The 72,089-nt window shown below is 37.3% G+C and overlaps 2 protein-coding genes across 2 annotated transcripts; both read left to right on the top strand.

Annotated features, from left to right (window-relative positions):
* Positions 1-14,563: 14,563 nt before the first annotated feature.
* LOC144440297 (uncharacterized) lies at positions 14,564-21,736 on the top strand. The gene is made up of 8 exons (XM_078129657.1): positions 14,564-14,648; positions 17,625-17,739; positions 18,425-18,517; positions 18,791-19,171; positions 19,420-19,568; positions 20,130-20,277; positions 20,654-20,908; positions 21,333-21,736. Exons 3-8 carry the CDS (start codon positions 18,466-18,468, stop codon positions 21,734-21,736), a joined length of 1,389 nt encoding a protein of 462 aa, XP_077985783.1. The 5' UTR covers positions 14,564-14,648; positions 17,625-17,739; positions 18,425-18,465.
* Positions 21,737-23,511, top strand: LOC144440298 (uncharacterized). The gene is made up of 2 exons (XM_078129658.1): positions 21,737-21,866; positions 22,384-23,511. The coding sequence occupies exons 1-2, from the start codon at positions 21,791-21,793 to the stop codon at positions 23,286-23,288; spliced, it is 981 nt and encodes a 326-aa protein (XP_077985784.1). The 5' UTR covers positions 21,737-21,790; the 3' UTR covers positions 23,289-23,511.
* The last annotated feature ends 48,578 nt before the right edge of the window (positions 23,512-72,089 follow it).

Genomic DNA, 72,089 nt, shown 5'->3' with positions numbered 1-72,089 from the left:
GTCTGTCTGTCTGTCTGTATGTATGTATGTATGTATGTATGTATGTATGTATGTATGCATGCATGCATGCATGCATGTATGTATGCATGCTTGCATGCATACGTGCATGCATGTATGTATGTATGTATGTATGTATGTATGTATGTATGTATGTATGTATGTATGTATGTGTGTATATATGTATGTATGTATGTATGTATGTATGTATGTATGTATGTATGTATGTATGCATGCATGCATGCATGCATGCATGCATGCATGTATGTATGTATGTATGTATGTATGTATGTATGTGTGTATGTATGTATGCCTGCCTGCCTGCCTTTCTGTCTGTCTGTCTGTCTGTCTGTCTGTCTGTCTGTCTGTCTGTCTGTCTGTCTGTCTGTCTGTCTGTCTGTCTGTATGTATGTATGTATGTATGTATGTATGTATGTATGTATGTCTGTCTGTCTGTCTATCTGTCTGTCTATGTCTGTCTGTTGACAAGATATCTAAAAAAACTATGGCATCAATTGTAATGAAATTTGCTATACGTCTTCCATGTGCTAATGAAAGAACTGATTAGATTTTTACCTTCATTAAGGAAGGTTTTGTATTAGGGATGGAAAAGTATTTAAGTGATGCACGCTGACCAGAAGCAATTATTTTGGCCTTTAAAACTCTTTCTACGGTGAGTGCTATGTTACAACGTTCTATAAAGTTTCACATTACATGTTGTGATTGTCAAGGAGCTTGTTAAAGCAAGGGGCAAACAGTATACAATGAGATAAAAATAACTTATTGCATATGTTCTGTTGTATTCCAACAATTGTCTGTAGGAATGAGAATTTCAAAACTTTGGCCTTAAGGAAGGCATTTAGTTTAAATCTAGTGGTAAACATGTAATGAATAGTAATTGGTCATTTGCTTAATTAATGGGTTTTAATGTATATTTCAAATTCAGAATAGTTTATATACTTTAAACATAACTCGCATATGTCCTATAAAATGTGTTGATGTAGCTGACAGTTGGATTGAATAATTTGTATAATTAATGATTTTCGGTAATTAGGAATATATGTTAATTTGATATACTCTTCATATTCCATCTAATTTGGCACATACATTAACTATGTTGCTAAAATCTCATACTAAATATGGACATTACTGTTGTCATTAAAATACAGAAAACCTTATCTAAATATCCTATCTGTATTATTCCTTATATTGCAATGCAACCATACATACATTCCATACCATGCTAATATAAGCTATGTATAGTTGTTCAATGTCAACTTATCAAAATGTTCAGCACTAGCTACCGCATATGTTAGTAATTTCAGACTCATAGCTTACACCCTTCCCCTTATGTATTTACAAAACATAAGTTTTATCAGCATACACATAACTCTCTCCCTCCTTTTATTTACGCAACATGACATTGTGAATTTCTGGGGACTTATCAGAATGAATAATTCCTGTAAACAAATACCAGTGAGAGCAAAAATAGCAATAGTTTGCAACAATCATGGTTACCGACATTGAAATACACATAAATCTTAAACTAGATTATTGCTAGGACATACGTCATTTGCAATGATATCAATGCATCTCTGTCCTTGAAATCATACGAAAAACAGTTACACACAGCTTAAGTCTGTGTTTGATAGGTCATTTGAAACATACTATCTGATTGGCTCATAGCCACCATGTTCCAGACACATTAATAGTACACAGAATATACATACGGAAGTGAAGCATTGCCTCTTAACGGTATGAATTATCATTGCCATAAAACAGCTACTGAATACGACGACGGCATAGTCATGATGAAGGTATTTAAAACACATGCGACTATGGAACTGTAATAATATCCTTCACCTCAGTTTTCGCCCTCAACGAACAGTTATAAATTAACTTACATAAAAACATCTCAACCAATCAGGCATCATGATATACCTACCCATGGTTATCTGATATGCTACATTAAAATGTTGGTAAAATACACAACAAATGCTTACCAGGTCATTCTGAATTGAGTTGTCGTTGGTATGGTCCAGCTGTAAATGGATTTATTCCACCATGACTCTGGGAAATGAGTATGTAAGTATTCCAGTTCACTAAGCAGTAATTTAGTAGTTATGTGCTAAGTCACTTGTGAGCTAAAATGCTATTCGAAGATGACGGGAAGGACGGGTATAAACCATATTTCCAACCAATTTTCTAGCGATAATATGATATAGTCGACATGGTTTGTTATTATTCAAGGTGATTAATGTAATTATGTAGTAAATGCTCCTACCATTAACTCTTTCAAGTCAAGATTGGACAGACAGTGGAATGCAAAACCCTTTCTCTACGATTATTCTGTTGACCCTTACTTCTAATACCGTCTCACAGAAAAATATGCACTGGACTGATTCCACTGTGTAACATTTATCGGAACTATATATGAAAAGGTCACTGTCTACAATATATTGTTATGATGATGCAATTTTCTCTGAGACCCCACTGCGACCGGTCAATGTCTTAAGAATCATGGAATTTTCCATTCAGGTTGCCTAATTACTTATTGCTTTGAAATTGTAATTATTTTAATTTGCATGTCAATAGACACACTTACAGGGACATAAATATTTTTTGTATTGGGTTGGCATGGCCTGGTCAGTAATAGCCTGGCAGTCGCATAGAACACATTGACTTTTCTGTTGCAGCACAGCTAGTGAGTTTTGAGAAACCTGTACTTGGCTAAGGAAGTGACTGTTTTACTCAATACAGTTAGACTTTGGAACTATCTTTGATATTGCCGATGTTATGGAGACTGGACTTAGTACCTTCTTTGTTTGGAAACTACATGTCGATCTTTCTGTGCGGACTTGAAATACAGGTGTTATTCTGTGAACTTTGTGAATTATAAATCCGTTTGCTGTTCTACAAACTCGGCAGCCATTGTTAACCTGAAATAACATGTGACGACCAGTACACCTGAAGGTTTCTGGGTGTGTGCAAATTGGAGTAAGTTGTAAGACCTGTGCTGCATTAAGCTTTCTTTACTTCAAGTAAGAGCTTGTGTACTAGGATTTATTTTCTTGTACCATCTTTAAACAGTATTAATTTCAAAAAGCTGGTTAATTGTGTAGGAATTTCCTTATATGCTGTTTATATTATTACGTTAATCTCAAGTAAACGGTGTCTGTATTAGGTTCGCCTGTACGGTCATAACACTCAACATTGTAAACTTTAGTTATAATTTAGATTTGGAATAAACCCGTTCTAAGTTTAAATTGCCGATTGTATCGTCTTTTCTGTACGTAACAGAAATTGGGGGCCTGTCCGTGAATATTTGAACAAATTGTGTGGAATTTCGGCAACGTTTTGTCAGTTTATTGGTCTATATTGTCTCTGTGCTTAGACTGAATTCGTGTTTTTTTTCATCATGTCAGGGTTTAAACCGGAGGAGTTTGTGGAAGGTCCTACTCAGGAGACATTAGATGATCTAAATAAACCTGATTTGTTAGCATTAGCCCAACATCTAGGACTTCAAGTTAGACAATCTATGAGAAAGGCAGAAATTCTATACAAGGTAGTAAAATGTTTAGTGGAGTCAGGTGAATTTGAACAGTCTGTTCTAGAGAGTTATCTATCTGAGTCGGCTGAGATAGAAATTAAGAAAATGGAAATCTAAGCAAACTTGGAATTGAGAAAATTGGAAATAGAAATGGAGAGGGAGGAAAAAATGGAAAAGATGAGAATAGAGGAGAAAGAGAGAGAAATGGAGAGGATGGAAAAGATGAGGATAGAGGTTAAAGAGAAAGATTCTGAAGTGGAGAAGGAGGAAAAAATGGAAAAGATGAGAATAGAGGAGAAAGAGAGAGAAAGGGAGAGAGATTGATTTCGAAATGAGAAAGTTGCAATTGCAATTGGAGTTAACTGGCAAACTGGGTCAGCCTGAGACGAATTCAAATTCGGATAGATTTGATGTCACTAAACATATTAAACTAGTTCCACCTTTTTCGAGAGGGATATTGACAAATATTTTCTACATATTGAGAAAGTTGCGGAGAGTCTTCATTGGCATAGGCAATATTGGTGTATGCTTTTGTAAAGCGTTCTGATTGGCAAAGCTAGGGAAATCTATGTACAATTGTCAGTAGCACAAGCCTCAGATTATGATTATGTAAAAGGATTAATTCTCAAAGGGTACGAGTTGGTTCCGGAAGCTTACCGCCAGAAGTTTATAGAGTGTGAGAAAGAAAAAGACCAAACTTATGTTGAGTTTGCTAGAACAAAAGAGCAGTTGTTTGATCGTTGGTGTTCGTCTGAGAAAGTTGAGAATTATGATAAGTTATGATAAGCTTAGACAACTAGTTTTGATTGAGGAATTTAAACGGTGTATACATGGTGACATTAGAACATTTCTTGGTGAACAGAAAGCAGACACGTTGGAAATTGCTTCTCGTTTGGCTGATGATTATTCATTGACTCATACGAGTTCATTTACTCACAAACCATCCCAGTCCTTTTCCTACAGAAATAATACAGGAAAATGTAACTCCTCATTTCCATCATGAAATTTTCCAAGAAATAATCAAGCTACGTATAAACCTAGTAGTAGTTCAAAAAATTCTACTCCTAAACCAGCTTCCACTGATTCTAAGCCTCGGTCGTATACTGGTAAACGATTTGGTCCTGTTTGCAATTATTGTAAGAGAGAGGGTCATATAATTGCTGATTGTTATAAACTTAAGAGATTGCGTGAAAATCAGAGTAGTCAAAGTGTGTCTAAGCCCATTGGCTTTGTTACATCATCTAAACTTAAGTCTAATAGTAGTAAGGATGTGTTTAACACAGTTTCTGAGGTTAAATCCCCAGTTGAGGTCAAGGTCAAATCTCAAGATAGCATTATGGGGATTTTTGAACCGTTCATTTATGATGGTTTGGTATCATTGTCAGGTGATTTGTCTTGTGCTATTTCAGTGAAGATTTTGAGAGATACTGGGGCATCCCAGTCACTCATTTTAGCAGATACTCTGCCGTTTTGCGGAAAGTCATTTTCAGGTTCCAGAGTTCTTATTAAAGGAGTAAATTCAGTTGGTTATAGTCCAGTTGAAATCCATAATGTGTATTTGTCTTCGGACTTAGTTTCTGGACCTGTGACCTTAGGTATTCAGCCTTGTCTGCCTTTTCAGGGAATCCATGTTATTCTTGGCAATGACCTTGCAGGTGACAAAGTCATTGTAAATCCAAGTGTTTGGTACAGACAATTCTGTTATTCCTTTTGGGTCTGAACCCTCAAGTAAAACTCAATCTGACTCAAGTCAGATATATTCTAAGTCAAATCTTTTTAAGGAACAACGCAAAGATCCTGAAATTTTGCGCTTGTTTGATGAAGTTGCTGAAGAATCTGAAATTTCGGAGGATCCGATTTGTTTCTATACCAAATTTGGGATTATTATGCGTAAGTGGAGACCGCCAGATGTTTCAGTAGATGATGAATGGGCAGTAAAGCTTCAAATTGTAGTTCCAAAACACTATCATGCTGAAATACTTCGTTTAGCTCATGAAACTCCACTTGCTGGTTACTTGGGCATTACAAAGACTTGTGGCAAAATTCTTAGTCATTTCTATTGGCCAAAACTCAGGAAAGACGTAGTACAATTTTGTAGGTCTTGTCACACATGTCAAATGGTAGGCAAACCTAATCTGACAATTCCGAAAGCACCTTTATATCCCATTCCCGCTTTTCAAGAGCCATTTAGTGAGCTACTTATTGACTGTGTTGGCCCACTACCCAAAACTATGTCAGGAAATCAATACTTGTTGACTATGATGTGTAAATCTACACGATTTCCAGAAGCCATACCATTGAGAAATATAAAGTCTAAGACTATAGTTAATGCTTTAACCAAAGTCTTCACTTTGTTTGGTCTTCCTAAGGGTGTTCAGTCAGATCAGGGTTCAAACTTTACGTCTGGACTTTTCCAACAAGTCATGGATCAGTTAGGCATTAAACAGTATACTTTTTCTGCTTATCATCCAGAGAGTCAGGGTGCTCTTGAACGTTTCCATCAAACTTTGAAGAATATGATTAGGACGTATTGTTTTGACACTGAGAAGGATTGGGATGAAGGAATTCATTTTCTTCTGTTTGCTGCTAGGGAGTCAATCCAAGAGTCTTTGGGTTTCAGTCCATTTGAACTTGTGTTTGGACATACTGTTCGCGGACCACTTAAACTTCTAAAAGAGAAATTCTTGTCCGAGGATAAGGAATGTTTGAATCTCTTAGATTATGTGTCAGAGTTCCGTACTAAACTCTCTACAGCATGTGAGCTAGCCAGACAAAATCTTGTGTCATCTCAGAAATCTATGAAAAGTAGATATGATAAACATGCCACTAAACGCACATTTGTGCCTGGTCAAAAGGTACTTGTATTTCTCCCCGTTCCAGGTAAACCACTCCATGCGCGTTTCTTTGGTCCTTATCTCATTGACAAGAAATTAAATGATCTGGATTACATCCTGGTAACGCCTGACAGACGTAAACAAAAGCAGTTATGTCATGTCAACATGCTTAAAGTTGCCGATTGTATCATCTTTTCTGTACGTAACAATATGTATAATGTAAAGATGATATGGAGATGAATAACATAATTGATATTCAAGTTAAACTGTACTACAAATGTATTTCTGAATGGGCAAGACACTGCGACCGGAATGAAAATTAAATTAAACAAAATGATGACCTATCGTTTCTATCGATGTGAATTTCGAAAATGGTCAAAACAGGGAAGCTAAACATACAATACCCAAGGTATATCATGTCCATTTATAAAACTATTTCCATTTATACATTTGTAAAATATCTGTACTCGGAATGGGGTATGTACAACCGACATTTGTAATAATTGTCGAAATTTGTAATAAACCGAAATTTGTAATAAAATTGCCGATATTTGTAATAAATTGCCGATATTTGTAATAAACTGACGACATTTGTAATAAATTATGTGAACGACAATTGTAATAAAAATTGCCGATATTTGTAATAAATTTCAGGAAAAAAATGTGTAATAAACCTGCCGAAATTTGTAATAAAAAAAGGTTAAGGGGGTTCCTCTCTGACTTTCAAAGAAATGGAGTTAGTCATTCTAAACTTAGAAAGGATTTAAAATATCGTCATTACAGGCTTCCTAGAATTAATTTACAACAATTATGTCAGCCACTTGGATCTTTGAGTCTTTGTCAATCAATCAATCAATCAATCAATCAATCAATCAATCAATCAATCAATCAATCAATCAATCAATCAATCAATCAATCAGTCAATAATAAGTCTACTTATCTACCTAGCTACTTACTTACCTACTAGTACCTACATAATATACCCAGCAGTACTCATGTACCAACCCATCAGTTCAAATCATAATTCACTTGATGAACACGTCGTGCTTTATTGAACGAATGTAAATTTTGTGGACGTGTTGTTAAATTGACTTTGTCAAAAGATAACTTGTCGGTTGGTTGGTTGGTTGGCTGGTTGGTTGGCTGGTCGGTTGGTTGACTGACTGACTGACTGACTGACTGGCTGGCTGACTGACTGACGGAGTGATGGAAAGACGGGCGTATGGAGGGTAGCTAAAAAGTAATTTCAATCTGTTTTCTAACCTGATTTTATCTAGTTCTTAAATCTTACTTCCTCTAGTGTACAAGCGGCGAATGTATGAGTTGTTTGTGATTGTGAAGGCTTCTGAGTGATGAGTAAATATACGAACTAGCATCATCAATCCATCACTTGATCAACACTTCGTGGTTGTATGATCGAATGTATATATTTTAATCATTGCGGACAAAGTGTTGGTTGGTTGGTTGGTTAGCTGGTCGGTTGACTACCAACAAACTGATTTCTCTAGAAATCTTAGAAACGGCGATTTCACAACCAATTTTAGAGTGCATTTGGGGGCAAAAATTGAAAGCTTCATAATGGCTTGAGAAGTAATTGGTATGAGTATTTTTTTTAAAACAAATTAGTTAGTATATCAATAAGTCTACAGGGACATATTCTTGTCCGTGAGTGTGAAGAGATTAATATGCATAAAGGCGAATATTTCAGACATCATACATTACGGACACTTGGTGTTATGGATACCCTATATCACTATGTCTCACCAAAGTCTAGCGACACACATACCAGTTTCCAGGTTCGATTATTGTTGGTCTGTGAACTAATTGTACTTATGTATAAAAAGAAACATAATCGCTTGCCAATATTTGCCTGATGGTTTTATTAACACAAACCTATGACAGGCCAACCAACGATAAACTCTGATATATAAAGGAAGAATTTTGGATTTGAATCATAGAAGTAAATACATAACAATATAGTTCTGTATCAATTTTTGGTGCTAAATACCGGCGCAAAACTTCCCTGGCTTAACTTGTAGAATAAGTTCTTACACAGGGAATTTTGATAAAGTTTCTTAGATCCAGGTGTTTAATTTGTTGAAATCTAGGATTGGTGAAGATGAGGCACTTATTTTGTAAATTTTTACTGTCAGTTTTACTTCAAATGTCGTTACAAATGTCGGCAATTGTGTTACAAATGTCGGCAATGTTATTACAAATGTCGTTAGTTTATTAAAAAATGTTGTCAATTTTATTACAAATGTCGTTAGTTTATTACAAATGTCGGCAATTTTATTACAAATGTCGTTAGTTTATTACAAATGTCGGCAATGTTATATTACAAATGTTGGCAATTTTATTACAATTGTCGTTAGTTTATTACAAATGTCGTCAATTGTATTACAAATGTCGTCAATTTTATTACAAATGTTGTTAGTTTATTACAAATGTCGTCAATTTTATTACAAATGTCAAAGTTTATTACAAATGTCGGCAATTTTATTACAAATGTCGTCAGTTTATTACAAATGTCGGCAATTTTATTACAAATGTCAAAGTTTATTACAAATGTCGGCAATTTTATTACAATTATCGTTAGTTTATTACAAAGGTCGGCAATTTTGTTACAAGTTTTCAACAACTTTATTACAAGTATATTCGTAATTGGTACAAGTCTCTGTAAATATACAAAACAAGTTGTAATGTTATATATAGTGGCCACAACAACATTTGGTTGTGCTATTATAAAATATTCTACAAATTCAAAATTGAAATACACAAAATAATGATTTAATTGAAATGGAGATAAGATTTCATTATTTTAGAGAAAGGGATTGGGGAGACGTTATTCTCCCCTTTTTTCTGTCCTTCATCTAAATAAATCAGAACTCATGAACTCATTCCCGGCTCTACTGGTCAACTATCCCTGAAATCCCTTCCCTATCATATTTAAAATGATGAACTACTACCCATAGTACACAGCTCACTAAACCATGCACATCCTGGAAAACGTCACTAAAATTGAATAGATTAATGAAGAATAGAAAATCACTGTAATGATATGGAAGGGGGCTGCTGTACTCAAACATCGATACACATCAGTGGCGACAAATCTCACAAATTTCATGTAAATGTCATGCGAACACATATTTTCTAATATATTCTGTCGAATTGCTCAGTATCCACGGCAGCTTGCAAAATATAACAAAACTCCGCTAAGATTTACACAGTGTACATTCATTCATTCATTCATTCATTCATTCATCATCCATCCATCCAACCATCCATTAATTGATTTGTTCGTTCGTTCATTCATTCATTCATTCATTCATCCATCCATCAATTAATTAATTAGTTCCTTCAAATGAATGACATCCACCCATCAATTAACTAATTAATTAATTTGTTCGAGCATTCATTCATTCATTCATTCATTCATTCATTCATTCATTCATTCATTCATTCATTCATTCATTCCTTTGTTCGTTAATTCATTCGTTTGTTTGTTCAATCATTCTTAAACTTCATCATCACATACCATACATACATGCATACATGCATACATGAATACATGCATACATGCATACATACATACATACATACATACATACATACACACATACATACATACATACATACATACATACACACATACACACATACACACATACACACATACATACATACATACATACATACATACACACATACACACATACACACATACATACATACATACATACATACATACATACATACATACATACATACATACATACATACATACATACATACATACATACATATATGTGGATTGATTGAAATAATAATAACTTGTTTAATTGTTCAATTAATTATTATATTAACCAATTCAATTAATGCTTGTTAAATCCACTTTCGTTTGACGTGATGTTTTTGCGATCTTGTATTTCTTTATTTAGATAACCCATGTTTTAGTGGGAAAGGAAGGACCCTCCTTAATGTAATTTTTTATTACAAATTTCGGCAATTTTATTACATTTTTTTCTGAAATTTATTACAAATATCGGCAATTTTTATTACATTTGTCGTTCATAGAAATTATTACAATTTTCGGCAATTATTACAAATGTCGGTTTTACAGGGGTATACAATATCATTCGACCCCACCATACCAGACATTACGTTACTGAACAAAGATGTGCTTTTGATATTAAATATGTGACAGTCGTAAAAATCTTCCAAACTGCGTTCGTGAGAATCGTCTTTTGACTTGTGTTACAGTTATACGAACGTTCGAAATCGAGTACGGATGAGAATTTGTGGTATTTCAGTCATTTTTACCTCCCGTAAGAGTACGGGAGGTATTAAAAGGGGAATGTCTGTCTGTGTGTCTGTCTGTCTGCCTGTCTGTCTGTCTGTGTGTCTGTGTCATCATTTTCTAAAAATCGGCTGGCCCAATTGTAATGAAATTTGGGATATATAATCTTTAGGATAATAGCTAAACCTGATTAGGTTTTGAGCCAGATCTGTTAACGTTTAATTAGAGAAATTTGCATATTAATGAAATCAACTAATTACGCAATATCTTAAGATTGCATACTTCAATTTCAATATAATTTAGTATATTCGTTAAACATAACAACATACATTTGTCCTGTAAAATTCGTTGATGTATCTTAGAGCGTTAATGAACAATTTGCATAATTAATTATTTTTGGTAATTAGGCTATATCTTAAGAATACATACTTAAAATTCAACATAATTTAGTACATACATTAACCATAAGAAAACATATATGTCCTATCAAGTTTGTTGATGCACCATAAAGTGTTAATGAATAATTTGCATAATTAATGGTTTTCGGTAATTAGGCTATATCTTAAGAATACATACTTCAATTCCAATATAATTCAGTACACACGTTAACCATAACAATCGCATATGTCCTGTAAAGTTTGTTGGTGTACCTTGCAGTGTTAATGAATAATTTGCATAATTAATGATTCTTGGTAATTAGGCTATATCTTATGACTGCATGCTTCAATTTCAATACAATTCAGTACATACATTAACCATAACAAATTGTGTATGTCCTATAAAGTTGGTTGATGTACCTTACAGTGTTAATGAATAATTTGCATAATTAATGATTTGCGGTAATTAGGCTATACCTCAAGACTGCATTAAGTAGTATCATACACTCTTACATACATTAACCTAAGAAAGCACGCTTGTCCAAAAAACAAAGCCTGTTACCATAGTTTTTTTCAGTTTAATGAGTTATTTGCATAATTAGTGATTCCCTTATGGGAGGCATTCAGTTTAAATCTGGTATCATTTAGCTGTAGTTTGTTAGCTGTCTTCCATATTTGATGTGCACCAGATAATCGTCAATATCGAATACTGCGTTGAACGTGTTAGGTTTGACTCGGACCACTATAGTACATTTTGTAAATGTTTGATAGATGTCGTCTGTCGTCTGTTGGCTAGTCACGATTCAATATTTCTCGAGTTATTGTACAGCATTACTTAGAATGACGTAAACTAACCAAACGTTTGCCGAAATGTTGTTTCACCATAGTCATGACATATTTAACAAAAGTCACAATTGTTATGTCAATGACGCATATTAAAGTAACCTTACAGACTCATTTGCAGAGTCATCGTGATTTCGTCAACAAAGTACCTCACCCACAATGATGATGTCATAAATTAAAGGAACTCATTTATCTACGTCAATGAAACATGATAAAATATATAAAGTATACTTCACATGTTGCAAGTCATGAATAAAGTAAATGATCTCCAGCACTACAGATTGTTCACCTTTGCTGTGTGGATAAATACAAGCATTTGCCGACAGGACACATTGAATAGTCGGTCAGTATATATTACTTAGTTTTCAATATCCTTACAGAAATGAAAATATAAATATCATGATTTTTACCTCCCGTAAGGGTACGGGAGGTATTAAAAGGGGAAGGTGTGTCTGTGTGTCTGTCTGTCCGTCTGTCTGTCTGTCTGTGTGTCTGTGTCATCATTTTCTAAAATTCAGCTGGCTCAATTGTAATGAAATTTGGAATATATAATCTTTAGGGTAATAGCTAGACCTGATTAGGTTTTGAGCAAGATCGGTTACTGTTTAATTAGAGAAATTTGCATATTAATGAAATCAAATAATTAAGCAATATCTTAAGACTCCATACTTCGATTTCAATAAAAATTTGTATATTCATCAAACATAACAAAATACATTTGTTCATGTACTTTAAACTGTTAAGACAATATGAATTAATATAATATAATTACGCTATATTAATTTGAGTAAACTCGGAAGGCTGCCCTCAGCGGCCGGTCACTGTCAATGGTTTTATGATGTTGCGTCCAGTCTGACGAGTATAAAGTTGGCTTCATATTCAGATTCAACTAGCGTCATATTCAGCGCCATATCCAGCATCAGGTGCTTAATAAGACGCTCAATATGACGCTATCTGAATCTGAATCTGAATCTGACGCCAACTTTATACTCGCCGTTCTAGTCTGCCCAAATTAGCGGATCGAGCAGACCAAATCCGAAACGTTTGGGGAGTATACAAATACTACATATTTTTTAGATCTTCCCTTTGGCTCTAGTGTCTACATTTCAATTGAGTTATACCTTTACGAAGTTCAATTCCGTGAGAGAATGCAATGAAGACTCGGCTGAACGTAGCAAACCATGAGTGTAATATGGCAAGATGGCGTCCATGACACGATCATGTTGACAGTATATACACGTATTGTAATTTGTAGTAGTTTGCTGTGATTTTGGGGCTGCTTCTTCTATTTTTTTGACATTGAATTCGGCGTGAACCAAATCCTACAATGTAAACGCAAATAGAAGCGATTCACATCTAAATTGCAAAGTTGAGTGGGTTTACAGCTAAATTACGCCTCGCTTGGCATAAAATCGAACATACTCACTCTAAGTCTAACCCTAGTCCTGCTTGCATACGAAGTGAGTCGTATTTCGCCATCAGCATGTCTTTTAAGTGTATAGGGCTAGCATACATATGGACCAATACAATCACCATGGCACTGGTGACTTTTTAATCATGATGAATAGATCCGAAAGCGTATAATCATACAGCTATGATATAATTCATGATGACCCACAGACAAACACATGTACAGTTCATGAGCGACATTAAAGTTTAATACATGGAAGAATGGAAAACTTCACCCAATGCGAATGCTTGTTGTAGCACCGCTATCGTTTGTATTAAACTTTAATACTAGATGGTGTTCATCAACGAAGTCGGAATATAGGCTGTAAATAATTTAAATTAAGCCTGATAAAGTATTAAATGGGGTCAATTTGAGATTGATGAAATGGAGGACAAAATAATATTAAAATATTTTACTGCTAGAATTGTTAAAGTGACAGAATTCAAAGAATGAAAGTGTTGATGATCTGAGTTGGGATAGTCAATATTAATTTACCACTTATTCTTCAGGTGGGCAAGATTTCAGGCACTGCTTGGATTATGTTACAGTGGATAAAATGGTGTGTAATCAAATTACATTTGCCATACGTATTGTAATCCAAAGAAAGAAGTAAAAAGGCAGGGTCTTTTAAACGATACACCGGTATTGAAATCAGTACTAGAAAGTATTGTAATATAAATTACGAGTAACGTAACGTACGTGATATTTCAGAATATGAGTAGATCATGTAAATTCCTTGAAAAAAAGAGAGACCAATAGACATATGGTATGTTACGAGTTACTCGTTCGGGAAATATGACTCGGCACATTTAGAATGCTCTCGACCCACCATAATTCTCTACAGCTATGTGATGTCAATTAATCATTTAGTGACAGGAAAGGGGCTGTTACGTATATGCTGTTACTGATAATGTTCGCCATAGATTTGTATAAATTGAAGGACGCCTGTATCACAATGATTTGAATCGTCCAATCAGCTCTCGACCCACCATAATTCTCTACAGCTATGTGATGTCAATTAATCATTTAGTGACAGGAAAGGGGCTGTTACGTATATGCTGTTACTGATAATGTTCGCCATAGATTTGTATAATTGAAGGACGCCTGTATCACAATGATTTGAATCGTCCAATCAGCATCAACCACGATTCATATGATTGACACGTCATTGGTTCACTGTGTACTATTGTCGCTGCTAAAGGTTTTTTTAAAATACAATATGGCCGTTGTTACCAGACACAAGTTAGATTGAAATTTGACGTTATGAATTGATTCATAGACCAAGGAATTAGAGTTTGTGAGTATTATATCATTTTCATTCATTACCTACAGTTGATTAAGGGTTCAGTTTGATATTCAATCTACTCCACATATATATTGGTTATAAATTGCGTTTGTCGATCAGGCTTATTTCGAACTCTTATTAAACTCAAGGTGATAAACAAGTTACTCGTCATGCTTTAGAAAACTCAGCGACCAAGTCACCTTATTTAGAATAATTATCATATACAAGAGAATACTGTGGTATGACACTTGGACAATCATAGACTAAACCCATTTGTTGAATTCTTCATCACAGGACTTCTCCACAGTTGTTGAAGTTAGGAGAATTGAAAAGAAATATCGCTCAGGGAAATTAAATGAAGGCGTTAACACTACCTTCTCAATGATATTGAAACTACCAATGTTACTGAATATATTCCATTGCTACGAGTTAACGATTTACTAGTACATAAAACATATGAATATTGAGATGGATAGTATTGTGGATAGACGAGAATATGTTATCGGTTTGGCGAAGAAAATATGTCATTTAATATATGAAAAGTAAATCTGGGCAGAGCTCATGAAGTAATTGAAACTGTAAGACAACAACAACAACAACAACAACAACAGCAACGACGACGACGACGACGACGACGACGACGACGACGACGACAATATTAAATTGAAGATGTAACTGTAGGTGATTAATTTGAATTGTAGTAAAGAAACTTTGCAATTTCTTGTGTGGTATAAAGCTAATTAGAAATGTTACAAGTTGACTACTGCATTCGTTTTTCATGGACACAGTAAATGTCACTAACGATTGAGCTAACGTTTAGTAATTTGTGTTATTTTTAATACATCATTTAAGTCAGAAAATAATAGTTACAATCAAAATCAATCAATTTCCTTATCTGCAATTTATTTTCCTTGACTCAACTACACAAAATAAGTGATTGAGATATAGTTCCTTGTATACTATTAGAATATTTAATTACTTAATTTAACTAGCCATTTGAATTCAAGATTTCTAATGTCATATGTTACGGAGAAATACCAATCAATCAGTGATATTCATATTTTGACAACTGGTATAAATTTTAACAGTTTGTAATATTTTCACCTTACCAGTGTTAGGGGAACGGGTAACATCAACACACAATTTATAATCCATACTTTGATATCGTCGCCAAATAAATAATACAAATAGCTGCTTAGTTTGACCAGTGGAACATTTATATATTGAAGCCAATTGTCAGTTTCTAAATTTGGACGATCACGTGATTTAAAAGCATCCCACTAAAACTATGTCAGTTGAGAATGAATACAAGAATACACGTACGAATATTAATCAAACAATGATGTCGACAATATGGATGTTTGTTTTATTTCTGAGAATTTATAGCCAATTGCTCAACTTCACGGAATTTCTAAAATATGTCAAGCCTTGATTACAAACGAAAACCTGGGTGTACATCAGAAATTTTTATTCCTGAACATCGACGACCATTACATGTGTACCGAAGAATACCTTGGACAACAATTTGGTTTTATTTAGTCATAACTCATTAAATTATTGTTTACGTAATTGATTGATTCTCATAAACTTAATTTTTCGTGTGACATAATTGTGTATTGCTTAGCTATATGGAACTACCAACGCCCCTATATGGAACTATCAACGCCCCTATACGGAACTACCAACGCCCCTATACGGAACTATCAATGCCATAAATTGTACACCATTTACAGTTGAAAAAACCAGGTCCCACCCCGGACTATAGGCTGTCAAATCTAACAACTTTGGGTGTAAGACAGGCTAACTCGGTATAAAAAGAACATCCATTCCCATGACCAATGCTGACATTATTTGAGACAGGTTTTCTCCGTATGTCGTATGTCATTGAGTTTATGCCATGTATTAAGACACTTAACATAACCAATAATATATTTTACAATTGAACACCAACATAGGAATAACAAGTCCAAGTTAAATTATACACATCCACCCATCCATCCAGGTAGGCAGCCGTACATACTAGATAGATAAATGGATGGATGGATGGACGGATGGATAGATATATAGATATATATGTCGGGAGGGAGGTAGGTAGGTAGGTAGATAGGTAGGTAGGTAGGTAGGTAGGTAGGTAGGTAGGTAGGTAGGTAGGTAGGTAGATAGATAGATAGATAGATAGATAGATAGATAGATAGATAGATAGATAGATAGATAGATAGATAGATAGATAGATAGATGGATGGATGGATGGATGGATGGATGGATGGATGGATGGATGGATGGATGGATGGATGGATGGATGGATGGATGGATGGATGGGGGGGGGGTGGGTGGATGGATGGATGGATGGATGGATGGGTAGATAGATAGATAGATAGATAGATAGATGGATAGATAGTCCTTCAAATTAGTCGCACAGACATTTACAGGCCATGTAGGGTCTATGTACAGGCCATGTAGGGTCTATGTACAGGCCATGTAGGGTCTATGTACAGGCCATGTAGGGTCTATGTACAGACCATGTAGGGTCTATGTACAGGCCATGTAGGGTCTATGTACAGGCCATGTAGGGTCTATGTACAGGCCATGTAGGGTCTATGTACAGGCCATGTAGGGTCTATGTACAGGCCATGTAGGGTCTATGTACAGGCCATGTAGGGTCTATGTACAGGCCATGTAGGCTCTATGTACAGGCCATGTAGGCTCTATGTACAGGCCATGTAGGGTCTATGTACAGGCCATGTAGGGTCTATGTACAGTCCATGTAGGGTCTATGTACAGGCCATGTAGGGTCTATGTACAGGCCATGTAGGGTCTATATACAGGCCATGTAGGGTCTATGTACAGGCCATGTACATGTAGGGTCTATGTACAGGCCATGTAGGGTCTATGTACAGGCCATGTAGGGTATATGTACAGGCCATGTAGGGTCTAGGGTTCCACATTACAAGGATACTAATCGTAAACGTTGTGTTTCTAAAATTCAAGGTGTGGTAGTCGAGTACCGGATATCCATTGTTAGAGTCTTTGCATGGCATTGGGTGTAGCCATCGTGAGTCTTGTCACAATAGGAGTTCACCCACTCAGAGATTGGAATAATGCGGTAAGTTCTCAGTTTATCACATCCGGGTCCGCCTACACATGTATCTGGTAATGTGTCCGCTACGTACACCATCAAATGTAGTTTGTTCATGGGCCAAAGTTCAGATTTCAGTAATCTTTCAAAAACGATACCTGTGAGGGCGTATTTTCGAAGTGGTCATAGAGCCCTTTATGTTTCCAAGGCAACTAGTGTGGTTGTCCAGTATGCATAGATTAGGTGTCGATAAAAATTTAATTAACAGTGTTCAGTTAAAGATACCAGTTGGTATAAAATATCTCTTAAATTGTTTTTTTCGAGAAAAGTGCAATCACTGTGACAAAAAAAGTCAAGAGTATTGTTTTTCTTTTGAATACTCCTCTAAGAAATCAAACTTATTTCATGTTGATTTATCAAGATTCTCCTTCACCTCTCAGGTTGATAATCTAAATACAACGATAACACCATTGCAGTTATTAGTGTGTGTCAATGTTAACTATACTATTCATAGCAAAATGATAGATTTTAAAATATTTTCCTTCTTTTTGTTCTTGATGTATGACATCCGTTGATATGTGCCGACATAATCTGTACATCCCAATGTCATCAACATACTTCAGTCTTGTTTTCATAGCTAGTTGTAGTCATCAAAACTGTGTAGTCCTTCAAGTTGTAAAATTTAAACACGACTTTCTTTCATTCACTTTAGAGCTTCTTCAACGACTTTGGTAAGTTTTGTGACGATAGAAGATGTCGTATGCAGCCAGAGCTAAGACAACCATACAACGACATCGAAACGAAGGTATATAGACTTTGATCTTTGAACTCATTTGAGATGAAAATATTCCAGAAAAATGAAAAAAAAATCGTAATAGTGACTTGATAAATAATAAAGTAAATATGTAAATAATATTCATGACACTTCTAAAAATTGTACGCTGGATTGATGAATTATATCTTGGCAGTGCTAACGAATCTACTGAAATTGTGAAATTCCTATATACTTAAACTAGTAAATGTATAACCACATATATTTTGACACTTTCAAGCAAAAGTATTCTTATTGTTGTTTCAGGTGAGGTGTCAATACGTATCAAACCAAGTCTTCGTCGCGCTGTCGTTGAGGGCGATATACTAAAAAATCTTTCAAAAGATACTCTGCAAAATATGGTAGGCCAAATTGAACAATCCAAAACTATTAGTATATCTGAGGTTATGCCTAGTAGTAATGAAAGTGTACTAGTTGCCAAGTGTACAGACGAACACGACTTAGATGGTCTCTGGAATGATATGACCAATGGAACATTAACACAACGACTTGAAGATGATCTCTATACTATCTCTGGTACTAGTAAGGATTCACATGATATCAAAGGAAAATACAAAGCATCCATTCAACGATGGGAATACAGAAAATGTCGGAAAGAATTGGAAGTTAAAAAGTTTCCAGTAAAAGGTGAGTTACCTTAACTAATTGACAGTGTTATTTGATGTATCGATGTTTAGCTATTACTTTGTTGGTTCGAACGGTTTTTTTTTGTTGTGTTTTTTTGCATACTTTCAAATTGTTGTAGCAAAAACTCAGGCAACGCCTATGTTTACTAATCAAAAGTATATATCAAAATATACTGACCTTTACTTGACGTAATGCGCGCCATATTGTAGATAATGTAAATAGCCTGTAATTCTATCATTATATTTCAGATGTAGTCCGCGACGTTACTGCTGATGACAAACAAAGACCACTATGTCACCCTTTCATTGATGATGATGACGTCATCGATGACACTGGTTCTATATGTGACTTCATGAAGAAAGACCAAGAAATGGTTGGCCTAAATGAGAGGAAAGAGGTACAGCATACGTTTTAGGTGTTTATATATAAGGGGCATTGATTGCACATGTATTATTGATAACGGTGGCTAAATTTTATATCACTTGGGAATGATCTTATGCTATCCCATTTATTAAATATTACCAGGACACATTGTGCTTACGAGATTTATTTTTAAAAAAGGGGCCTCGGTTGATACAGACTGTGACCTGTTCATCCATATGTCACACACACACACACACACACACACACACACACACACACACACACACACATTAGATCTCAAACGTCACATGTATGTATGCATGTGTACGTACGTGCGCACGCGCATACATACATACATACATACATACATACATACATACATACATAGTATACATACATACATACATACATACATACATACATACATACATACATACAAACATACATACATACACACACATACATACATACATACATGCATGCATGCATGCATGCATGCATGCATGCATACATACATACATACATACATACATACATACATACATACATACATACATTCATTGTTTTTCACTTCCGTGTCTCTTCGTAATTACAGACCATTGGTTCAGAGACGTTACCATGTCATGGAGATGATAAAACCAGGATAGCAGGTTTAGAAGTTGCATCTGAGATCATGCGTCCTATGCAAGCAAGTCAGATGGTTGCAGTCCCTCCAAAAGAAGAATGGGAAACCAAAACTAAAGGTAAGCCTCTGATAACCATACAGTACAATTGTACTGACTTAATGACGTCATGTCATTCTGGGATATTAATGGTAATGGTAATGTTTCGTTTCAAATCGTGTACGAGGAATTTGTTGAACTTTACAACCTTTTCTCAGAGTATATTATTCTAAGCTTAACCCCATTGTTGCTTCTTAAATATTTTTTTCTGTAATCCCAGCACTTCATTTCATGTCAGTGACTGATAATCGAAGGTGCTTCTCTGCGAAGTTTTTTCCTTATCACACTATCAAATATGCTGATTTACTCGTCCCATTGAAGTTGATTTAATTCTGTCTGTTAAATTCGGTATATAACATTGCTAACATCGCGTTTGTCATTGTTCTAACATATATAGAATTCCAGCCACGAGAGAAGCTGCGATATGTTTTATTCAAGGCTAGAACAACATTTCATCGTTCACAAACTCATGCCTTAGGAAGGATGATTGGAGAATCGGACCTGACAGTTCTAAATAAGAATGAAATTCACATTCGCACCGAGTCATTAGAAATAATACTACAGATTCTTCTCGAAAATCCAACGAAGTTTTCGACATGTGGTGTACATGAAGTGAGAATTAAATGTCCTGACGTCGTTGGCGGACAATTTGGTAAGAATACTAAGTTGTCTACTTACATGTACTTGTTTTTATGATGGTTCAATAGAACATGTGTGCCTGGTATGAAATGAACCACACAAAGGCACGCAGACCTAGAGGCAAATAATGTATGTATGTATGTATGTATGTATGTATGTATGTATGTATGTATGTATGTATGTATGTATGTATGTCTGTCTGTCTGTCTGTCTGCCTGCGTGTTTGTTTGTGTTTGTTTGTGTGTGTGTGTGTGTGTGTGTGTGTGTGTGTGTGTGTATGTATGTATGTATGTATGTATGTATGTATGTATGTATGTATGTGTGTATGTACGTGAAAAATTGCAGAGATCGAATAAATGTTCTATTATATACACGGGACTCATTTTCCATAGTTTGACACAAGCATAATACGAGCATGTTTGTTTCTCCTATTTCAGAGGAAAGCAGACAGAAGGAAATGGTTTATAGCATACCAGCTGTCACCGAAGTAAGAACTCCTGTCGCCAAAGAGATTCTTGGTGCTGATGTTGCAGAATTCCACGATTTGACTCGAAGTAGTGATGACGATGAACGAAAATTAAAAATGACACTATCCACACCACGTATTTCTGCCACGGTACCAATGCCCCTGCCTCGCCAAGAGAAAGCGAAAAAGACGCTTATAATTATACCGGACATTGATCAAATAGAGTCTGAAGGGACTCTGGTTGGAACAGCCGAAGCTGGTCGTCAAAAGGAAACTAGATCGTCCATTACTGCCATCAAAGAGGATAAAGACGAACCGCACCTAGGGGGTGAAACGTCCCAAGGTACAACCAAAGTTTCTACAAAAGTTGTTTAAAAAAGTGATGAAGAGAAGGGAGAAGACAACGATGGTCAGGAAGGAGAGTCTGGTATGACAGAAGGTGCTGCAGCGCCCCCTCCAGGAATTTCATCAGAGCAAAGAGCCGCATTGGAAGCCACTGTTTCAGGTGCGTTAATGCCTACACTTTGTAGATTGAGTTCTGAGCTTTGATATAAAGTATCTCGATTTACGACTAAGGATGGACTTCAAGGGATTAATAGAAAAAAAATTAGAAAATATACCAAGCGTAAGAAGATGAATGACAGTGAATACAGGAATGTAAGAAAGTTACACACGAACATGTAAACATAAACAATAAACCGGAAATTATATTTTTATGCTGAGTAATTGATATCACAGTGTTGTTAATAACTCGTCGTTGTGGGCGCTCTTTTTACCTGCCAAACACGGGTCCAGTTTATGAGCACTTAACAACAAAGCCCTTTGTCTATAATTTCTACTTCAATTTAGTCAAAAGTTACTTCTATTAAAACCTTCTTTTTTTAAATTGATCAACTGAACGTTTTTATTCATATTGCTATTAACTCAAGTATAGTTCATCAAAAACGACAGTTTAATAATCAAGTAGAGAGAGTTATGGACAATTTGTTCATTAATTCATCTTTTCTTCCTTTTCCTTTTAGACATTTTCTTGCCGAGCCAAAGAAGATTCATGACGTTGTTTGACTTAAGGAGACGATCTTGGATTTATCCACCAGGAATATTGCACACTAGAAATGGTAATATGGTTGTAATTGATAGGGATGAAAATGAAGTCCAAGTAACAGACGAAAACAATGAAGGATATGCAAGAATAATATCATTTCATGACGAATTCACCGAACAATTCCAACCTTGGGACGTGGCCACGTCATCTGATGATACGATATTCTTTATGACAGATCGGGGTAACAGACAGATTGTTGTCTGCGATGACAACGGTGAAATTCTCACAACATTCGGCGAACAAGTGGATATGGATCCCAGGGGAATAGCTCTGATGGGGGATGACCGTGTCGTCGTCACTGATGTCAGAAACAACTGTGTACGAATGTTTACTTGTGATGGACGACTCGTAGCGACATCTCGTGCAGTACGTGGAGATGAGGGACAATTCAGCCGCCCTCACTCAGTGGTTATAAATAGCCGAAATCAGGTAATCGTCACCGATAATGGTAACCATCGCGTCCAAGTCTTAGACTCTGAATTGAGGCCTGTCTTTTCATTTGGGTCAGAAGGCTCAGAAGACGGGGAACTGTCATTTCCTCAAGGCGTGGGCGTTGACAGGTTTGATAACATATACGTGTGCGATTTCGGCAACTTTAGGATCGTTCAATACGATTCCGATGGTGATTTCGTGGAGAACAGGTATCTGCCAGTTCAACCAAATGATATCGCGATAGAAAATGACGAAAATATGCCTGTAGTTAGAATCTACGTAACGGACTTATTGAACTACTGTATCAAGGTATTTTTACACTTCTTGTCCCAGATAGACGACGCATTAGGTCTCCTTCTCTTGGCAGCACTCTTCGAACAAGAGGATTGACACTGAAAGATCTAACTATATACTTTAATCAATGTCAAAGTCACGTGGTGTTATGCAGTACTCAAAGAGACAAAGGGATGAACAACTTTCAATGTCCGTTTGGATATTTATCAAATAAAAGAGTTAAGACCAGCATTTACAGAGAACATAGGGTACCCCCCCCCACACACACACACACACACACACATACATGACAAATACTGTTGACAAGAAGTATAATAATTAAACGGGGACATTTCAGAGCGAAAAAATAAAGTTTAAATTCAAAACATCTTTGTTGTCTTTATTATTGTGTTGCATGATAGTTATTCATCATAGCTGTTCTATTAGTCAGGTGTGTTATGATATATGAATCACCTAGGTGTTGGCTTATATTGACATGCAGACAGTTATGCATGACTTTTTATCAGGAAATTATTAGTTCAAAAGGCCGACTGATAATAAAGTAAACGATGGAGCTTACAGTTATTGCAACTAGGCATGTATTGGCAAGAACAGGGAGAAATACAAACGTATTTGCCTAAAGTAGAATGAAATGAATGAATGAATGAATGAATGAATGAATGAGGGGGTAGATGGGAATTTGTATGGGTGAACAGGTTGGTATAGGCTGAATGGAGGGTGAGTGGGTGGATGGCAGGACGGATGGATGGATGGATAGAAAGACCGACTGATCATGATGGGTGGATAGATTGATGAAAGGTTACATCACTGGATCAATGTTTTGGGTGGATTGATGGATGAATGGATGAAAGGTTGGATCATTGGATGGATATATTGATGTTGGATGGTTGGATGGATGGATGGATGAAGGTTGGAACATTGATGAAGGTTGGAACATTGGATTAGAGGATGAATAGATAAATAGATAGATTAGTGAGTCGATGGACGGCTGAACGGCAAAGAATATAATAATTGATTGGGTATTTGTGTTGAATTATGTGCCTTGTGCTTCGTTGTGTATAGCCGTTGTATTCCAGACGAACAACAGGCGCTCAATTGTTGCATTGTTATAGCGCCCTCTGGAGACACTTAATGTTCCAATTATATGTGGTACACATTACATACATTCTTTTCGCAGCCTGACGCATTTTTAATTGCAATGAGTTATTAGACCAATAGACAACATCCAATAATGTAATTCAATAATTAAAGTAACACAACATGATAAACACTAAAAATCCTTTTCGATGATATATGCAGAACATTTTTAAAAATTCAAAGAAGTACAACAACCACACAATGTATTACATATTTAGTTAATCAAATGTGCTTTAGGAAAGGTGTTGATGTAATGAAATTAAAACATATATAATTTTTTTGTATGAAACGTTTTCTATTGTCTTTAGTTGGTTATTCGTCTTGTTTCGCCGTTACAATGTCGCGTGACACTCCAAATGACGTCAGATGGTTACATAGACACAAAGTGTAGTTTGGAGTAGATTCTGGAGACACCTTTGATAGAAAATAAACACAAAATAGTAATTAGGTATTATACAGTTGTTATTTATCAGTTGATTAGTTTATTAAGAACGGAAACACAACTTAGTAGTACCTGAGACGATAGTCACTTTTAAGTCTGAGATACACGTCATTTTCATTTGGAAAGCGCGAAATTACATTTCATTAATCATATCTTACCCGGCAACCATCACTTTTCCACCCACCTCCACTCTCACTTAAGTAGATACAGTTACGTTGTATCATCTGGACTGTATAGTTTGTCATCGTGTCTGTAAAGGAATAACTCATATGAAATCACACGGTTGTATTTATCTCAGCTAGATAAAAAAGAGGAGCCAAGTGTCTATTGTCAGACGTTAATACTAACAATGTGACACCATGGTCTTGTAGCTTAGCATCCAGTCTTACATGAGGTACTTTGTCAAAGGCCTTGCTGAAGTCTAAATATGCAATATCTACCGGATTTCCTTCATCTATAGACTTTGTTACATGGTAGAAAAACACCAGTAAATTTGTCACACAAGATAGACCTGCCGTGAATCCATGCTGACTGTCCTTGATAAGTAAATAGTCCTCTAAATGTTTTACTATGGCATTTCTGATGATCGTTTCCATTACTTTACAAAACAATGTTGTAAGGCTTACTAGTCTGTAATTTCCTGCACCGTGTGTAGATCCTTTCTTGTGTATTGGTGTAACATTCGCTTTTTTCCAAGCCTCTGGGATAACTCCATGTTTCAGTGATAAGTTGTAGATGACAGCAATTGGTGTTGCAATCTCTTTGGCAAGTTCTTGTAAGACTCTTGGATGGATGTTATCCGGACCTGGGGTTTTATTTGGGTTTAATTTCACTAAATGCTTGTATACATCATCAGCTGATATATCAATGTCAGTTAACCGGTCCCTTTCATTCATAAGTAGTGGCTGTGGTTGTGGAATACTGTTAATGTCTTCTCTGGTGAAAACAGAACTAAAGAAATCGTTTAAAATCTCTGCTGTTTCCTTGTCTGAGTCTGTAACTTTGCCAGTGATCTTTTAATGGACCAACTTTGTCCTTGGCTTTGTGTTTCTGCTAATGTAAGAGTAGAAACTCTTCGGGTCCTTCTTTATGTTTCCACACAACTTCTTTTCAAACATACGGTTTGTTTGGCGAACCTCCCTGTTTGCTTCTATTTGTGTTCTTGCTTATAAGCCTGACAGTTTTTACAGTCTCTGGTGGATGTATATCTCTTCCATGCATGGTATTTCTTTCTAATATATTTTAACACCTTTCTATTCATCCATAATGGTTGTCTTCTTTTCTTCTTATGTTGTAATGGGGTAAATTTCTTTACAGTGTCCTGTAGTTTGGTATGGAAACTATTCCAGCACTCCTCAGCATTTTTGTCCTTAAATAATGAGTCCCAATCTACACACTTTATAGACTGCCTCATAGCTTCATAGTCTGCTCTGTAATAATTCAATCATTGAGATGATTTCACCAGGTTTGGAAGTCTTACTGTTGTATTCCAAATTATAACTGAATGGTCACTAGTACCAAGGTGATCTCTCACTTCAACCTCTTCTACCATGTTATAGTCTGAAGTTAATATCAAATCCAAGATAGACGATTCTCTTGTAGGAGTTAGTACGTGTTATAGTCTTGAATAGTGTCCAAAAAACTCTGACTATCGTTATCTTTGGTAGACAAATGCTCCCAGTCAATGGATGGGAAGTTGAAGTCTCCCATACATAACACTTGTTCCTTGTTAACTCTACTAAATAGTTTATTGAATTCTTCATTATTGTAAGAGTCAGTACTTGGACTTCTGTAACATACGCCAACTAATAAATTGTCCTTTCTACTGCATTGAATTTCACGCCATATACTTTCTTCGAACCCACCATCAGTCACGTCTTCTCGAGGGGTAATAACAAAATTGTCTTTAACACATAATAACACACCACCTCCTCTTCTTCTTCCAACTCTATCTCTTCTTAACATGTTGTACCCATGTAGATTTAGTTCAGCATTTGAAATATCTTCTCTAGCCCAAGATTCTGTTATGCCTACGATATCAGGATCAAGTTCTGCTATGACGGCTTGAAAATCATTGAATTTGTTTATCAGATCTAGACCTCGTGCATTTGTACACGTACATTTTAAATTACTTACAATCTTCTCACAGCAATTCGAAAAATAAACAGTATTTACATTATGCACAATTTTCTTCTGATCGCTATCAGTTAATCGTTTTTTGTTGTATCTGATTCTGACTCTTAGTAATCTACATGTGCATTTTGTACCTGTTGAGACACTTGTACAAATCTTCCTTTGTAGATCTTTATGTTCTTTTCTCCTTTTCCCCTCCATCTTCAGTTCTTCTCTTAGTTTCCTGTCGCATTCTCGTTGTTTATAAGGTTGGTCATGGGATATGTACACTTCTTTGTAGACTCGTTTTTATATTTTGATAGGTTTTTAGCTTTTTGAAGTACCAGCAACTTTTATTTTATGTCCTTGAATCTAATCTTTAACAGTCATGGTGACTTTGTATCAACACGTGATTTCCCATGACCGACCGATAGCCTTTCCATCTCTGAAATCTTTACATTTGTAATGTTAAGCTCGTCTAGAAGACCAGCTACCTGATTATTATCACTCACTATCACATTACGTTTTCTTTAGTCTACTTGAATTGCTCGTATTACCATCTGTTCTATCTCTTTTCTTTCACATACATTCTCTCTATGACGGCCGAATTCTTTCTTTAACACACTGACCTCCTTTTGTAATTTGTCCTGACGCATTTGTAAATTGTTCATAGCGTTGAACAGCTTAATTGCCCCTCCATTACATGCGTTACAAAACCAATGTAACATACTGTTGGCATTGCTCGAGGTTATGACTGTATACATTTCGCTACTCACACCTTCACAGGTGATATGGAATACGTTCATACAAACTTAACACTGTGGAGCTTCTTCTTTACCGTTTACCCCATTAGAACATGTACCACAATTCTGAACGACCCTGGATGCTTTCTTCATATGTATGTATGTATGTATGTATGTATGTATGTATGTATGTATGCATGTGTTACCCTTGCTTTATTTCGATGTGATTCACGGGCTAGCTGTATAGGAGCAAACTCCACAAGGGCAATCAACAATTTCGTTCGTGTGAGTTGGGTCGTGAATTTGTGGTAAAATGCGGTTGCGTTGAGGGTAGGGGTATACCAAGACGAGTGTATCGACTGGACAAATGACACTGACACATGCAGTAAAGTGAAAGGATGAAATCTAATTAACAACAACCCTGCCAACATTCAAATGTACCGGTACAGTAATAGTTTCAACTTGCAATCTTGTTATCAAAAAGTTACAATTTCGTTATCAAAAACTTACAATTTCGTTATCAAATATGCTCACTTATGTACTAGTATTCAATGTCTTAATATCATAGAAATAAAAGGTATCGATTCAAAAACCTGTTACACAAATCAGATCAGTGGGTCCAAGGTGTTCATTCATACAGTAGTGTCCGTTGCAGTAATCCCTCGTAAATCCTCTGTAGCAATGTTAGTAACAGTTAACACAGTAACGCGAGGAAAACTGGCGTAGCTTCACCTGCATAAAGTCACTCCTGGGGTCATTCGAAAGGTCATAAACAAAAGTGACAAACAACGTCGACTTCTACCGATGAGGGCGTTGGTCAGACTAACAACATTAATGATATCAGCGACGTCGATTTGCTTGCAAAAATCCAACGGAAGAGTTCCGAATATCAATGAGAATAATTATCACAGAGTCCGCAATTATTCTGTATTGATTTATAAAGCATCGATCATCTCAGTTAGTGTTTCATAGAAATAAAATAGGAATAAACGATAACACAGATCAGTCGTGATTCGCTATGTATGAGTTCAACCTGGCAAATCCGCTCGTCGAGAGTACTCAAAAGTTCAATACAGAGTTATGAATGGCCGTAACTTTATCAAATCCAGTCCGATTTCCATGCGACTTGCATTAATCGAATCGTACTTACATCAGCTTTCCAAACGTGAAGCATCAGCGTTCAGAAATCAGTGCGAGTGTCCTTAATCGTCGATCTCGGCAATCGTCGTATCAGAAATGCAGTCGACTTCTGCTATCATGCACGCTTCGTTCAGGTACAGCAAACCCGACATTCGAAATCGTCCAGGAAAAACTTCCTCGCTCGTCAGGGTTTCGCAAATACCAGCTCAAATAATGTCAGTAGATATCCAGCTCCCTTCGTGTCCCTGTTAAATGCAATTTCATTACACGATTCTGCAGATAGTTTGGATTTTGTGGAGAGTTCAACTCCCGTCAATTCAACCGGACAACGGCCATCTTAGAAGTTTTTATTCTTGAGTCCTTATCACCGTGTTACATCCGCCGGACCTTTGGCAAGATACACACGCGACTACCTCGACTGAAACAATTTAAACTTGTGAGCCATAAAAAAACAATAAGTAACAATAAAAGACCTTTTGTATAGAAATTCACATTACCTGAGGTTCAATGTCACATAAAAATACGATCAAAACTTGGGGATTACTTTAATTGCGTAATCAGAATAAAATAAAAGTCAGTACATAGAGCCGCAATCAAATATACGTTGGGTTATTCCACTATGTCTTAAGGGGGTACAAATCCCATGGTATCACACTCCCCCAAGTCAGCATAGAGACAGTTTACCATATGCTTACTTCAAGATATTTTTTTTTTAAAGTGAAATAAATGATCGAACATTGGAAATCAAAACAAGTCCAGAAAATGTCGACGAGATACAGAACACAAACATAAGCACAAACTTTAACGAGACTCAACATCGAAACGTTCTCGTTGGCAAAGGCATGATACCTGAAAAACGAGAAACTCAAGTCATCCTCAGATGCACGTTCGACGAAACAAACACCACTTTCCTGTCATAGCAGTAGGGTAGAGTCTCGATCCATGAACCTGCAAGAGTAATCAGAAAAGATAAGTGCGCAGAGGCCGCAGGGCAACGCATGATGCGCAGGACCCAAAGGCTTGGCTAAACCAACTCGCAAATCTGCAAAGGCGCACGAAGCATTCCTAAATACGCACCCTCACTTACCTTTCATCAATCGCTGCTGGTACTCAAGACCAACTTACCTGAAACATCATCGATGGCATCAGCATACACATACGAGATATAGTTAAAGGATAACTATGCTAATCCACTCTATACACACATTCATCAACATTCCTTCATACCTACCCGTACATTCCATTGGCCATGATTTCAAGTATTTTCATTGTTATGTCGTGGTTCCTGTTGTTCAATGCAGTCAGTCTTCCTTGAGAAACTTCATGATTAGTCCTCGGTGAATCGAAAGATGACCTCTTTCCACTACTAGGATTCTTTGAAACGCATTTATCACCTTTGCCTTGCTTGATCAGTCGCGAACACCAACCGTAATACCTAGGCGGTCTCCTAGTTCTAGTTGATCGACGCAGAGGGCGGACCTCTGTTTCTCCTTCCTCCACCGACGATTCCTCATCAGCATCTGAACAATCACCATGGGTATCAGCTCGTTCACTACAAGTGGTCTCTACTTGTTCCTCCCCCATAGTTTCATTTCCGGTTTCTATGGTTCCTTTATCCGTTGACGCATCCATGACATTCTCAACTACATCACTTGACTGAATGGTCTGCGGTACCACATTGGCTTCTTCAGCAATTCCATCAGACTCCTCGTTAGATGATATGCCCATACTATCTTCATGCATGCTCGTTGAAGGGCCATCAGTGCCTCGTACATGGTCTGAAGAATCACTCACAACAATCATGCTTGGTTCAGGGGAATCTTGCCCAATAACCACACACTCGTTTGAGTCACTTTTGTCCATGGATTCATCCGTAGATTCATTCATACCTCCTAAGCACACAGGTCTACCAATCCTAGGCTTAAAGGGTGGCGATTCAGGGTTCAACACACAGTCTTGTTCACTTTGTGTAGACGAACTTCCTTCCACTTCAGTATTTTCCGGGATAACCTTATCCTGGGGACGTTCATTCATCTCGTCTTCGGTATAACTCGACAATGGTCGATCACAGCAAGGTTTCAACAGATTCCTGTGAACCGTCTGTGTTTTCGAAGTTTTCGTTGAGCGTATAACATACACTGGCAGATCAGGGTTTAGTCGTCTTACAACAAGATACGGAGCCTCCTCCCACCGATCGGCAATTTTATGTTGACCTCGTACATTTACATTCCTGCGTAATACTCGATCACCTTCTTTTAGCATTACCTCACGAACCCTCAGATCATATCGTCCTTTACTCGCACGGGCTGACTTCTCTGCAGACCTTTTCGCAATCTGAAATACCATGTCCATCCTGGATCTCAAATCAGCAATATATTTTGACGGCGTTGTAGGATCCCTATTTTCTGGTGATGTTCCAAATCGTACATCCAAAGCTATCTTTGCCTGTCTTCCGAACAGCAGGTGGTAAGGTGTGAAACCTGTTGTGTCATGAACCGTGCAGTTGTACGCATGTACCAATGGCTTCACATAATCCTTCCATTTGGCCTTCTGTTCATTCTCGAGTGTACCCATCATATTAAGGAGCGTACGATTGAATCTTTCAGTCTGCGCATTCCCTTGGGGATGATAGGGCGTGGTACGTGACTTTTTGATGTTCAGCAATATACACAACTCCCGTATTACTTGCGACTCAAAGTTCCGACCTTGATCGGAGTGAAGTCGTTCCGGGCATCCATATGGTAGCATAAAGTCTTCCCATAGGTGCTTAGCTGTCGTTTTAGCTGTCTGGTTGCGTGTGGGAATCGCTACAGCAAACTTCGAGAAATGATCAGTAATCACCAGTAGGTTCCTGATCCCTCCTTTACATTCTTCAAGGCTCAAAAAGTCCATACAGACGAGTTCTAATGGTTGTGAAGTTTCAATACTCACCATCGGAGCTCGTGTCTTCAGTCCTGCGTCGTCCTTCCTTCGAGTACACCTCTTACACGTACGAATATAGTTCTTTACATCGGCTGACATCAGGGGCCAATAAAACCTAGCTCTCAATAAATCAATTGCTCGGTCCTGTCCCAGGTGTCCACAGTCATCATGCACTCCTTTCATGGCTTCCTGACGAAATTCATGTGGCAACACCAACTGGTAGTAGACTTCTCCACTGGATGACGTCCTTGCTCTATGTAAAACGTCATCGCGGAAGCAGAACTTACTCCAATCTCTCAGTGCTAGTCTTACTTCTTGTGATTCCTTTGCTCGTTGTTTCCTTGTCATCTTATCTTTACCATCGTCCTTCGCGAGGACCAAGGTCCGTATACGTTGTATGGTCGGGTCTCTGTCCTGTAACTTTGCCCATTGGTTTGACGTAATTGTAGGCAATGTCACCTCTCCTGGCATCTCCGGTGGTTCAGCCATTTCCTTTGGTATCGCTCGTACTGAGGCAGCTAAGGCTTCAACCCATGGTGTATCTTCATCACCATCAGTCAGAAGTGGCTCCCCCACTGCCTGCACTTCATCAGGAGTCATCACTACAGTTTTCAGGAAACGTTTTTCTGACTCATCAAATCCTCGAGCCTTGCTACTTGGTCGTCGTGATAGCCCATCCGCATCACCATTCCTTAAGCCGGGTCGATAGTGAATCTTCAATTTGTACTGAGACAAAGCATTCCACCATCGCTGTCCTGTTGCATCCAATTTTGCAGTACTCGCTATGTACGTTAGTGGGTTATTGTCGGTCAACACTGTGACATCATTGCCAAAGCAGTAGTCACGAAACTTTTCCGTAACGGACCATTTCAAGGCAAGAAATTCCAGTTTGTGAGCCGGATAGTTCTTCTCGCTAGCAGTCAAACTCCTACTCGCATATGCAACTGGTCGCAATCGTTCCTGTCCATCTGTATCTCTGACAGTTTGGTACAAAGCAGCTCCTAGGCCCATCAGGCTTGCGTCCGTGTGAAGCTCGAAAGGTTGCGTATATTCTGCATAGGCCAAAACTGGAGCTGAAGTAAGCTTGTCTATAATCAGCTCAAAAGCATTCTGGCACTCGTCTGTCCATTCATATGGGGGGTGGTCGCTTTCTTTCTCCCCCATTCTTGCGTTTTGTTGGATGCCCTGCTGTCAAAGCGTGCAATGGTCGGGCAATCGATGAGTATCCTTGCACGAATCTACGGTAATACCCCGCAAATCCTAAGAATGTTCTGAGTTCCTTAACGTTGGTGGGGACTGGCCACGTCCTCAATGCCTCAGTCTTGCCGGGGTCGGTCTCAACTCCGTTCGAAGATACAACATGTCCCAAGTAGTTTATCTTCTCGCGAAAAAGCTGACACTTGGTATGCTTAATCTTTAGGTCAAATTCTCTGAGCCGTTTGAGAACCTTATCAACTCGGTCTAGATGTTCCTCAAACGTGTCTGAAAAAATTATCACATCATCCATGTAGACCATGCAAATCCTCATGTTATAATCTCCTAAACATTGCTCCACGACACGCTGACACGTAGCACCAGCATTCATGAGTCCGAAGGGCATTGCAACGAATTCGTAAAAACCAAAGGGGGTTGCAAATGCAGTCTTCGGGATGTCCTTCTCCGCCATCGCTATTTGCCAAAATCCACTCTTTAAGTCAATCGATGTAAACCATTTTGCGCCGCTTAACACATCCAGTCCTTCCTCAATACGAGGTAGGGCGTACGCATCGGGAGTCGTCTGTGCATTTAAACGTCTATAATCTACACATATTCGAGTAGTTCCATCCTTTTTCGCTACAAGGACAAGAGGAGAAGACCATGGACTTTTAGACTGTCTTATCACTCCGTTGTCCAACATTCCTCTTAACTGTGCTCGGATCTCCTCATACAAGGCTGGTGGTATCCGGCGATAGGGTTGTTTGACTGGACGTTCATCCCTCAAGTTGATCTCATGTTTGTGGATTGTACATCTCCCTAAGTCATTGTCGCTGGTCGAAAATGATCCAATGTTACGTTCCAGCACCTCTCGTATTTTGTTCACCTGACCTTCATTGGCTGGCGAATCAGTCATGTCAAAGGATAATCCTCTAACATTCACCTCTCTCACTTTCAATGGCTCATCTCGAGTTTCATTGTCTTTAGGGGTCTTTCGTGGCTGTACTTCTATACCTCGTACTGCCTTCACCGTAGCAACAACTTGCCTTGGCTTAATGACGACAGGTTTGTCTGTTTCGTTCTTTATTACCACAGGCACCGCCGTTGAGCGTCTCCCACACTCAGCAACCGTCACCATTGGGTTCAGAGTCCACCCTTTGTGTTCACTCCAGTCGTCATCATCACCTAACAATACTTCATGTCTCTCTCCTTTGGGACCAGCCTTCATGCTTCCTGGAATGGTATGTGCAGTATGTGGCTTCAATGTCACCCGTTCGCTAACTGCCGCTCGCACCACTCCCATGTTTCCATTTGGTCCATAGAACTGTTCACGAGCACGTAGAGTAGTAATGGCTCTTCTCGCTACTGGTTTCATCCTGCTCATTGTATTACCAACATCGTTCAACGTCTTTATTGTCATATAATTGTTCAACCAGTTTGTCCCTGCTAACAACGGCACTCGATTGTTATACTCAGTTCCTTTCACCACCAATGCCAATAGCCTAAAAATGGTTGCATCGTTGAAGACATGAATAGGGAAACCAACTTCAACCTCTATTACACCAATGTACTCCAAAACATCATCAGTCACCCCCGCAATCTCAAGAACTTCGTCTAATGGGGTAAACGGTACATCGGATAAGTATCGACAATAGTAATCCTCGCTGATCATGGTAACCTGCGATCCAGTGTCCAGTTGAGCCAAACATTTGTTTCCGTTCACTAAAGCATACTGCTCATTCAACGGACCAACAACCCGTCCATCAATGGGTCTTGATTTTCCGTTTCTTCGCTGGTTCTTTTCATGTCGTCGTCTACCTGTCATGCGCTGAGCTTTGACAGATGCATGTTTTCTTTTCGGGCATTTCGCTGATGTGTGTCCTTCCTCTTTACATTTACCGCATGGCTGTTTACAATCACGTGACATATGACCTTCACCATTGCAGTTGTAGCAAGTGAATGACTTACCTTCACTCTTGTTTCCGTTTCGTTCATCACAGTGATTTGGCGCTCCACGTCTTGGGTTTGCCTCCTGGGGAATCTGTGCGGCAATATCAAATGGTCGAGGCATGCCATGTGGCGGAACCATCATTGCTGCACGAGCATTCCTGATCTCTTCCATTCCAGCGGCATGTTCTTTTCGTTGTTGTTCCATAACCAGCTTCACCTGTTCCTGCTGTAGTTGCATCGCTTTTAACATCGCTGTCATTTTAGTGTACACTTCATCAGTCTCATGATCTCGGGGCTTTCTTTTCTTTGAGCGCTCACCATTGTCATCAGTATCAGAATCAGACATTTCCTGAAGCTGCTTTACAGCTGTATGTCCTCTCGTCTTCTTTCGTCTATCTTCCACCCTCTCTCTCGTTTTAGGGCTACGAGTTCCCTGTACTTCTTGTTCAGCTACACGGATAATCCGTAGTAACTCATCAAAATTCTTAGCATTCTCATATCTGTGCCTCGCGATGTCTTTCACTCGTGAGTCCGTGAGTCCTTCCCACAAAGTGGTGCGCAAAATTGAATCCATTTCGGTTTCTAGGACACCCCCACGATCATATATTCGCCTAAGGTTTATCTCCACACGGCATGCAAACGACGCTGCCGTTTCATCCTTTTGATAGTCGTTATACAGTTGACGCTTCAACGTAGCCGTAGATACAACTACCCCATATACAGTTTCCAGCTTATTCAATATCTTTTCGATAGATGGGTCAATTCCTAATCCTAGAATAATCTCACTTGCTTCACCGCGTATGGATTTCCGTATGGCCTGCTGCAGTACCCGATTGCTGTGAATACCACTCTGTCTCATACTCTGAACCTCTCTCAACCAAGACTCATACGATATACTATCCTTACTTTTATAATCGCCCGTAAAGGTCGGTACCCTTGGTGCCGTATTCACCACTTCGGCCAAAGCTCGATGAGTCAACTCCTCATATTCAAGTCGTTCCTTCATTCTCTTACCGTTTCGCTGTAACAAATCCTCGAATTCAATCTCTTCATTGTGTCTGCGCTCGCGCTCGTGAAGAGATTTAAGTTCGTGTTCTAATTCGGCTATCCGCTCGCGCTCGCTGCCAAATTGCAGTGCACTTTCATTCAAACCATAACCTTTCGTAGGTAGCGATCGCACCGATTTTGGAGTATATATGCCTCGGCCGCCTCCTCGCTTTGGTATAGTCCCGTGAGATAGCCTAGACACGCCCCCTCCCCCAATGGGTGTCATACCCACTGACTCATGTTTAGTGGCCTTAGCCCCTTTAATACTATCAGTAGTTTCATATTCGCTGTGCCATGGGTCGGGATTGGGGACCCCCTTCGCTGTCATACTCACCTCACTGTCTTCCTCTGTCTTCACTCTACCGTCACTACCTTGCGCATCTGCCATGCTCCAAAATCAAAGGTGATCTGTCGATAACTTGAGTTCACAATAACACTTAAAGATATAATTGAAAACTGCAAACGGTCGTGTTCCGTAAATCGGAGACCTTGGTACCTGTCATTAATTTCCTGCACAATCAAAAAGTGTATCACCTGTCCAACCCTGCTCGTCTTTAGTTTTCAACCGCAAAGACCAAACCTCAGTGGGCTGAATCAAAATGCCGTCCCTCCCTGTGGCCAATTTGTACAAAACAGTAACAATGACAAAACTCCACTGGGAAAGCCTTACAATCCAGCCCCACGTTGCTGGGCGCCAGATGTTACCCTTGCTTTATTTCGATGTGATTCACGGGCTAGCTGTATAGGAGCAAACTCCACAAGGGCAATCAACAATTTCGTTCGTGTGAGTTGGGTCGTGAATTTGTGGTAAAATGCGGTTGCGTTGAGGGTAGGGGTATACCAAGACGAGTGTATCGACTGGACAAATGACACTGACACATGCAGTAAAGTGAAAGGATGAAATCTAATTAACAACAACCCTGCCAACATTCAAATGTACCGGTACAGTAATAGTTTCAACTTGCAATCTTGTTATCAAAAAGTTACAATTTCGTTATCAAAAACTTACAATTTCGTTATCAAATATGCTCACTTATGTACTAGTATTCAATGTCTTAATATCATAGAAATAAAAGGTATCGATTCAAAAACCTGTTACACAAATCAGATCAGTGGGTCCAAGGTGTTCATTCATACAGTAGTGTCCGTTGCAGTAATCCCTCGTAAATCCTCTGTAGCAATGTTAGTAACAGTTAACACAGTAACGCGAGGAAAACTGGCGTAGCTTCACCTGCATAAAGTCACTCCTGGGGTCATTCGAAAGGTCATAAACAAAAGTGACAAACAACGTCGACTTCTACCGATGAGGGCGTTGGTCAGACTAACAACATTAATGATATCAGCGACGTCGATTTGCTTGCAAAAATCCAACGGAAGAGTTCCGAATATCAATGAGAATAATTATCACAGAGTCCGCAATTATTCTGTATTGATTTATAAAGCATCGATCATCTCAGTTAGTGTTTCATAGAAATAAAATAGGAATAAACGATAACACAGATCAGTCGTGATTCGCTATGTATGAGTTCAACCTGGCAAATCCGCTCGTCGAGAGTACTCAAAAGTTCAATACAGAGTTATGAATGGCCGTAACTTTATCAAATCCAGTCCGATTTCCATGCGACTTGCATTAATCGAATCGTACTTACATCAGCTTTCCAAACGTGAAGCATCAGCGTTCAGAAATCAGTGCGAGTGTCCTTAATCGTCGATCTCGGCAATCGTCGTATCAGAAATGCAGTCGACTTCTGCTATCATGCACGCTTCGTTCAGGTACAGCAAACCCGACATTCGAAATCGTCCAGGAAAAACTTCCTCGCTCGTCAGGGTTTCGCAAATACCAGCTCAAATAATGTCAGTAGATATCCAGCTCCCTTCGTGTCCCTGTTAAATGCAATTTCATTACACGATTCTGCAGATAGTTTGGATTTTGTGGAGAGTTCAACTCCCGTCAATTCAACCGGACAACGGCCATCTTAGAAGTTTTTATTCTTGAGTCCTTATCACCGTGTTACATCCGCCGGACCTTTGGCAAGATACACACGCGACTACCTCGACTGAAACAATTTAAACTTGTGAGCCATAAAAAAACAATAAGTAACAATAAAAGACCTTTTGTATAGAAATTCACATTACCTGAGGTTCAATGTCACATAAAAATACGATCAAAACTTGGGGATTACTTTAATTGCGTAATCAGAATAAAATAAAAGTCAGTACATAGAGCCGCAATCAAATATACGTTGGGTTATTCCACTATGTCTTAAGGGGGTACAAATCCCATGGTATCACATGCAAGTCTGTGTCTGTATGTGTGTGCAAAGCAAGTATACTAGGAAATCATCACGGACAATAATTCCAGCATTACTTTAGACAATCTAAATGTTTACCTCTCCTTGCCATTCACACAACACCAGATTTCCTGAAACGTCCATCGTTACTCGCTCCCCATAATATACCATTGGTGGCGTCCTTCCAAATATGATACCAATTTCTTCATTTGTATCGGCAACTGAATAAAGGAGTATAGTCCAAACATTACTGAAAAAAATTGTCCTAAAAATGTTTTTGATGGAATAATACAAATAATTTGACAGTAAATAATTATTTTGCAATAATTGAAAGTTATATGTGGAGAGAGAACATTATGGTATATTTCGTGAATACCTCCCCCATAGGTTAGCTACACTGTTAATTGCATGCATCCAAAATATAGTAAATGTCTAATTAGGCTTACCATTAATTTTTGTCCCATTTCCAAGTTTGAACTCCAGGCTAATGAAGTCATACACATATCTACTCGTCTTTCCAGTGAAATAACGACCGTTTAACCTATAGGACTGTAATAAAGACATTGTGTGTATGTTATGTGTCTTATGGTAAATAAATAATGCACATTATAAAAGTTGTATCGACTTTAATGATTATTTTGTCCTTTTTAGGTATTTTACATATTCAAAATGTGGCGATTCATGTAAAGCAAAGAGCAGAATTCTCAAGTAGTATTTAGATATGACATTGTGACTAAAATTCATCCAGTACTAAAATAGTCTAAAATAAACATCTAAGGTTTAGTTGCCGACCCTCGTTTTAAACTTTAAGAGTCACAGACGGTTTTGTACTGAGGAGAAATGAGGTTATCAAACAGTTAGAGGGTAAATGGTGCGGTGTGAGGGGCTTATGGGGGGGGGCAGCACGACAATATTGAGTTAAAGCAACAGATTATGCAAGAATATTGATTGTAAATATCATACTATATATACCATATAACGGCGCTTTTAATTTTTCTTTCATAAGTGGCAAAATATCTTAGAGATTAGTTTAATTTCAAGCTGGCAATACAATGAAAAGATTTTGTTTACAGTTATTGAGATGTTAGGAGATACAGAGGAATTCATTTTAGGAAAATAAATTAGTGTAAACTAGTCATTGTTTTCATTTTGTTAACGACCATAACATAACTAATCGACATTATAATTTATGAGTTGATAATAAAAATGATAAAAATGAACTAATTTAAATTGGCTCGGTTACCTGCATAAAACCGGTATTTTGTTGATCCAACATTGGAAATAAAGCCGCTGATGATGGAATAAGGAAACCACTGTTATCACCCAAGTCGATTTTCCTGTCACACATATCATCTAAGGCCGCTGACTCTACATACATAACAACACTTGGAGTACTGATCATTGTGGGCATATCGTCAGGTGTCACGTGGATTTCAAGAAGCGACGACACCATATCTAGTATTGCTGTGGTTTTATCGACGAACGTATTACTATAGTCAGGAGTTTGTTGTCCAGAGTACAATGTCATCGGTTGTAATGAAGTGTTAGCAATCAAGGTGTGGACAACAAACAGTAATGCTAGAACGAGAGAGAGAAAATAAACCTTGATTTTATTATATCGATTATATCACAATTAGAACTTAGGCAGACATTGTCAACCTGTTTGAAAATATGATAAATCAAGAGAAAACTTGTCCAATTTTGTATATCACATGGGTGTACATTAACATCGCCGTCAAGACCATTAATTAAAGAGCATTTGGCAAACTAATGTTATATCACCATTGATCCGTTGCCCATACACACTAGAGTGACAGTATACAACTTGACAATCCCACTAACGACATAAAACTATAACCTTATATATTCATTCCACTGTACAAATAATAAATGTAATATCCATACCTTGTGTAATTTGTTTGCTTTCATTCACACTTACATTAAGTCCGATCATAATATTTGTATAATTATATAATATCTCAATGGTTTCACTAGCCTACATGAAAACAAAATGTCATACAATCTACATGTCTTTTTATTATGTTTCGTAATAATTCTGATATTATCAACGAAGTGAAATCTATAAAATCTTCTATTTGCTATATACTAGTAGTTCTTAATTTCTAATGCTTCAGACAACACACTAGAGGTTTTATTTCAAATAGATAGTTTAATGTTTAATTTTCTTAGGTTACAAAGATATAAATACGTAACATAAATGTTGGAAAGGGATCGATGTACGGAAAATTGTATTTAGAAATATATATATAGGCATACTGCAAGGCATACAATAAACCAATCAATTAGCTTAGTTCGTACCTTCACTCCAGAAACAGGTAATGTAGAATTCTCAATGGGTAGTACTAACACATCTAATTGTGACATCCATCCTTCAACTGCTGTCGGCGTCGTCGCTATTAAGTAAAGAATGTGTCAATTATTATTATTATTATTATTATTATTATTATTATTATTATATATATATATATATATATATGTGTGTGTGTGTGTGTGTGTGTGTGTGTGTGTGTGTGTGTGTGTGCGCGCTTAATCCAGAAGAGTGAGGATGTTGTAAGTCGTTACTCGGAGTTTTCACGCTTCCTCAGCGATCATCAGGCGAATGATAAAATTGGAATTGTTAAGGTCGATATGTCCATTAAATGTTAAACAAGATGGTCGTACTAAACTATTTCTTGCGGAGATTTACTTAATATATACTTGGCGAGGGAATATTTACTATTTATCACATAAATACGTGCATATCTTCTACTGTGTGACGTCAAACAGGGGTGATTTCAGAGCATATCACCCCTGTTCTACCGAACTATTTTTTCTCCATACTGTTGAAGTGTTCGTGTCAATCCCACGCTTCGATCAAGTTTATCGTAATAATTATGTGCTTTCAAAACGTAAATGCATACATTACGTTAGTAACGTTACATATATCCTTGGATGGCATGAGTTTGATATATAGAAGTCCTTTTATTTGTATTTGATACAATTTATTCTATTTAAAAATCACGTAGATTATCGATGTCACAGCCGGAAAGCTTCCGATTTTCCGTCGAGCTCAGATCTCCGAACTTACACAACCCGAGAAAATATTATTAAAATGACGGCACAAAAGTCGCATTCAGACAATTCTACTTACGTTTTAAACTAAATTCGATATTACATGTACATGGCAAGGTTATAAACGATAATTTTGGTTGAGAAACCACACAACCGTATGAGCGATACCGTACAATGGTTAGCTTGACCTCGCGACAGGTCACGCGATTATGTAATTTGCATAGCCGACGGGCGATTTTTTTTAATACGCGATGAAGAATATAGTGCGATGAAATGATGCAGTATTCGTAAAATACGATTTAAAATTTCAGAAAAATGCGGGGAAATACTTAATTATGTGATAAATATATAATTCCATGAAATCAATGTTAGTTTTACGTCATAATGCTCCTCGTATGATTCCGCGGACTACAAATTCTCGCCTACCGGCTCGAATTTGTATTAGTCCGCGGAATCATACTCGGAGCATTATGACGTAAAACTAACATTGATTTCATGGGATTATATATAAATATAATATTTTGTAGTTGCAGATACGTCCACATGGTTCTCATCAATATTCTCACCAGTATGAAAGCTGGAGTTCGGCAGAATGGGTTAGTAGCGCTGAAAGGCAGAATGGGTTAGTAGCGCTGAAAGGCAGAATGGGTTAGTAGCGCTGAAAGGCAGAATGGGTTAGTAGCGCTGAAAGGCTAATAATATACAGCACACAATATGCTTTGATGAACAAATAAGTCTTCAGTTTTGTTTAGAAACAATCCAGGCTGGAGGCTTGGTGAATGTCCAGTGGCATAGTTCTATATTTTGGGGTGACATGGGAGAACAAATGTACTCTGGAGTTAAACCATGAAGGGCTTAATATATCAACAGCACAATTGTGTAATCAATCCTGAAACTGGTAACCAATGTAGGCAGATGAGAAATGGATAAATTGTGTTCAAACTTCTTGGTACGAGAGATAATCCTTGGTAGAGTATTTTGAGCACGTTGTAATAGGGTCATTGTGGTGTCAGGATATTTAATTCATAATGCATTACTGTAGTCACGTCTATAGTGTAACTATAAATTGACGTGTGACTTCCCCCAAAACACAAAAAGGGGTTCAGCAACTATGTGAATTACTACTGACAATAATCAATAGTTTGTCAATATTTATCCTTATAAAATTGCTACTCTTCACGTTCAATTTTAACACATTAAATATTCAGATAAATGTCCCCCCCCCTATACTTTGTACACAATGGTATATATAATGAATACATTGTTCTAGAAGAGGATGACAAGTACACAAGAAAGAGTAATTGTAGAGCAAAATAAATGAAAGTACCCTAACTAGTTTCAAATATTCATATTTAAATGTTTTAACATATGAAAATTATTGTACATTGAAACAATGAAAATGTCTTCATTAGGTATGCACAATATCAAAAACATTCCTACTCTAAGTCGGATATTATATTCCATAAATTTAGCAATTTCTGAAAATTTGGAGAAATATGAGGTAATCCTTGAAAACATCTCAGTATACACATGGGACTAATTCGAATATTTGTAATAATTCACATAACAAACATATAACATGCTAACGAAATATGGTTAGAATAGCAACTTTTGTTTTCACAGAAACAAGTATGGCTAAGGGTTTTGAAAATGGCTGTGTTGGGCTTACTACTTACGGCAAAATGCATCACCGATAACATGAGCATCTCCTTGAATATCAAGATCACACACATTCCATGTGATGACATCACCAGCACTTGAGCAGTTGATAGCAGATATCTCATCAACGCTTAGTGATCTAGACCACATGTTGAAATAAGCAATCTCACCAACTAGTGCTTGCGCTGTGTTGTAGTCTCCTCGAATTGAGTCTTGATCTTGTCCAAGAACCAAAGATCTACCACCTGTCTCTGTCTTAATTACCTGTCTTAAAACCATCATTACCCCCTAAATAGACACCATTGTGATAAAGGTCCCATCGTCCATTTATAGAAGACCATGTACCACAAATAATATGCCAGTTATTATCAAATATATCAAGTGTTATTTTTTTGCAGATCCCTTGATCTGTATTCCTATATTAGCATTGGCAACCAAAAACATTTCTTGGTCGTCGACGTTAAGGACTGCATAGGATACCATTCCTGCTTCTTGTTGTCTTATCACCTTCAATTCTAAGACGCACACACATAGTCACTGCTTCTAGATCAGGCACGGGTCTGAGTACTGTTACATCTGTGTAAACTGTTGTTAACTCCAATGACGGTGAACACGTACTACACGTTGAACCTAAACAAGACAAAAACAACGTTACTTACCTGATAATGCGAAAGGTACGAAGTTTATTAAGGTAACATAGCACTTTAGCATTCGACAAATGGTATCCATACACATATATGTATTATACACAGCATGCATTCGACAAATGATGTACATACACATATATGTATTATACACAGTGTGCATTCGACAAATGGTATCCATACACATATATGTATTATACACAGTGTGCATTCGACAAATGGTATCCATACACATATATGTATTATACACAGTGTGCATTCAACAAATGGTATCCATACACATATATGTATTATACACAGTGTGCATTCGACAAATGGTATCCATACACATATATGTATTATACACAGTGTGCATTCGACAAATAATGTCCATACACATACAAAGTCAGTGTTCGTAATTCAATTATTAAAAACGAGTTAAAGGTTTGTTGTTGTACGCACAATTTCAAAATTTTTATTCAGTTTGTAGCTTTTTGCAATTTGTTCGGTCACAAACACGAAATTGGTCTATGTTGTTTCACATTGTTATTTCAGGTCTAAAACATGATAGAGTACGTTCATCAATTAAAACTATAAACTAAATAAACATTTGTCATCCACATGGCCACATTAAATTAGACACAATCATACACTTACCTTGGAAGGACACAACCATGAGTACAAAACACCATAGGCACAGTTGAGAAGAACATTTTGGATTTGTGTTGTGACTATGACTATGACAATCCATACTGCAAAGTAAATATTACATCCTTCTCCTTGAACAGTTCTTAGAATGTTTTCTCATTGAACTGTTTCTTAGCTAACGAATAGTAATCATTTGTATGTTGCCGTGCTGATAATTGTATATAATTTATCGTAGTTGTAACTTGTAACTTGTGAGTTAGTAATGTCAGATTACTTGACAATACCATGTATAGTACCGTACTGGTTAATTTATTAATTCCATTGTTTCGTATCACTATATGGGTGATTGCCACAACGTAAAAATGATAAAGGTATTATGTGTTAATCACTTTTGTGTCTTCAATCGTAACACACAGAGAAACTTAATAATAATCACCATTAACGGTAGATAAATATATACATATTTAATGTAATAATATGAAATTAATTCTAAATAATATATGAGACACCTTTACATGTAAATAATATATAAGGTTGTATAATGTTTATGCTAGAGTACTGATCACATCCATACACCGTAGGCACATAACCCCAATGGCTACTCTCTCTATTTGACTATACCTATATGTGCCCCCCCCCCCCCCAAGATGCGTTTTCAGTCCATTTGCTCTAAAATAGCGTCTGGTGTTTTTAGTTGAAGAATCAAACATGTGATTCACTGGACATTATTCTTTAGTTTGACTTGGTCTAAAATACGGTTCATTGTCTAACAAATCATAACTGTGTCATTAATCGCCCCCAAAAATATTGCATCCTGAGATGTTTGAAAAATACAAGACTGAAAATTATGTTTTGCGATCCAACATTTCCTTAGTATAGAACTATATTACCGTATACAAAATGTTTCTTCTATGTTGGTGTTTGGTCAAAATATGTCTAAAATGAGGTTGGAAGTATTGGCCACATACCCCTATTAGAGCGTACCACCGGTACCGCTCTGGGCGTATAACCTAATGTTAAGGCTATACCTTAGAACACAGTTCCTGGTTGATGTCGGTCAGTACCGAGATATTCAGACGGCCTCTATCCGTTATCTTGACTTTCTGATATGGCAACAATCCGTGGAGTGTGCAATGTTTGACTAGATGATGTAGATATTTTATTATTATTTTATTATTTTTATAGTATCAGGGACATAGACTAGACTAGTTCGTTTGAACTATTTCTATGACCCTCACCAGGTACAGTAAATTGTTTTTCTTCTTCTCAGTTGTGTATCGTTTTCCCTTTTTGTGAATTAGAAAACATTTGGTCACATTGGTGTATTATCTGTAGTATCGTTTGTATCACTCCTTACAAATTTTTCTCATAACAATCTATAACATATAACCTGCATATCATATCAGATCACAATTGGCCTGAGATATAATTCATATCAAAGTGTTTGACTTACATCTCAGATCACAATTGGCCTGAGATATAATTCATATCAAAGTATTTGACTTACATCTCAGATCATAAGTGGCCTCACATATAATTCATATCAAAGTGTTTGACTTACATCTCAGATCACAATTGGCCTGAGATATAATTCATATCAAAGTGTTTGACTTACATCTCAGATCACAAGTGGCCTGAGATATAATTCATGTCAAAGTGTTTGACTTACATCTCAGATCACAAGTAGCCTCACATATAATTCATATCAAAGTGTTTGACTTACATCTCAGATCACAATTGGCCTGAGATATAATTCATGTCAAAGTGTTTGACTTACATCTCAGATCACAAGTGGCCTCACATATAATTCATATCAAAGTGTTTGACTTACATCTCAGATCACAATTGGCCTGAGATATAATTCATATCAAAGTATTTGACTTACATCTCAGATCACAAGTAGCCTCACATATAATTCATATCAAAGCGTTTGACTTACATCTCAGATCACAAGTGGCCTCACATATAATCATATCAAAGTGTTTGACTTACATCTCAGATCACAATTGGCCTCACATATAATCATATCAAAGTGTTTGACTTACATCTCAGATCACAAGTGGCCTGAGATATAATTCATATCAAAGCGTTTGACTTACATCTCAGATCACAAGTGGCCTGAGATATAATTCATATCAAAGTGTTTGACTTACATCTCAGATCACAATTGGCCTCACATATAATTCATATCAAAGTGTTTGACTTACATCTCACATCTCAGATCCGCACACAATAGCAACTTTTCTGATTAACACTGTGGGTCACATGACTGGACATAAGCGATAATGAATTGGGCCTACTGAGACAGCTCTGCGAGACGTCGGGGAATAAATTATTTATATTGAATGACTCAAAATATATAACGGAATCTTGGTTACTTTGTTGTTTCTGTTATAAAAAAAACTTGCAAAAGGCTAATAAGGCGTTCTCATAGACAATTAAATCTAAATAATATATAAGGTATAAGATTAAATCTAAATAATTTATAAGTTTGTCAGATATGTTATATTCATGAGAATGTACTAAAGTACTCATCGCATCCTTGCACTGTAGGCATATAACCTCGGGAACTACTCTTCCTACTTGATTATGATCCACCCTCTGGGTGCGTTTTCCAGTCTTTTTGTCTAAAATGTGGTCTGTTTTCGTATAGACAAAGAGTCTCACATTGCTCGACTATTTTCGATTATTCTTGGTGTAGAAAGTGTTCATTGTCTAACTAATCATGACGAGCTAGTACTACTAGTAAGTGTCCCCAAATTGTTGCCTCCTGAGGGAAACAAATTCAGATTGAAAGCCATATTTTGCGATCCACCATTTCCTTAGTATGGAACTATGCAAATGCATTATCGTATTAAAATTTAATCTTCTAAAAACTTTGAAGGTTCTGAACTAGAGTGTTGTATTGTAGTGAATAGGTCTAAAATTGGATCTAGGTTTGGCCGCACACCTCTACCAGAGCTGACCACGGGCCGCACTACTCTACCAGAGCTGACCACTGTATTGGACCTAGGTTTGGCAGCACAACTCTACCAGAGCTGACCACTGTATTGGATCTAGGTTTGGCAGCACAACTCTACCAGAGCTGACCACTGTATTGGATCTAGGTTTGGCAGCACAACTCTACCAATGCTGGCCACTGTATTAGATCTAGGTTTGGCAGCACAACTCTACCAATGCTGGCCACTGTATTAGATCTAGGTTCGGCAGCACAACTCTACCAGAGCTGACCACTGTATTGGATCTAGGTTTGGCAGCACAACTCTACCAGAGCTGACCACTGTATTGGATCTAGGTTTGGCCGCACACCTCTGCCAGAGCTGACCACTGTATTGGATCTAGGTTTGGCCGCACAACTCTACCAGAGCTGACCACTGTATTGGATCTAGGTTTGGCCGCACAACTCTACCAGAGCTGACCACTGTATTGGATCTAGGTTTGGCCGCACAACTCTACCAGAGCTGACCACTGTATTGGATCTAGGTTTGGCCGCACAACTCTGCCAGAGCTGACCACTGTATTGATCTAGGTTTGGCCGCACAACTCTACCAGAGCTGACCACTGTATTGGATCTAGGTTTGGCCTCACAACTCTACCAGAGCTGACCACTGTATTGGATCTAGGTTTGGCCGCACAACTCTACCAGAGCTGACCACTGGTATTGTTATACTATTTGCATATTTCGTCTCCATGGATGTTATTGACATGAAGGAAATTTAATTTCTGGAAAAACATTCATAGAATAAAAACTTAATTTTACTTCCGTTTGATTGTACACCCAGTTTTCATCTTCATTGATAGGTTACTGTCAATTATTTCACAAAACTTACAATTGTCGATTCTACAATTTGTATCTGTCAATACATAGAAGAGTGGCTACATATCATCATTGGACTCTAACTGTATTGTTTGGCAGTGAGGGTCTAAGCTATTCTAGTATTACGCCAATTTGACCATCCTGAAGACTGTAATTAAATGACATATTGTGGTAAATATATATTTACTGTGCATGAGGATAAATAAATTATGTGACATATATGTTGAAATGTTTTCTAAGTGAGTCAGAAGAATTCCTAGGCAGTTAATAGTACTCTGTCGTCTTAAATCTGTATCAGTAATTGACATACAATTCAGCAGTATTTCGGTGATGAAGGTATGATAAGTAACTTATTAAACTACCGACTTTATTCTATACCAAACGTTACTTCTGAATCAATAGTCCGTTCGCTCCTACTGTCTTGGACCTAATTGGAATATTTATTATTTGGGCAATGTCGTCCACTTGTCTAAACATATATCAAATTCACTTCATAAAGGACGACAAAGTACTATTAAATGCACAGGAATAGTTCTGACACACTGGAACATTATATAGAGATGGTGAATACCCTCGTATGTAGTCAGTGATTTAGTCACGATAACAGTATGAGATCTTAAATGAATATTTTCAGCAAAAACGAGAGAAAACTAGCCTTTTGACTGTTTCTCCTACACTCATTGTCGGAATTTAAAAACGTGCTTCCATATACCCTATAATTAGCATATGTAATGAATTGGTCAGTTAGTTCATTGGATTAAATATGTGACAACACAGTATACAGCACAAATCAGTGCTGTGTTTTCCAAGTTATGTAACTTGATTATGACTAATCCTGCAACAGCCATTATCTGTTGCATGAACTTGAAGACCAAAATGGCGTACTTCAAAAGGTTAGCAAGTATAAATATTTTTGTTTCAGATAAAAGAGTTACTACTACATCACCAAGTACTCTTGTAGGAGTTACTAATACCACAGGCAATTAAGAAGATGTCTCTGCTAATACATCATCCAGTACTCATGTAGGAGTTACTACTTCATCACCCAGTACTCATGTAGGAGTTACTATTACATCACCCAGTACTCTTGTAGGAGTTACTACTACATCACCAGGTACTCTTGTAGGAGTTACTACTACATTACCCAGTACTCTTGTAGGGGTTACTACCACATCACCCAGTACTCTAGTAAGAGTTACTACTACATCACCCGGTACTCTTGTAGGAGTTACTACTACATCACCCAGTACTCTTGCAGGAGTTACTACTATATCACTCACTACTCCTGTAGGAGTTACTACTACATCACCCAGTACTCTTGTAGGAGTTACTACTACATCACTCAGTATACTTGTAGGAGTTACTACTACATCACCCAGTACTCTTGTAGGAGTTACTACTATATCACTCACTACTCCTGTAGGAGTTACTACTACATCACTCAGTACTCTTGTAGGAGTTACTACTACATCACCCAGTACTCTTGTAGGAGTTACTACTACATCACCCAGTAATCTTGTAGGAGTTACTACTACATCACCCAGTACTCTTGTATGAGTTACTACTACATCACTCAGTATACTTGTAGGAGTTACTACTACATCACTCAGTACTCTTGTAGGAGTTACTACTACATCACTCAGTATACTTGTAGGAGTTACTACTACATCACTCAGTACTCTTGTAGGAGTTACTACTACATCACCCAGTAATCTTGTAGGAGTTACTACTACATCATTCAGTATACTTGTATGAGTTACTACTACATCACCCAGTACTCTTGTAGGAGTTACTACTACATCACCCAGTACTCTTGTAGGAGTTACTACTACATCACTCAGTATACTTGTAGGAGTTACTACTACATCACCCAGTAATCTTGTAGGAGTTACTACTACATCACCCAGTACTCTTGTAAGAGTTACTACTACATCACCCAGTAATCTTGTAGGAGTTACTACTACATCACTCAGTATACTTGTAGGAGTTACTACTACATCACCCAGTACTCTTGTAGGAGTTACTACTACATCACTCAGTATACTTGTAGGAGTTACTACTACATCACCCAGTAATCTTGTAGGAGTTACTACTACATCACCCAGTACTCTTGTAGGAGTTACTACTACATCACCCAGTACTCATGTAGGAGTTACTACTGCATCACCCAGTACTCTTGTTGGAGTTACTACTACATCACTCAGTACTCTTGTAGGAGTTACTACTACATCACTCAGTACTCATGTAGGAGTTACTACTGCATCACCCAGTACTCTTGTAGGAGTTACTAATACATCACCCAGTACTATTGTAGGAGTTACTACTACATCACTCAGTACTCTAGTAGGAGTTACTACTACATCACCCAGTAATCTTGTAGGAGTTACTACTACATCACCCGGTACTCTAGTAGGAGTTACTACTACATCACCCAGTAATCTTGTAGGAGTTACTACTACATCACTCAGTACTCTTGTAGGAGTTACTACTACATCACTCAGTACTCTAGTAGGAGTTACTACTACATCACCCAGTACTCTTGTAGGAGTTACTACTACATCACCCAGTAATCTTGTAGGAGTTACTACTACATCACTCAGTACTCTTGTAGGAGTTACTACTACATCACCCAGTAATCTTGTAGGAGTTACTACTACATCACTCAGTATACTTGTATGAGTTACTACTACATCACCCAGTACTCTTGTAGGAGTTACTACTACATCACCCAGTACTCTTGTAGGAGTTACTACTACATCACTCAGTATACTTGTAAGAGTTACTACTACATCACCCAGTAATCTTGTAGGAGTTACTACTACATCACCCAGTACTCTTGTAGGAGTTACTACTACATCACCCAGTAATCTTGTAGGAGTTACTACTACATCACTCAGTATACTTGTAGGAGTTACTACTACATCACCCAGTACTCTTGTAGGAGTTACTACTACATCACTCAGTATACTTGTAGGAGTTACTACTACATCACCCAGTAATCTTGTAGGAGTTACTACTACATCACCCGGTACTCTAGTAGGAGTTACTACTACATCACCCAGTAATCTTGTAGGAGTTACTACTACATCACTCAGTACTCTTGTAGGAGTTACTACTACATCACTCAGTATACTTGTAGGAGTTACTACTACATCACCCAGTACTCTTGTAGGAGTTACTACTACATCACCCAGTATACTTGTAGGAGTTACTACTACATCACCCAGTAATCTTGTAGGAGTTACTACTACATCACCCAGTAATCTTGTAGGAGTTACTACTACATCACCCAGTACTCTTGTAAGAGTTACTACTACATCACCCAGTAATCTTGTAGGAGTTACTACTACATCACTCAGTATACTTGTAGGAGTTACTACTACATCACCCAGTACTCTTGTAGGAGTTACTACTACATCACTCAGTATACTTGTAGGAGTTACTACTACATCACCCAGTAATCTTGTAGGAGTTACTACTACATCACCCAGTACTCTTGTAGGAGTTACTACTACATCACCCAGTACTCATGTAGGAGTTACTACTGCATCACCCAGTACTCTTGTTGGAGTTACTACTACATCACTCAGTACTCTTGTAGGAGTTACTACTACATCACTCAGTACTCATGTAGGAGTTACTACTGCATCACCCAGTACTCTTGTAGGAGTTACTAATACATCACCCAGTACTATTGTAGGAGTTACTACTACATCACCCAGTAATCTTGTAGGAGTTACTACTACATCACTCAGTACTCTTGTAGGAGTTACTACTACATCACCCAGTAATCTTGTAGGAGTTACTACTACATCACTCAGTATACTTGTATGAGTTACTACTACATCACCCAGTACTCTTGTAGGAGTTACTACTACATCACCCAGTACTCTTGTAGGAGTTACTACTACATCACTCAGTATACTTGTAAGAGTTACTACTACATCACCCAGTAATCTTGTAGGAGTTACTACTACATCACCCAGTACTCTTGTAGGAGTTACTACTACATCACCCAGTAATCTTGTAGGAGTTACTACTACATCACTCAGTATACTTGTAGGAGTTACTACTACATCACCCAGTACTCTTGTAGGAGTTACTACTACATCACTCAGTATACTTGTAGGAGTTACTACTACATCACCCAGTAATCTTGTAGGAGTTACTACTACATCACCCGGTACTCTAGTAGGAGTTACTACTACATCACCCAGTAATCTTGTAGGAGTTACTACTACATCACTCAGTACTCTTGTAGGAGTTACTACTACATCACTCAGTATACTTGTAGGAGTTACTACTACATCACCCAGTACTCTTGTAGGAGTTACTACTACATCACCCAGTATACTTGTAGGAGTTACTACTACATCACCCAGTAATCTTGTAGGAGTTACTACTACATCACCCAGTAATCTTGTAGGAGTTACTACTACATCACCCAGTACTCTTGTAAGAGTTACTACTACATCACCCAGTAATCTTGTAGGAGTTACTACTACATCACTCAGTATACTTGTAGGAGTTACTACTACATCACCCAGTACTCTTGTAGGAGTTACTACTACATCACTCAGTATACTTGTAGGAGTTACTACTACATCACCCAGTAATCTTGTAGGAGTTACTACTACATCACCCAGTACTCTTGTAGGAGTTACTACTACATCACCCAGTACTCATGTAGGAGTTACTACTGCATCACCCAGTACTCTTGTTGGAGTTACTACTACATCACTCAGTACTCTTGTAGGAGTTACTACTACATCACTCAGTACTCATGTAGGAGTTACTACTGCATCACCCAGTACTCTTGTAGGAGTTACTAATACATCACCCAGTACTATTGTAGGAGTTACTACTACATCACTCAGTACTCTAGTAGGAGTTACTACTACATCACCCAGTAATCTTGTAGGAGTTACTACTACATCACCCGGTACTCTAGTAGGAGTTACTACTACATCACCCAGTAATCTTGTAGGAGTTACTACTACATCACTCAGTACTCTTGTAGGAGTTACTACTACATCACTCAGTACTCTAGTAGGAGTTACTACTACATCACCCAGTACTCTTGTAGGAGTTACTACTACATCACCCAGTAATCTTGTAGGAGTTACTACTACATCACTCAGTACTCTTGTAGGAGTTACTACTACATCACCCAGTAATCTTGTAGGAGTTACTACTACATCACTCAGTATACTTGTATGAGTTACTACTACATCACCCAGTACTCTTGTAGGAGTTACTACTACATCACCCAGTACTCTTGTAGGAGTTACTACTACATCACTCAGTATACTTGTAGGAGTTACTACTACATCACCCAGTAATCTTGTAGGAGTTACTACTACATCACCCAGTACTCTTGTAGGAGTTACTACTACATCACCCAGTAATCTTGTAGGAGTTACTACTACATCACTCAGTATACTTGTAGGAGTTACTACTACATCACCCAGTACTCTTGTAGGAGTTACTACTACATCACCCAGTACTCTTGTAGGAGTTACTACTACATCACTCAGTATACTTGTAGGAGTTACTACTACATCACCCAGTAATCTTGTAGGAGTTACTACTACATCACCCAGTAATCTTGTAGGAGTTACTACTACATCACTCAGTACTCTTGTAGGAGTTACTACTACATCACTCAGTACTCTTGTAGGAGTTACTACTACATCACTCAGTACTCATGTAGGAGTTACTACTACATCACCCAGTAATCTTGTAGGAGTTACTACTACATCACTCAGTATACTTGTAGGAGTTACTACTACATCACCCAGTACTCTTGTAGGAGTAACTACTACATCACGCAGTACTCTTGTAGGAGTTACTACTACATCACCCAGTACTCTTGTAGGAGTTACTATTACATCACCCAGTAATCTTGTAGGAGTTACTACTACATCACCCAGTACTCATGTAGGAGTTACTACTGCATCACCCAGTACTCTTGTTGGAGTTACTACTACATCACTCAGTACTCTTGTAGGAGTTACTACTACATCACTCAGTACTCATGTAGGAGTTACTACTGCATCACCCAGTACTCTTGTAGGAGTTACTAATACATCACCCAGTACTATTGTAGGAGTTACTACTACATCACTCAGTACTCTAGTAGGAGTTACTACTACATCACCCAGTAATCTTGTAGGAGTTACTACTACATCACCCGGTACTCTAGTAGGAGTTACTACTACATCACCCAGTAATCTTGTAGGAGTTACTACTACATCACTCAGTACTCTTGTAGGAGTTACTACTACATCACTCAGTACTCTAGTAGGAGTTACTACTACATCACCCAGTACTCTTGTAGGAGTTACTACTACATCACCCAGTAATCTTGTAGGAGTTACTACTACATCACTCAGTACTCTTGTAGGAGTTACTACTACATCACCCAGTAATCTTGTAGGAGTTACTACTACATCACTCAGTATACTTGTATGAGTTACTACTACATCACCCAGTACTCTTGTAGGAGTTACTACTACATCACCCAGTACTCTTGTAGGAGTTACTACTACATCACTCAGTATACTTGTAGGAGTTACTACTACATCACCCAGTAATCTTGTAGGAGTTACTACTACATCACCCAGTACTCTTGTAGGAGTTACTACTACATCACCCAGTAATCTTGTAGGAGTTACTACTACATCACTCAGTATACTTGTAGGAGTTACTACTACATCACCCAGTACTCTTGTAGGAGTTACTACTACATCACCCAGTACTCTTGTAGGAGTTACTACTACATCACTCAGTATACTTGTAGGAGTTACTACTACATCACCCAGTAATCTTGTAGGAGTTACTACTACATCACCCAGTAATCTTGTAGGAGTTACTACTACATCACTCAGTACTCTTGTAGGAGTTACTACTACATCACTCAGTACTCTAGTAGGAGTTACTACTACATCACCCAGTACTCCTGTAGGAGTTACTACTACATCACCCAGTAATCTTGTAGGAGTTACTACTACATCACTCAGTATACTTGTAGGAGTTACTACTACATCACCCAGTACTCTTGTAGGAGTAACTACTACATCACGCAGTACTCTTGTAGGAGTTACTACTACATCACCCAGTACTCTTGTAGGAGTTACTATTACATCACCCAGTAATCTTGTAGGAGTTACTACTACATCACCCAGTACTCTTGTATGAGTTACTACTACATCACTCAGTACTCTTGTAGGAGTTACTACTACATCACTCAGTATACTTGTAGGAGTTACTACTACATCACCCAGTAATCTTGTAGGAGTTACTACTACATCACCCAGTACTCTTGTAGGAGTTACTACTACATCACCCAGTACTCATGTAGGAGTTACTACTGCATCACCCAGTACTCTTGTTGGAGTTACTACTACATCACTCAGTACTCTTGTAGGAGTTACTACTACATCACTCAGTACTCATGTAGGAGTTACTACTGCATCACCCAGTACTCTTGTAGGAGTTACTAATACATCACCCAGTACTATTGTAGGAGTTACTACTACATCACTCAGTACTCTAGTAGGAGTTACTACTACATCACCCAGTAATCTTGTAGGAGTTACTACTACATCACCCGGTACTCTAGTAGGAGTTACTACTACATCACCCAGTAATCTTGTAGGAGTTACTACTACATCACTCAGTACTCTTGTAGGAGTTACTACTACATCACTCAGTACTCTAGTAGGAGTTACTACTACATCACCCAGTACTCTTGTAGGAGTTACTACTACATCACCCAGTAATCTTGTAGGAGTTACTACTACATCACTCAGTACTCTTGTAGGAGTTACTACTACATCACCCAGTAATCTTGTAGGAGTTACTACTACATCACTCAGTATACTTGTATGAGTTACTACTACATTACCCAGTACTCTTGTAGGAGTTACTACTACATCACCCAGTACTCTTGTAGGAGTTACTACTACATCACCCAGTAATCTTGTAGGAGTTACTACTACATCACTCAGTACTCTTGTAGGAGTTACTACTACATCACCCAGTAATCTTGTAGGAGTTACTACTACATCACTCAGTATACTTGTATGAGTTACTACTACATTACCCAGTACTCTTGTAGGAGTTACTACTACATCACCCAGTACTCTTGTAGGAGTTACTACTACATCACTCAGTATACTTGTAGGAGTTACTACTACATCACCCAGTAATCTTGTAGGAGTTACTACTACATCACCCAGTACTCTTGTAGGAGTTACTACTACATCACCCAGTAATCTTGTAGGAGTTACTACTACATCACTCAGTATACTTGTAGGAGTTACTACTACATCACCCAGTACTCTTGTAGGAGTTACTACTACATCACTCAGTACTCTAGTAGGAGTTACTATTACATCACCCAGTACTCTTGTAGGAGTTACTACTACATCACCCAGTATACTTGTAGGAGTTACTACTACATCACCCAGTAATCTTGTAGGAGTTACTACTACATCACCCAGTAATCTTGTAGGAGTTACTACTACCAATGATATATAAACAATCAAATACACGTACCGGTACTTATTTACATTTGATTTACATTACAAATTACGCACGTGTGAAAATAGATTTACGCACACATAAAGCAAGTGACGCATTATGATCGAAAGCTAAGGAAAACACAGTCGATTTCAACCTTCATAATGATCATTAGATTCTCTTACATCTCTCTATATTATAAACGCTACGAAGAACGTTTTCCAGTGTTTGTATTCATTAAATCTAGAGCGAAACATTTTCTTATGACAAAGAGTTGTATGATAGTAAATTTGCCATTGTATATGTTGATCAAAGAGTTGAAAATCTGGCTAATACTTATAGGTCACGTAGATTCATTACAATTCAGAGATAAGTCATTCTTGTCAATAATTTAATTCTCCAACTCTCCCTTTGAACATTACCTATTTACAGTCTTGTCTTGTCTTGTTTGTCTGTCTGTCTGTCTGTCTGTCTGTCTGTCTGTCTGTCTGTAGGTGTATTCAGGTTACATTTATTAACGCTCGCCCCGGGAATAGATTACTTGATGTAATATTCAACCTAAACAACTGTCGCTTCTAACATATGGTAGTTAGGTGTAACATTCATTGACAGGTTAATCTTTTCATGATAGCGTTGGGGTTAGTGTACACATTTAATAATCGTACCTCGGAGGTAAAAGGACATCCTTCATCTACCATGGCTGTACATTAAACATATGGGTTGACATAACCCTTTGAAATAACAGACATTTCAGGTAACAGCAAGTACCAAGTGTGCTCTACAGGCCTCACTGATGTATTCTTTCTATCTGTGGTATCTTGGAAACCAGACAGCCATGAATCTCAAGCGATTATATCCCAACACGTTGTACGTTGTATGGAACTGCTTTCTAAGGAGATTAACGACAAGTTTAAGCGAAGAGATTTTGCAATAACAAATAATGAAATGACGTCACAGACAGAATGTTGACTGGCGGGTGTTGTTAAATTCAGCAGCAATTTTTAAAGATTTACGACAAGCATTGGATTAAACAAAATACATAAAAGGTCCTCGACTGTTTGCGATATTGAAATTTAAAAAAGAAAATTAAGAACGAAGTTTGCTGGGAGGTCTATACATTCATGTCTGCTGGTGTACTGTAGGATTGCGTGTTGTTACTTCACTAAGTCTCATATTCGCCTACATGCTGTACTTTGATTAGCATGCCCAGCGTTTAAGACAAATTATGACTACGACTTTGACTGGATATGCATATAAAGCGAATGATCAAAGATATTTGTCCCATTGTGTAGTTCACTCATACTTCTGCTCGAAACTGTTCCAGAAGACCTCCCACATATAAACGTTTACTGAACCATGTCGACAGTACGACCGGTAGATACTGACCCAATAACAGATTCTCAGGAAAAGATGGAAAAACGATGTCGCAGACTTAAAGTAGGTTTAGTTATTGGAGGAGCTATAGCAGCCGTCTTAGTAATCGGTCTGGTATCCGCCATCTTGACATCATCGAAAGCTACAGGTAGGAAAAGCGACATTGTTGGAGATTTAATTTCAAACAACAGACTCCAAATGGTTTAAAATATGCACTTTCTTTTACAAATGAGTCGCTTGTTTGAGTTTTACAGCTGGTCTTGTTGCACGTGATTGTTATCTAAGATTGCATACCCCAAATCATGTATACATACACGTACATGTACGCATTACCTGTATGACTACCACTCGCTTACGCCACATTTCGATGTATTACGATGGGAAAAATTCGAGATCTGCCCGCACACTAATTTCGCGCAATGCGGCCGGGCGCCCAGCACACTGTGCCCAAATAAGGTCTGGTATGCGAAAATTCTGAAATATGTTCGTCCCGTTGCTATGCGCGTTGCTATTTGTAAACAAATTTGGGCACTAAGGTGAAACTTTTTTGTGTACTGTTGGTACCTTGTCATATATAATAGTGAAGGACAGTCAACAGTTGCTACATCGGAAATCGCTCTTCAAAAGATAAAATAACATGCTGTTTGGCTATTTTTGCCAAAGTACCACCGGATATTGGTAAGGAAACTTTGGCCTGATCAGCAATGCAGGTACACATACCGAGACAAGACGACTACAGCAATGGGTATATCCCACACTCAGTTCGCTCACGAGTACTGTTATGAACAACCGTACTTTTTTAATTACAAAGCAAGGCAAGGCAAGGAAGCTTTCGTTTCTAAATCGACTCTGACGATCTAGTCAGCTGCTAGTTAATTTTGTGAATTTTCGGCGATATTAAGTGTTATAAGGACGTATTTCACAATGGTTTTAGTATAGGAAGAGGACATGCCACAATTGCTTAGCTACAAATATGATACTTGAGAAAAGAGATACCAAAATGCATTCGGCACTAGCCCGCAAACTTAAATCCTGGAGTTTTTCGCATTATCTGTCTTTGACCAGGACAATGTTTGATGAGATAAGAGCAGAACGCGGAATCTACCAGGGCAATGTCATCAGTCTTTAAAACGTTTTTTTTACCCGATCCTTTTATGTCCGAACCAATTTAACATATGTATTTTTTCACAGTTCTCTTTCAGAATAAAAATTGTAAACATTGACCGATAATGCTGCAGTATTTCTTTCTAACCGATAATGACATAATGTAGCAAATGCACCGATATCGTAACAATTCTACTCTATATGGTGTGATAATGTAACAGTTCTACTCTATTGTGTGATAATGTGACAAATCTACTCTATTGTGTGATAATGTGACAAATCTACTCTATTGTGTGATAATGTGACAATTCTACTCTATTGTGTGATAATGTATTAATTACTGGTCATTCATCAGTCACCTGAAATGGAAATAACACATTTGAATATTCGGATTTCTTTGCAGACGAAATCTTTTCATCAAATGAAATAAGAAATGGATCTACAACAACTATATCGACTGTTGATGTACTGACCAATGAAAATACAGAGATGACCACCCGATTATACAACTCATCTGAATTTTTAACAACGCCCGGTAATTTGCATATGTACATAATGAACCTGGATAGAAAAGCAATACTGCCACCATAATTCAATCACATGATATAGTTTACTTTACAGCGACGACATGTTGTGGGAACATGCAAAATCAAACTCCAATTAATAATATGCTGAATTTGTTTTCAACTGAAAAAAGGAACAACTAAATCCATCGTTTTTTTCATTTTTGCTTAAAATGTGTCAGTGACACAGTTGTACGAATAAATCAAGGAACACCTATCCTCTTTCAAGACGTCAGATCACTTAAGACAACCAATATACATTTAATTATAAAATACATGTACATTAGCATTATTTCATAACAGTCAATATAAAAATAATAAAATATAAATTCAGTGTGTGTTGGTGTTGACAGTGGGAAAGAAGATGTAATAGGGAAAAGATTATAAAAATGATTATGAAAATTGGTTAAATAAATTTGTAATGAATGACTACTATTTTGTAGGAAACAGCAGCATTGATGAAGGAAGCGTGATAATAGAAACAGGTAAAGAACCATCTCAAAGTACAACTGTGAAAGCGGAGACAACCACTTACATTTCAACTACACTGCCTTCGACAATTAGCACAACTGGTATATTCACCCATGAAATCATCACAAGTAAGACATTTCCATTGGTCTTTGATATCAAGACTTAATTCTTCACATTCTTAGCACTTCATGGAAGTAATAGCTATAAGAATTTGCATTGAATTTTGTTAAATGCTTTCATATGGATTGTATAGATGTTGACAAAAAAACAAAGTAGCTTATAGTTTACCACCCTAAGCGTACCACATGGCTAAGTTAAACATATTGTTCGGACTGTGTTCTCCAACATTCACCTGGATAGGCGCCCCAGTCATTTAATCGTTGCTTGTGTAAGCAATACCGTCTTACTAACGGGGCTAACGATTGCTTGTGATCAATGCAGTCGTGGGGACTTGGATTCAGGACAATAACTACAAATACTAGAATGAATGGCATGAAACTCATCGGGTATAAATGAATTGATGGTATATTTTACTCATCAACATAGATCACAATTTCAACAAAATAAGAGTTCAATACAGAAAAGTAAATATTGTCTGTTCCCAAAGATTGATTAATATCATTATTATAAGTCGTCCTAAGTTGATTTATATAAATTAAATAATATGCAATTCGCTTGAATTACATTAAATATAAATAAATAGATAAACAAATATATATATATATATATATATATATATATATATATATATATATATATATGTATATATATATTAGATTATTATATTATATATATATATTGAGTAGTTCACTGAAATAAGTAGAACTTATAATGAAGTAGAAAATGTGTTAACCGCTATAAAAAGAAATATTACTTGTATTAAATATCGCCGTAACTGTAAGGAATTAAATGCCATGAGCTGAAATGGGAGGAACAAAATAAAATAAAGAAGTAAAATAAAGTTCAAGTCAACAAGATGGCTGCCAATATTTTGAATGAAATGTGAGGATTAGTATACTGTACATACAACAATAAGTTTAGTTCAGCAACTCCTACACGAGGCGAAAACGCATTATAGTTCCACAAAACAGAAAGTCGACGTACACTCCTACAATAACAGGTTATATTCAGACGAAGTTACTGACTTATTTCAGAATTTCTAGTTGAAATAAATGTCACTACACGAAAGAGAATAATTGACCGAAATAGTTCATGGACTAAGCAACACAATAGCACGTACTTCTTAAGTCACGCTCTTTACTTTGCCGATGACGACACGCACACACAACATACACAGACTTTCCTAACACAGTTAGTCTTCTGGACGCAGCTCTGCCTCTTGTCAGTTCTACAGTACAATTACACTCCTACGCTGTAAAAACTGTTGAACTCAAGAGGAGCAACTTATGACAACCTACGTGTACATAAATGTTTCAAAGTAGTCAGAGTACAGGAACGTAACCAGTTTGTTGTGTTTTAGAATAGGACGTTTCCTCTCCGTATGCACGGTGACGACAGAAACCACAGCCACATATACCATAAGTTCTGAAAATAGAGTTATTTTCTAAAGCTAGTCAGCCCGAACTGTTAATAACGCTGGATATATGAGAACACCCTGTGTTGGCGGAGCTCCATGCTTAGACCAAACTTCGTTGATCGTCCCAAAAGTGCAGTGCATCGAAGACAACATTCAAGCATGCAGGTGCTAGACATCAGTCCAAACAGGGGCATGAGGCAACAATTCTGGTGAAACCCAAAAATGATAATGATATCCAGGTAATAAAGGCCCAAGTTAGCTATGAGTCACATTTACATACTTACTTCTTTATTTGTAGTTTATTTTAATAAACTCATTATACACGTCTACACATATTTGTTATTTTGGGTATGTATTTGTACATTTTCCGGTCTTTTAAAAAATGAAACATTTTTAATAAACGCAGAAAAAGTTTATATAAATATGGAAGACTCCAAAAAAGAATAAAGGAAAAGAAACTACAGTGTATATGGATAGATTTTGTCTGTAATGATTTAATGGAACATGATCATGGTGCATGCAAAATTGACGCTTAGTTCGCTCGCGACAGCTGACGCGTCGATGCGTGACGTGCTGCTTGCCGTGCTATACAGAGGGGTAGGACACGACATCGAATAAACCAATCAGGACGCTTCAATTCGAACATGTGACCCATGAATTTTCGCTCGAAGCTCGATACCACCTGCTGCCCTCTTGTGGTGTGGTATGTATTTCGCATGTTTCAGTACATTGTGGCGTTTGCGGGACAGTAAAACAGATTGCCGAAACAACATATTATATGAACTGAAGCTCCGAAACGGTGCGTCTTTTGCGAGGGATATAAACAAAAACACAATTGATAATATCTTGGTTTAATCAATATTTGATGCCGTAGAGTTACGGTAGGCTCGAACACACAGTCGATTCCGGTCTATATTATTTTCATAAAATTACGTAAAAATAATCATTAAACATTACTCGTCATATCTGTGTCTCTTCAAAATATACCTTTGAATGAAAGAGAAAACGTAACAACATCATTTGACTGAGTAAACAAAAACGCGTAAGTTTGCCCGAAACAGAAGGCGTCCGTGAACGAGGGCGATGTGGTTTCAATCTTACGACGAAAAAGAACACCGTGGTGTCCTACCCTTCCTTTTTTAGCAATTGAGCAAATTGAGCAAATTGAGCAAATGTCGAGCTCGTGCATATGGAATTTTCAAAATCCAGTACTTTTATGGACGGTTGCAAAGATTCGAATCATTCGCGACAAGACAGATAATTTATATGACCGTTGGGGGCGCTACACAATCGGTACACTCCACACACGTTAGACTAGACATGCATTACGCATGTTACGTCCCAGTCCGCCGTATTTTATTTGTATTTCAGCGTGTTTCAAGTTACTGTATGTATTTTTCTGTGTATTTTAATTAGATATTAATTATTGATTCAAGATAATGAAGTAATTATAAACTTGACGGAACTTTTTGATATTGTCTTTATTCATGTTATTCAATTGTTGATAGACACCAGAATTGTTGCCTCATGCCCTTGGTCCAAAGAAATGCATACATAATTAAGAACTAATGTAAAAACAAAGGTATACAATATAGACAAAGTGAGGGCGCCATGTATACCTCGGTTACACTTGCTACATATTTGGTGTCGAGGTAGTTCTAAATTGCTTGTGTGAGAAATCACAATAGAGATTATCGATATGCAAGTAAATATAACAGTGGTACATATCATGTGTATATTATACTGTAACTGATAAAATTGAGATTGGAGTTGCATGATGTAATCGTTGTGTTTTTTAAGTTAATGAAATATTTTTTCGATCAAGTTTTAAAGGAGTTTTAGACAACGTGTAAACCAATCAGTGATTAGTATGATAATTCAGAGCGCGTCAATTTAACACACCAGGATGATACAAAAGTAATGCAACAGTGTTGCAAGAGTAATTACTAGTAGTAGTACAGCAGTGTGTTTGTCGGGTTGATATACAGTTAATTAACTGCCATTAGTTAGCCTTTATTCCAGGAAATAGGGTGTGGGTGTACACAGTTAATTAACTTCCATCAATTAACCTTTACTCCGGGAAATAGGGGGTGGTACACAGTTAATTAACTATCATGAGTTAGCTTTCATTCCAGGAAATAGGGGGATACACCGTTAATTAACTTTCATCTATCAACTTTTACTCCGGGCCATTAGGAGAGGGAGATACACAGTTAATTAACTGTCATCAGGCAGCCTTTATTGTGGGAAATGGGAGGGGGAGGGGGTACACAGTAAATTAACTCAGTTCGCCCCTTTTCAGGGAAATAAATAAAGGGATAACACTTTAGGTAATACGTCATTGGTCGATACATCTTGGTCAACAGAGGTTGACCTCTAATAAAGATATGTTATCAACTATATTGCTTGTTGTACTATTAATTCACAGCCATATATGGTGTTGGGTTGGACGGAAACATGTATGCAATCCGGGATGGATATCTAGATGAATGGGAGGGACCAATAGAAAACACTTGCTGTGTTGAAGATGTGACTGCTTTAGCCGATGGCACCTTTGTTGGCATTAAATCGAATACACATCTTTACACAAAGGCTGACGAAAATGCAGCATGGGTCGAGGTCCCAAATAGCTGCTGTGTAATTGATGTTATCGAACTAAGTACAGGTACAATACTTGGAATTGGTTTGGACTATCAATTATGGACTCGTCCAGGAGTTCAAGGCGACTGGTCTGGTCCTATAGCGGGTAGCTGTTGTGTTGAATATATATCAGAATTGCCCGATCAGTCAATCATTGCTGTTGGTCAATATCGTGAATTTTATCTTCGGCCTAGTCTAGCAGCAGGTTGGACTGAGGTTGAGAGTGGTGTTCTATTATCACACGTTGCTGCCCATCTCGATGGTACAATTCTTGGTATTAGCGAATCGGATCTGCTTGTGCGTCAACAAATTGACGATGATTGGTATGAAATACCTACATCTAGATGTATGAAATCTGTGGCATATCATTATGAAGTTTGAAACTGTAACGGTAGATCAGTTACACCGAATGAAAATCACCTTTTTCGAGAAATGAAATTACGTCTGTTCACTTGTTGTGTATAGCTATTTTTATTTTGTATACACTCGCACATCTGTAAGAGTTACAGGTGAAATATTATTATACGTTTTACTATATTTAAAACATTTTAATTGGATGTTTATGCAAAATAGATAGAACACAAAGGATGTGTTGCATTCATTAATCTATAGAAGGTACAATGTTGTCCGGAGAATTTTGTCATTGTTATAACTTCATTGATTAACCAGTCCACTCCCTAACCCTCTATCCCCAAACCCCTCTTAAAACCGACCGTGAACTTTGGTCCCTCTCAAGGTCAATTTATAAAGGCTCTACTGTTTAAAGAAGTCACATTATGACCACGATACCAAGGGGAGATGAACAATAAATCATGTGTTATTCTCCGATCTTCCTTCGTTCATATCAGCCAAGGAAAATACGAGGGACTTAAGGGGTTTTGTCACTATGAGTCGATTCAGAGTCGATTGACAGGTCACTAGTATTTTCTAACTGAATGAAGAAAAATATTGGCGAATAACATAATTATAGCAGCGCCAGTAATATCACAGAAAGATCAGGAAAAGTAATGGTAATTTTTCGAACACAGCAGAACCAGTGACGTAGACACGTGATGTCGTTTCACTGAGGCGCGTTGTCGTGACGTAGAAAAAACAGAGCTTATATTCCATATTGTATAATATTTACTTATCTGGCAAGATAGGGGTGAGGAAACACACCATTCTACGTTTTTTATTACCTATTTTAATACCATTGTGTTTTTGTCTATGTTTATATGTCATAGGATTAGCTGCCTTCAGGATTACAATTGGAATGAGAAATATAGCTGTGAAATTCATGGCGCCTGGGCTTCTGTATACTATAGTATCAATTGTTTGCACAGTTTTATTTCCTGAAAGTGGCCATATGCATGACAATTACAATATTCATTTTGCATTTTTAATTTATTAAACAATGGCGTCATTGTTTCCTAATGGAAAATCAATGTGTAAAAACATATGGCAAGTGTTTGTTTGCAACCCAATAAATTGAAGGTGATTAATACATGCGTAAAATCTCGTAAATGTACGTACAATTGAAAAAAAAACTTTTACAAAACACATTTCTAGCTTTTTGCAATGCATTGAGTTACAAACACATACTTTGATATGTTGATTTTTCAGGTAGGAAGACATGATAAAAGTTTGCAGTCCTAAGATATAGCCTAATGACCGAAAATCATGAATTATGCAAATTACTTATTAAAACTAAAAACTATACCAACAGATTTAGGATATGTGTACTTTGTCATGGTTGATGTATTGAAAAATGCATTCTATAGATACAGTTTAATTACCAAATATCAATAATTTATGCAAATTACAAATTACAACTGAATATTATGCCAATAGTTTTATAGGAAATGTGTACTTATTATAGTTAATAAGAATTAATAGGTTATTTACAACATTCCCTAATATGTAACTACGCTTATTCAACAGGAATGTTCTGTAGGCTAGGGTTCTTTTTGGTGTTCGTAATTTTTAGATCTGCCGTTCTATATCATAACACATCGATATAATATCAGGTGGTAACCCTACCTATATCCTGCCTTGGTATCCTTTGTTAAAGATTATTGATTCAAAACGTCAGGATTGAATTTATTTATCAGGACTGTTCTACTCATTACCTTTGCACTCCTACTTTCGTGCATATTTACTTACCTACCTTTCTACTACATATAGCAACCCATCCGGGCAAATCATGATTTACTTACCTACCTGTCTATCACATATAGCAACCCATCCGGGCAAATCAAGAATCTTTGGGAAGCGGTAGTTGGCGTACGTATGTCTCATCACATTACGTATTATAAGTACATCTCATCCTTCTTCAGAAAATAAGCCTTTCCCGATTTGATGAACAAGTACCAGAGCTAAATAACACCTACCTATTGCAGAGAAATCCACCACATAGAAATTCACCCATCTAGAGCACCCGTCTCCAGAATATTTTTGCGCTAAAGTCCCTACAGTACTTCGGACCAGTCGCTTATGTGATGCAGGATAGTTCAGTGGTATTTGATAATCAAGCTTTGCTATGTCCGCACAATGTGACAAATATATTAGATAAATAGCAATGTGTACATTTATTTATTTATTTATTTATTTATTTATTTATTTATTTATTTATTTATTTATTTATTTATTTATTTATTTATTTGTTCGTTCGTTCATTTTTATTTGCTGGATGGGTGGTTGCTCGTTCATTTGTTCGTTTGTTCATTCATTTACTTATTTATTTAGTTGTTTGTTTGTTTGTTTTTTTATTTGTTTGTTTGTTTATTTATTTATTCATCTATTCATTCATTTATTTATTTAGTTGTTTGTTTGTTTATTTATTTATTCGTTCGTTCATTTTTATTTGCTGGATGGGTGGTTGTTCGTTCATTTGTTCGTTCAATCATTTCGGCATTTATTACAAACGTCGGTTTTATTACACGAAAAACAAGATTTTTATTACAGTTTTTGGTAATTATTACAAATGCTGGTGGTACGTACACCAGGGATTGAGAAGGTCGGTGAGAGTGAAGCCATACGACATATCTTACGTACGTATATCTGAACGAGAAGAATATATGGCAGGAGGGGACAGTGGAGAACTGGGGGCGCAAAAAATACGCTGGTGCGAAGGAGGCTTGAAAATTTTGATGGTCTGAAAGGGATTGTGGGTATACGTGTGGGGGGGGGGGCACGAAATATTTTGCTCATTATCTGAACCAATTTTAACCCAAGGAGCATTAATTTTGTTTACCTAGTTAGTACATTTGCAAAATATGTTGTAGCTTCACTGCAGTACTGAGTTCGTAAACCAATAGTGAACTATCATGAGGCTGGTGCCTGCCAAACATTGTGTATGAAGACAATATTAATGTTATGTATTTTAATAATATGTAGGTTGATATTGTACTCCTTGATCCTCTAAAAGATCTCCTACATGTCTTCATTTTCAAAAAAAGTGCCCACTGTGGCAGAGGACACCTTTTACCACATCCTCCTCACTAGTGATCATGGTGATGCTGTTTCTCCCCAAATTAAGATTGAAATTGATAGTTAAATTATTAAAGTTGATAAAAAGCCAGGAATGAAAACAAGTAACATAGTTTTGAATCAACGAATATTTTAATTAGGAACATTTTATGTCAGTGGTCGTTGCATATTAACATTAATCTTTGACTATGCTATTCATGCATATTCCTGAGTGTCAGTGTTATATTAAGAGTGGCCCAATAATACTCTACACTAATGTGACGAAAAGAGTCGAAATTGCGAACAGTACTATAACATGCAATATTCTCATTCCATAAAAGTATAGGTTACTGCTGACAGATTTGTTGTTGTTGTTGTTGTTGTTTACTTGTTGTAAACAAAACACCTAACCACGTACTCCCTGTGAGTTTGCACAAGAGAATCCAAAGGGGCAACATCAGTTTTCTGATGACCCAGATATTACTCTAACCATATGATGTCAAAACGTTTACTTCACACCATGTAAGGTATCTTTAGTTTTGAGCCACTTCATTGTCATTGGCGTCCGGCGTCCTGACTGTCATTTTGACCTCTGACACTGAAAGCACAATAGAATAAATAGACCCGTGTGTATCTTCACCCATGTTTGCCAATCAACAGATTTCTACTGAGGCTCTGACATTTGACCTTCAAGTTTAAGGTCAAACCATAGACCCTACAATCAAACAGCTAAAAATGGAGAATATATCTTATCGTCAGTGTATTCTTTTCTGGCATGTAGATCACAACATCACAATATGTTCGCACTAGATATGAAGTATCCAACATAATAACAGTTAATACAGGTGCACCACAGGGCTGTGTGCTGTCATCAATTCTTTTTGTACTTTACACAAATTATTTGGCATGGGGCACTAAGGGCGCAATGATTGAGAAATGTGCAGATGATACAGCTGTTGTCGGATTTATATCAAATGATGATGATAGTGAATATTTGTATAAAGTTTGTCAACACCTGGTGTAAAGATAACTACCGTGATCTTAATGTGCCCAAAACAAAACAATTGCTTTTTGACTTTCGACGGAAGAAAGCAGAAAAGCATCCTGTTCAAATTAACAAGTCGAAAGAAAATCAGTGTATAAATATCTTGTTTGTATGGTTGATGATAAATTGTCATTTGTTCAACAATATGTTGAAAATCATCTGAAAAGGGCAAATAAAAGGTTGTGTTATGTAAGGCTCATGATAACGTTAAATGTTAATTCCAATGTCATTTCTATGTTCTACAATTCAACCATCTATACAGTTCTCAGCTTGCTAATACTGCCTTCTATGATATGCTGCCTACCTATCTTAAACACGATATAAACAGTCCTAGGAACATATGCAGAAAATTAGTTGATAATGAAACCTACAAACTATCTGATAACTCTATATTGTATAAACACAAATCGTTTAAGACTGCTACAAAAATTAGCAAAGATTTAACACATCCACTACATACAGAATATAAATATCTACCAAGTGGTCGTCGCCTCAGAGTACCACATGCACATATAAACAGGTTTAAGATTAGTTTCATGCCAATTCAACTCATTAATCACATGTAATCGCTGCTAAATGTATTTATTTGTATCTATTGTAATCTTTAATTTACTTTGCATGAATTTCTTATTTGAGTAAATGTAATCTATGTGGCTATGTATTTCCTGTCAATGCAAAGGAAATTTCATTTTCTTCATGACGAAAAAGTCATTATTATGTATGAAATGTTTTATTCGCAAAGAACTGATTACAATTCTGGGTGATGTCGGATAAACGTGCCATCCCAGATTGTATGTCATTAGTATGTCACTGTATTGGTCTTAGACCACAATACGCACAACTATTATTACCCACCATGCAATACTGATGGTGTTGTTCCCGTTCGAGCACGGTCTTCACTACAGTCCAAACAAAGGCTATGCCAATTAAACTCAATTCGTTCCTCAAACACAACACAGCGATTAGTAGCATTATTTGATAATTATTGAACTGTGGAAAGGTGTCTTATTAAAGTCATACTTTTGGATTACAGGTATTCAAATGCACTTCGTGAATTGCACATTGGACGGGGTGAATAGTCATGATTGTTCAAATCAGGCCCAAACACCCCGGCAGAGATTGCTTGTGGCAGGGTTTGGTATGCACACACACACACACACGCACGCACGCACGCACGCACGCACGCACGCACGCACGCACGCAGACAGATAGGCAGACAGACAGACAGACAGACAGACAGACAGACAGACAGACAGACAGACAGACAAACAGACAGACAGACAGACAGACAGACATACAGACAGACAGACATAGTTATCATTATCAGGAAATGTGCCGAAACTTTGGTATTTAAGCATCAAGACAATGTTGTACAACAAATAAGGGTGATTATTTGAAGCAATCTTATTTGCAAATTAATTAAGTTTACTCCATGTTTAGGCTTTCAGGGACCTTCTTTCATGTAAAGCAACAAAACTCTTCCAAATGATAGACACACAGTGACAAATCCGTTGAGTACAATAATTAATAGTTTATTCCATTATAATACATAATTCCATTATGATACATAATACAAAAGAATACACATCCAATACATGTCGTCCCTATATCAGGGCCTGTACAGACCCAGTAACATACAGTGGTATAGTTCTGTGACAGTCAGCATGGCACATGTTTAACGTTGTAACAGCATTGTAGCCACAGGGCTGTTAACAGAGGTGCGTATATATGACTATATACATTGTTGAGGTGCCCAAAAATATTACAGATCATGCATCTGAACTCATACGCACACCTCATTTTGTATGTTGTTTGTTGTATCATATATATTGTAACTGTATGTTATGTTATAGTAAAACTTTTCATTCGGTCAATGAAGCTAAACAAGCTAATCACGAAGAAAATGGTTAAAACATTCGTTTTCTATTCAACCTAGGGCACTAGAGTTTACTAAAATATACTTTACATATAAAATGTGTGGTCATCATAGTAACATCCAATCCATTGAATTGAACTATGATTAGATGGTGATTCCCGTCAATTCTCAGTACCTGAAATAGAATATATATTACTGTCTAGGCGTATCATAAAAAATAACATTCGATTTCTATGTCGACACCATAGCTTCAGCTCTGTTCCAAGCATGAATCACCATAGGCGACCGTAAAAATAAGTCAACATTGCCTTCTTGTTCTATTTGACCCTCTAGCATGAATCACCATAGGCGACCGTAAAAATAAGTCAACATTGCCTTCTTGTTCTATTTGACCCTCTAGCATGAATCACCATAGGCGACCGTAAAAATAAGTCAACATTGCCTTCTTGTTCTATTTGACCCTCTAGCATGAATCACCATAGGCGACCGTAAAAATAAGTCTACATTGCCTTCTTGTTCTATTTGACCCTCTAGCATGAATCACCATAGGCGACCGTAAAAATAAGTCTACATTGCCTTCTTGTTCTATTTGACCCTCTAGCATGAATCACCATAGGCGACCGTAAAAATAAGTCTACATTGCCTTCTTGTTCTATTTGACCCTCTAGCATGAATCACCATAGGCGACCGTAAAAATAAGTCAACATTGCCTTCTTGTTCTATTTGACCCTCTAGCATGAGGTAAAATGCTATTGCGAGTACTGAGAATAAGTCAACCTTCTTTTTCTATTTGAAGCCTCTCGCATGAGATAAAAAAAACTATTGCAGGTAATGAGAATAAGCCAATCTTCTTGTTCTATTTTGACCCTCTAACATGAGGTAAAATGCCATTGCAGGTACTGAGAATAAGTCGACCTTCTTGTTCTATTTTGACCCTCCAACATGAGGTAAAATGCTATTACAGGAACTGAGAATAAGTCAACCTTCTTGTTCTATTTTGACCCTCTAAGATGAGGTAAATTGCTATTGCTGGTACTGAAAATAAGTCGACCACCTTGTTCTGTTTTGACTCTCTAGCATGAGGTAATATGCTACTACAGATACCGAAAATTGGTATGTTATCTTCACCTGAGGTCTAGCTTACTTCGTTATTCATAATTATCTGTTCCCTGATATATGTGAATATACAGAATTCATGTTGCATACGCTCATGGTGTCTCTGTTAACATGAAAGAGTTGCAAATGTTAAACACTGTAACATTTGACATCTCTCAAGCTATCTCCAATCAGCGACCATGATATCACTTATGATGACATGATGGTAACAGTAACCTATTGTGTTTTATTGTCACGTGATGTATCTTTTACGTTTGGAAGATGAAGACAATTTAACATTTTCAAATATAAATGTTAATACAAATAATAAATAATAATCTTTATTTAGACTTGATAACCTCATAGGTATAATGCCTTTTGTCATGAGGGTTGAGTTATTATTATCCCAAGCATAGACCTAA

This window comes from Glandiceps talaboti, chromosome 9, assembly GCF_964340395.1.
Source record: "Glandiceps talaboti chromosome 9, keGlaTala1.1, whole genome shotgun sequence".
In the NCBI taxonomy this organism is placed as follows: Eukaryota; Metazoa; Hemichordata; class Enteropneusta; family Spengelidae; genus Glandiceps; species Glandiceps talaboti.
Note: the sequence above shows the minus strand (reverse complement) of the source record. Positions and strands in the feature narration are given on the sequence as shown.

Bases quoted from the DNA above. Each gene is read 5' to 3' on its own strand.
- LOC144440297 (XM_078129657.1), top strand. From the start codon at position 18,466: ATGTCGTATGCAGCCAGAGCTAAGACAACCATACAACGACATCGAAAC. The intron at 19,569-20,129 runs GTACAGCATACG...TCGTAATTACAG, and splicing joins GCCTAAATGAGAGGAAAGAG to ACCATTGGTTCAGAGACGTT. The intron at 20,278-20,653 runs GTAAGCCTCTGA...TAACATATATAG, and splicing joins ATGGGAAACCAAAACTAAAG to AATTCCAGCCACGAGAGAAG.
- LOC144440298 (XM_078129658.1), top strand. From the start codon at position 21,791: ATGACAGAAGGTGCTGCAGCGCCCCCTCCAGGAATTTCATCAGAGCAA. The intron at 21,867-22,383 runs GTGCGTTAATGC...TTTTCCTTTTAG, and splicing joins ATTGGAAGCCACTGTTTCAG to ACATTTTCTTGCCGAGCCAA.